General features: G+C 44.1%; 1 long non-coding RNA gene and 1 other non-coding gene across 2 annotated transcripts; both read left to right on the top strand.

Annotated features, from left to right (window-relative positions):
* The first annotated feature begins 23,862 nt into the window (after nucleotides 1-23,862).
* Nucleotides 23,863-32,908, top strand: LOC112582117. Its single transcript, XR_003106698.3, has 2 exons — nucleotides 23,863-24,908; nucleotides 32,116-32,908. It is a non-coding gene; the product is annotated as an uncharacterized LOC112582117 (long non-coding RNA).
* Nucleotides 32,909-55,266: 22,358 nt separating this feature from the next.
* TRNAC-GCA lies at nucleotides 55,267-55,339 on the top strand. Its single transcript has one exon. It is a non-coding gene; the product is annotated as a tRNA-Cys (tRNA).
* The last annotated feature ends 14,766 nt before the right edge of the window (nucleotides 55,340-70,105 follow it).

Raw genomic sequence — 70,105 nt, 5'->3', positions numbered from 1 at the left:
AGCTGCAGGGGAAGCCCCTGTGGCAGGTGCAGGGACATCATGCAGCACTGTCAGCTGCAGCCCCTGTGGCAGGTGCAGGGACATCATGCAGCACTGTCAGCTGCAGCCCCTGTGGCAGGTGCAGGGACATCATGCAGCACTTTCAGCTGCAGCCCCTGTGGCAGGTGCAGGGACATCATGCAGCACTCTCAGCTGCAGCCCCTGTGGCAGGTGCAGGGACATCATGCAGCACTTTCAGCTGCAGCCCCTGTGGCAGGTGCAGGGACATCATGCAGCACTCTCAGCTGCAGCCCCTGTGGCAGGTGCAGGGACATCATGCAGCACTGTCAGCTGCAGCCCCTGTGGCAGGTGCAGGGACATCATGCAGCACTCTCAGCTGCAGCCCCTGTGGCAGGTGCAGGGACATCATGCAGCACTTTCAGCTGCAGCCCCAGGCTTCTCCAGGCGTGTCACGACAGCCCCTCACCTGAACCCATCACAGCCGCGCGGCGTGCGACGCTTACAGCGTGTCCTTGGGTGCTGTGCTAACAGAAACGGATGCGCACGCCAGTGTAGCCGGCTTCCTCACATCAGCCCTTCAAAGCGCCCCTAGGAGAGGCATTTGGAAAACCTGCAGAGACTTTCTGACCCAGATCCTGGTATGTTGGCACGGTCGTTATCTGTGACCGGCAGCTCGATAAGCTCCCAGTTGCCCACTGGGGCCATTTCCTACTATCTTTGAATCTGTCATGAAAAATTTCATCAGTCATTTCTTTGTTGCCGTAACACTCTTTACTTTGTAACTATGGTAACCTATTGCTTCCACAGACAATTAAAAGAGATTAAAAGTTAAATAATGTGCTGAAGGAGCAAGCCATATATTAAAAAAAAAAAAAAACTCTTACATTCTGGTTTCCTAATACTGGGCATCGTGTGTGCATACGTGAAGCTGGGAAAGAAAGAACCATGAGGCTCTGGGTGTTGAATTAGGATTTTAAACAGACCTGGGCAGTTACAATGGAGCCTTTTTGTCGCAAAAGGGACTTGTGTAACTCAGTGAGGCTATGACCCCTGCCCTGCACGCATGAGTGCTTAGTCGCTCGGTTGTGTTTGACTCACTGCGACTCTGTGGACTATAGCCCACCCGGCTCCTCTGTCCATGGGATTCTTCAGGCAAGCATACTGGAGTGGGTTGCCATTTCCTCCTCCAGGGGATCTTCCCGACCCAGGGATCGAACCCGCATCTTCTGCATTGCAGGCGGATTCTTTACAAGTCATGACATGCAGGGCCACACTCGACAGATGGGTCATGGTGAAGACTTCCAATATAATGTGGTCCGTTGGAGGAAGAAATGGCAACCGACTCCAGTATTCTTGCTGCAAGGACCCCGTGAACAGTATGAAAAGGTTTCAGTTATGCTGCTTTTTTCTCCTGATTAAAACAGATACACATAATTACTTATATGTGTAAATATTAATCATAGAAATGTTTTTGGTTCTCGGGCACTACATTTACAGTTGAAGCACTGATTATTAGGGAAATTCAGGATTTAGTGTTTTTCTTGCCTAAGCTATGTCTGCACTGTTGCAAAAATTTTTTGAAGTGATGGTCTACATAACTTGAAGCAGGAAGAAAAGCAATTAACTGCAGATTAGGATAAGTGGATACGTTTTATTAATGATGATTTTTTTGTTGTTGTTCAGTCGCTAGGTTGTGTCCGACTCTTTGCAACCCCATGGGCTGCAGCACGCCAGGCTTCCCTGTCCTTTACCATCTCCTGGAGTTTGCGCATGTTCATTGTGTTAATGATGCTGTCCAACCGTCTCACCTTCTGTCGTCCCCTTCCCTTACGTTCAGTCTTTCCCGGCATCAGGGTCTTCTCCGAGTCAGTTCTTCAAATCAGGTGGCCAAAGTACTGGAGCTTCAGCATCAGTCCTTCCAATGAATACTCACGACTGATCTCCTTTAGGATGGACTGGTTAGATCTCCTTGCAGTCCAAGGGACTCTTTAAGAGTCTTCTCCAAAACCACAATTCGAAAGCATCAATTCTTTGGCGCTCAACCTTCTTTTTGGTCCAACTCTCATATCCGTACGTGACTACTGGAAATTATATAAGAGTAGTAGTAATTATTATTTCATTGTCATTTTATAATTCTATGGAAAGTAGTCTTTATTACTATTAAATTATTATTTACAGACAGTTTAAGTGGGCTGAATTCACCATGAAATCACTCACCATGTGCTTCATTTTGCTTTTGCTGACTCAACTCAAAGCTTTGCCAGCTGCATGCTGATCCATATATCTGTGTGTCCTCAGATATGTCCCCTTGGGATAATTCCTCTGCTGATCGTTTTTTTTTTTTTTTTTTTTTAATTTCCCTTGCTCTTGATTGACTTCAAAAGGGGCAAGAATATGACTCAGTCTTTTCCTTGCTATGGAAAACCTTTCGACTGAAGTCCTGCACAACTTGGAATAACACATCCAACTTGATCTTGAAATAAGGTAGTTTTTCAAAAGAACAGACAAGGGAAGAGATCCATTTCACAGCCACTTCTCATGGCTCTTAGCACAGGATGCCCAGAATCGATGGTAGGAGATGGGTGATGTCGTCTTCCCTAGAGCGGCATCTCGGTCCATACAGGTTGTCGTAACAAAACCAGAAACCTTTCTCCCTGTTGTGGATGCTAGCAAGTCCAAGATCAAGGCCCTAGAGAATTCACCTTTCTCCCTGTGCTAGATACTAGGAAGTCCAAGATGAAGGCACTGGAGACTTCCCTGGAACTCTAGTGGTTAAGACCTCCCCTTCCAGTGTACGGGGCTGCGAGTTCGATCCCTGGTCAGGGAACTTAAGATCCCACATGCCTTGGGGCCAAAAAAACCAAAATGTAAAACAGCAGCAATATTGTAAGAAGTTCAGTAAAGTGTTTAAAAATGGTCTACATTTTAAAAACGTCTCTTAATGAACAAACAAGCATTAAGATACTCTCTGGTTCAGTGTCTTCACTTGGTGGAAGGGGTGAAGAAGGTTTCTGGAGTCCTTTTGTAAGGACACTAATCCCGTTTATGAGGGCTCAACCCCCACCATGTAACCACCTCCCCAAACCCCCCCCTTTCTGTTACCATCACATTTTGCATGTTTGAGTGCTGTTTCCTGCTTCTTGCAAGCCCATGGACTGTAGCCCACCAGGTTCCTCTGTCCATGGGATTCTCCAGGCAAGAATACTGGAATGGGTTGCCATTTCCTTCTCCAGGGGATCTTCCTAACCCAGGGATCAAACCTGCATTTCCTACGTTTGGAGGCAGATTTTCTGCCGCTGAGCCAACAGGGATCATCACACTGGGGGTTAGGAGTTCAATATACACATTTTTGGGGACATAGCCTGGCGTGCTACAGTCCGTGGGGTTGCAAAGAGTGGGACACAACTGAGCAACTGAACTGAACCGAAGGAAACATGCAGTCTGCAGCTCAAAGGGAGTTAGATTCACTGATGTGCAGTGAGGGGAGGGTTAGGGTTAGGGAGGCGTGTACATGAAACCCAGGTAATTCCCGTGGTCATCCCCTCTGCTGTGGTCACCTGTGGTCTACTTAGTGGAGGCTACCGTGACCTCCTATGGCAGAAGCAAGAGTTGAGATCAGGCAGGACTGAAGATGTAGGTCATCCCGGTGGACAGCAGGCTCTGATCCCGTGTGGTACGGGCGGAAGCAGAGTGGCCGTGATGAAGAATGAATGAGTGGAGTCAGTCTTAGCTGAGAAGCAGCCGCAGCCACGGGGCAGGTGTCCTGCGGCCCAAGGCCCCAGCAGTGGTCGGGGCTGGCGAGTTGATGCAGGACAGTCAAGCCTCAGTGCCTCTCAGAACCATGACCCCTCAGGCCTGCCGACTGCAGGAGGTGCCACGTCAAGCCCCTCGAGTCTCTCTTTCTCTGTGACTGACTTGGCCGCATTGCTTGGCTTGTGGGATCTTAGTTCCCTGACCAGGAATCGAACCCAGGCCCCAGCAGTGAAAGCACGGAGGCCTAATTGCTGTAACGTTAAGATTAGCCAAAGCCGGCGTCTGCTATTCATCTTGGCTACCCAAGTGTAGTTGGCAGTTAAAATACATCGGTTCAGTCACTAGGGAAAAGCAGACACCACCTTACAGATTATCTTCTTCTTATTGTCGTGTGTTTAAAAATCCCCTTGAAGAGAAGCACCAAGGCACCTGTTTTACCATAGGGTACGTCTTTCTAAAGCATCAGAAGGTTGTGAAAGTCTCTTTGTGACCCCCACGGACTATAGCCTGCCAGGCTCCTCTGTCCATGAAATTCTCCAGGTGAGAATACTGGAGTGGGCAGCCATGCCCTTCCCCAGGCGACCTTCCCAACCCAGTAGTTGAACCTCAGCTTTCCTGGATTGCAGGCAGCTGCTTCACCGTCTGCGCCACCAGGGAAGCCCTATCACAAGGTGGGCAGACGCAAAAGGATCTCAATTAGGTTGTCAGTTACAGAGATGGACACTCGCCACTGGTCTCAAAAGGAAGCGTTTGGTGCTTCATCGCAATTTTTTGTGCAGCCTAAGAGGGAGGATCGGCGTTTGAATTTGATAATTTCAACACCCTGAAGCTGAAGCAAAGTGTACGAGCTTCTCTGTGATCATTCCTCATGTTGCACAATCAAGTTGTTAGCTTAGCAGCTGTGCAAATCCCTGCCTAGCATGTGACGAACTGAATGCATGAATGCAGTTGAACGGGCTCTATGGTTTTACAACCTGACAACTGGTTTCCCAGCAGAGTTAAGATTATTTGCCCACTGTAAAGAGCTCTACACCATTCTCTTCAGGGATTTCCAAAGTTACCTGAATGTCACCTTCCTTATTTGTCGAATCAGCTTTTATATAACCAGCTCTGCACCATCCTCCTCAGAAATTTCCAAAGCTCCCTGAATAAGCTTCCTTATTTGGTGACCCAGTACCTATGCTAAGCTGCTTCAGTCGTGTCCGACTCTTTCTGACTTCATGGACCACTACCCGCCCCCGCAGGGCTCGTCTGTCCATGAGATTCTCCAGGCAAGAATACTGGAGTGGGTTGCCATTTCCTTCTCCAGCAACACCTATATGTACCTATTTTATGCACACATTTATATATAAATTTAAAAAAATGTAAAATTTTCATAAAACAGTACTCTCACTATATGTAATTCTTTCTGATATTTTTATTGCATTTTATTTAAAAAAAAACATTGTCATGACAGTTAAGCGATTTCACAACTGCTAATGACTCAGGAGCTAGAGTTTGAAAACGTTATTCTAACCCGATATTACAACAGAGTCACTGAAGTTCTCAATTTGTGTTTAAAGTGCCTTTTTAAAAAATAATCACCCTTCACATACGGCATGGCAGAACACATAATTAATACTGTATTTAAAACGCTTATTTCTCCTCTCAGCATAAGTTAGTAAAGATATTTTATTTAACCTTGCACATAGTCACTCAGTCTTGCCTGACTCTTTGTGACCCCCATGGACTATAACTGACCAGGCTCCTCTGTCCATGCCATTTTTCTGGCAAAAAGTACCAGAGTGGTATGTCATTGCCTTCTCCAAATCAAGCCTTATGACTACAGAACATCACACACAACTCATTTCTACTCCAAAACCACAGTAATTTTCTATTAATATATTGATTTTACTCCCCTGCTGTGACAAAGCTGTAGATAATATTCCATAGTTGATTTCATCTGTTAAAAATTTGCAGCGATGATAGGAATCCCACGATGAAGTCTTTAATCGATTAATTACATAACTCAAAAAGCAACTTTTAATTTTCTGTTGCACTGTGGATTTTCAAATACTGACTTTAGCTTTAAAGATGTAAACAGCTGATACTGTAGGTCCTGGTCACCATTGAGGAGGGATTATTTAATCAGTGGGCTACCTTCTCTCTCTAATTTTTTGCTAGAGTATCATTGTTTTACAGTGTTGAGCTAGTGTTTCTGCAGTTCAACAATGTGAGTTGGATATATGTGTACACGGACCACTTCCCTCTAGAGCCTCCCTCCCACCCCCATCCCACCCCTCGAGGTCATCTCAGAGTGCCAGGCTGAGGTCCCTGTGCTACGTGGAGCTTCCCACTAGCTGTTGATTTACACGTGGTCGTGTGTATATGTCACTGCTCCTCTCTCAATCCACCCCACCCTCTGCCTTCCTCCTCTGTGCCCACGTGACCATTCTCTACCTCTGTGTCTCTACTTCTGCCCTGCAAACAGGTTCATCTGTACCATTTTTTCCTATATTCTATATATACACATTAATATATGGAATTTGTTGTTCTCTTTATGACTTACTTCACTCTGTACGAAAGACTCTAGGTCCATTCACATCTCTACAGATGACTCAATTTCATTCCTTTTTGTGGCTGAGACACAGTCCATTGTATATAGGGACCATGTCTTTTTCATGCATTCACCAATCATTAGGCATATCTGTTGCTGACTTGTCCTGGCGGTTGTAAATATCGCTGCAGTGAACGTTTGGGGTACACGTGCCTTTCTGAATTATGGTTTTCTCAGGGTATAGATGCTTGCTCCTTGGAAGAGAAGGTACGACAAACTTGGACAGCATATTAAAAAGCAGAGATGTTACTTTGCCAACAAAGGTCCGTCTAGCCAAAGCTATGGTTCTTCCCGTAGTCACCAATGGATGTGAGAGTTGGACCGTAGAAGGCTGACCACCAAAGAATTGATGCTTTTGAATTGTATTGTTGGAGAAGACTCTTGAGAGTCCCTTGGACTGTAAGGAGATCAAACCAATCAATCAAATCAATCAAATCAATCCTAAAGTAAAGGAACCCTGAATATTCATTGGAAGGACTGATGCTGAAGCTGAAACTCCAGTCCTTTGGCCAACTGATGCAAAGAGCTGACTCATTGGAAAAGACCCTGATGCTGGGAAAGACTGAAGGCAGGAGGAGAAGGGGACAACAGAGGATGAGACGGTTGGATGGCATCACTGAGTCGATGGACATGAGTCTGAGTAAACTCCAGGAGTTGGTGATGGACAGGGAGGCCTGCGTGCTGCAGCCCATGGGGTCACAGAGTCGGACACGACTGAGCATCTGAACTAAAACAGCATATATGCCCAGGAGTGAGACTATTTTTAGTTTTTTGAGGAACTCCATACTGTTCTCTGTAGTGAGTGCACCAATTTCCATCCCCACCAACAGTGCCAGAGGGTTCCCTTTTTTCCACACCCTCTGCAGCATTTATTATTTGTACATTTTTTTGATGATGGCCATTCTGACTGGTGGGACACAGTTCCTCATTGTGGTTTTGATTTTTCATTTCTCTTACAATGAGTCATGTTGAGCATCTTTTCATGTGCCTCCTGGCCATCTGTATGTCTCTTTACATCTTCCACTTATTTATTGTTTGTTTTTTTCTGATACTGAGCTGCATGAGCTGTTTGCATATTTTGACGAATAATCCCTTGTCAGTTGCTTTGTTTGCAAATACATTTTTCTCCCATCCGGAGTGTTGTCGTTTCCTTTTGTTTATGGTTTCCTTTGCTGTGAAAAGCTTTTAAGTTCCATTAAGTCCCATTTGTTTATTTTTGCTCGTACTTTCATTACTTTAGGAGATGCGCCGAAAAGGATCTTGCTGTGATTTATGTCAAGACTGTTCTGCCTGTGTTCAGTGTCTGGTCTTACATTTGGGTCTTTTCCCCATGTTGAGTTTATTTTTGTGTGTGGTGTTCAGGAGTGTTCTGATTTCATCCTTTTACACGTAGCTGTCCACTTTCCTCAGCACCCCTTAATAGAGGAGACTGTCTTCTCGCCATTGTATATTCTTGCCTCCTTTGTCATAGATTAGGCTACCATAGGTACATGGGTTCTGCTCTGGGATAGAACAGGATAGAACCTTTGTATCCTGTTCCATGGATCTATATTTCTGTTTTTCTGCCAGTGCCAGAGATTTTTGTCTTGACCCATTTAGTATTCCAATCGCATACAATTTTTTGTATTAAGTACAGTTGATTTCATTGTCATTTCTTACCTAATGCAGAACAATAAGCAGCGTATTTGTTATGTCTTACAATGCCTATGCTCTCCTCGTCAGTAGCCTATAATCAACTTGCTATTAAAAATGAATGCATCTGGAGTTGGAAGCAACCCCATATGCGGTATGGTGACACGCTTTGCTTAAAGATCTTCCTGTAAGTCAAGTTTTACACTGATCTGTCCCATTTGTTCAGAGGCAGTAATTCATTCCTTGACATGCATATCACTTTAGCAGTGTCCTTTAAGCACTGGCTATGACCAGGAAGATTGAAGCGGGCGCCAGGGTGGTTTTAATGTAAATTTCAGAGTGCCGGCGATTTGCAAGATGTTCATATTCATCAGAAGGACCGCGTAGAAGATATTTCATCTGTTGCTCTTGGCTAGGTGCCATCAGTATTGATTTAGAACTTAGTTTGTGCCAGCATCGGATACATAGTCAACCTGAGAAAGTGAACAGAGTAGGGCCCTACTTCCATGCAATGTTTTACTGAGTAAGATAATAGAGATGCTTGTTGTCTGTCTTCTAGTCATGTCTGACTCTTGTGACCCCGTGGACTGTAGCCCACCGGCTCCTCTGTCCATGGGATTGCCCAGGAAAGAAGACTGGAGTGGGTTGCCATCTCCTCCTTCAGGGGATTTTCCTGACCCAGGGATAGAACCCACATCTCCTGCATTGGCAGGCAGATTCTTTACCCCTCAGCCACTAGGGAAGCCCAATAGGAAATAGTATTGTTGTTCAGTCTCTCAGTGGTATCTAACTCTTTGTGAACCTTTGAATGGTAACACACCAGGCCTCCCTGTCCTTCACCATCTCCCTAAGTTTGCTCAAACTCATGTCCATTGAGTCAATGATGCCATCCAACCATCTTATCTTCTGTCTCCCCCTTCTCCTCCTGCCTTCAATCCTTCCCACCATCAACGTCTTTTCCAGTGCATTGGCTCTTCACATCAGGTGGCCAAAGGAGCTTCAGCGTCAGTCCTTCCAATGAACATTCAGGACTGATTTCCTTTAGGATGGACTGGTTGGATCACCCCTCCCTATGCAAGTGCCGTTGTACAGACCTTGTTAGAGATGCCGCAGTGCAGGAGTTTGGTTGTGTCTGCTGGTGGGGTGGTGCTATTGTGATGGATCTTCACAGATGTTTTTGCTTTTGGGCTATCTTGATAAGGTTTTGGCACAGATAATGCAAAATCATGAGTAATAATTATACACTTTTTTATTGTGTCGTAAGGTGCTCAGAAATGTTTTGAGTGCTGTATTTGATGGGCATTCATATCCATACATCTTTCCTTTGTAACTTTTTATTTTGTAATTGGGTATAGCCAATTAAAAATGCTGTGGTAATTTCAGGCGGACAGCAAAGGGACTCAGCCATACATGGACATGTATCCATTCTCCCGCAAACTCTGCTCCCATCCAGGCTGCCACATGACACTGAGCAGAGTTCCCTGTGCTGTCCAGCAGGTCCTTGTTGGTTCTCCATGTTAAATACAGCAGTGTGTCCATGTCTATCCCAAACTCCCTAACTGTCCCTTCCCCCATCCTTCCCCCTGGGAACCATAAGCTTATTACAGAGTATTGAGAAGAGTTCACTGTGCTGGACAGCAGGTCCTTGTTGATTATCTATTTTAAATACAGCAGTGTGTCCATGTCGACTCCCAACTCCCTAACTATCCCTTCACCCCATTCTTCCCCCTTGGCAACCGTAAGTTTTTTCTCTAAGTCTGTGAGCCTGTTTCTGTTTTGTTTCTAAGCTCATTTGTATCATTTCTTTTTAGATCCCACATGTAAGGGATGCCACATGATATTTCTCCTCCTCTGTCTGACTGACGTCACTCAGTATGATAGCCTTTATGTGCATCCATGTTGCTGTATATGGCCTTGTTTCATTCTTCTTGGTGGTTGAGTAATATTCCATTGTATATATGTACCATGTCTTCTTTATCCATTTCTCTGTTGCTTACATCTCTCCTTTTATGGCACAACCCTACCTTTTAAAAAATATGTTTATGTTTAATCGACTGCTTGGTTTACAATACTGGTTTGATTTCAGTCACACACCAGCATGAATGAACCATAGGTGTACATATGTCCCCTCCGTCTTGAGTCTCCCTCCCACGTCCCACCCACTCCCACCCTCTAGGTTATTACAGAGCCTCTGAGTTACATAGCGAGTTCCCATTGGCTCTCTATTTACATGTGTTAGTGCATACGTATCCGTGCTACTCTCTCCGTTTGTCTCACCCTGTCCCTCTCCTCCTCTACCCTTGTCCCTAAGTCTGTTTTCAACATAGGCATCCTCGTCTTGTTCCTGATCTTAGAGGGAATGCTTTCAGTTTCTCCCCATTGAAAAAACTGCTGTGGGTTTGGTGTGTGTGTGTGTGTGTTAGTCACTTACTCATGTCCGACTCTTTGTGACCCCATGGACTATAGCCAATTAAAAATGTTGTGATAATTTCAGGCAGACAGCAAAGGGACTCAGCTACCAGGCTTCTCTGTCTATGGGATTCTCCAGGAAGTATACTGGAGTGGGTTGCCATTTCTTTCTCCAGGGGATCTTCCCAACCCAGGGATTGAACCTAGATCTCCGGCATTGCAGGCAAACGCTTTACCGCCTGAGCCACCAGGGATGTGGGTTTGTTGTATATGGCCTTTATTATGTTAAGGTAGGTTCCTTCTATGCCCATTTTTTGACGACTTTTTTTTTTTTTTTTTAATCATAAATGAGTGCTGAATTTTGTTAAAAGCCTTTTCTGTTATCTGTTGAAATTATCTTATGGTTTTTAATCCTTCGGTTTGTTAATATGGTATATCATATTGTTTAATATGTGTGTATTGAAGAATCTTTGGATCCCTGGAAATCCTACCCTTTTTCTTTGCTTTATTTTATCAAAATGGTGTTTCCATTAAGAAAATAAGTCTATTTATTTTTACAGTATTTTTCAACACTGGAAAAACAAAAATATGAAAAGCGTTAAAAAGGACAGCCTCATGTGTCATGCCTTAATTTAACTGCTGGCAATTAGCATATTTGTTCTAGCATTTTAAAAGCAGTCAAAAATATTAAATTTTCAATCTGAAGCTCCTCTCCTTTTATTCTGTATCTCCCGTTTCCCAGGGGTAACAGTTTTACGGAAGTAGGCCTGCACTAAATACATATTCATGCATATACAAAAGCACACATACAGTTACACACAATCGAGTATTTTTGTGTGCCTGTCAACATCTGCATATTGTCATCACTCAGTGCATGTCGTTTCATTCATTTTTCTCAGTTGACCATTTATCTTCAAGGTAGATCCCTGCTATAAATCTAGGTCAGGCTCACACATTTCAACTACTGTTTCAGCCTGTCACAATATCTGTATCCGTGATTCTTGTCCACGGACATTTCGGTCATCCCGAGCCTGCAGTCCTTACGAGCAGTGTCGGAACGACCTTCGTCAGTCATGTTTCCTGTGCAGTGCGTGTGAATCCAAGGGCGCCCTGTGCGCAGGTGGGATTCTGGGTCATCACAGGCTGCACACCGCTGCTTCAACTTAAGCAGAGACCGCAAACCTCCTGTCCGATACAGGGTACCTCTTCCTCACGCACAGAACTGAACACAAAGTCCCGTCGCTGCTCATTTTTATCTATATCCGGTTTCCTCCGACTTACTGATTTTCTTCTAATCAGTACTCAAAGACATGCTGTTTCTTTTTTGCTTCCATTTCTATTTTTGCTTCCATTTCTATTTCCCTGATTATTGGCTGGATTTTTTAAAAATTATTTTAAAATTTTTTATCTTTTTTTTTTTTAAATAAAAGAATGTATATTTACGCACTTATGGCTGGGTGGGGTCTTAGTGGAGGCCCGTGGGCTCTTTGTTGCAGTGTGCGGGCTCGTCGCTAGTTGTGACATGTCAGCTGCAGAGCACGTGGGTTTGTGGTTGTGGCTGTGTGAGTCCCAGAGAGTGTGGGCTCTGTGCATTGTGGCCCCAGGCCTTTCAAAGGCTGTTGCTACGAGCCATGAATGACACCGGAATTCTTGGCCTCCAGAGGAGAGTGTGGTGAACCAAGTACTGAAGAGCAGATAAAACCAAGGAGGGTCTTGGAATGCAGGAAGGGGCAAAACCAGACCCTGTCATCCTTCCTTCCACTGCATGTTGTAACTATTAACAGAACAGTATAACCTGTCTCCCCTCCTAGCCCACAGGGAGAAGGTATTTGCCCTACTCTTCCCTCCGCCCAGTATACATGCCTCATCTGATCAGCAGATGACCCACGAGACCCCTGTCCCACCCCTTGTACCCTGGGTATAAAAGTGGACCAAGGACCCCCGTTCAACGTCCGTTCTCCCTTCAGCTGGCCCACTGTTCCAACAGCGTCTCCCACTCTAATAAACTTTATTTCCCTCTCATTCTGTCTTATGTCTGGAAATCCTTTTCCAGCCTGCGCCTGACAGAGAGGAATTCAGTCCAGGGCCAGAGAAGAGGGTTGAGAAAGCTCAGAGCTTTCTGTGTAATAAAGTTTTATTAGAGTATAGAAGAGAGAGAAAGCTTCTGACATAGACATCAGAAGGGGGCAGAAAGAGTGCCCGCTTGCTAGTTTTTAGCAAGAAGTTATATACCTATGAGTGAAAGTCACTCAGTCGTGTCCGACTCTTTGTGACCCCATAGACTATACAGTCTATGGAATTCTCCAGGCCAGAATACTGGAGTGGGCAGCCTTTCCCTTCTCCAGGGGATCTTCACGACCCAGGGATTGAACCCAGGTCTCCCGCATCGCAGGTGGATTCTTTAGCAGCTAAGCCACTAGGGAAGCCCAAGAATACTGGAGTGGGTAGTCTATCCCTTCTCCAGCAGATCTTCCTGACCCAGGAATCGAACCAGGGTCTCCTGCATTGCAGGCGAATTCTTTACCAACTGAACTATGAGGGAAGCCCTATTTAGTATTAGCAAGCTGCTAATCAGAGGAAGGAAATGCCTCAAAACTCAGAGACTGGCACCAGGCTCCTCACCCACAAGATGCATTGGTACCAGGTGAGTCATCCCAGGCCATAAAACAATTGACATGAATCTTGAAGAAACGCAGATTTCTGAGCAAATACACGATTTCATTAACATAGCTTAAGAGAACATTTCCCGGAGTCAAACGTATCGCTTTGTTAAGCCCTTAAGGGTTCTGAGTCTTAGGCGGAACCCACTTGAAGAAAGGCAGTCTAAGGTAAATACAGAGTTCATTAACATAGCTTAAGAAAAGCACTTCCAAAGAAAAAGGCATTGGTGAGCTCAACGTTTGAGAAAAGTTCAGTTAGGGTGGAACCAGGTGTAGTCCTGGCAACCCAGAATTTTAAAAGAAACATCCTTTTTAATTTTGTATAGAGAAAAAAAAGTGTCCAACACTTGTAGTGTGTTTTCTCCTGCCGCTTAGAGAGAAAGAGAAAAAGAAACCATCTGACACTTGTAGTCTGTGCCCTTCGCTTGGGGACCCTAGCATTCCTGCCTGTTACCCTCTCACCTTCTAGTTTAGGCAGACAGGCTTTAGTTGCCCTGCATGTGGCATCTTACCTCCCTGACCAGGGCTCAAACCTGTGTCCCTTGCATTGGAAGGCAGATTCTTAGTCACTGGACCACCAGGGATGCGCCAAGATGGACCTTTTTAAGCAATAGCAACTTCTAAGAGAATCTTAAATATTGGCTCTTGAGTTACACGCATTTTCCCCAGTCACCAGGAGTCAGTTTCCCCCACCTGACATCCCACGGACCAGCAAGCACTTTCTCCTAGAAATTGAGGGTGAAAAAGTCGCTGAGTCGTGTCCGACTCTTTGCGACCCCATGAACTGTAGCATTCTCCAGGCCAGAATACTGGAGCGGGTAGCCTTTCCCTTCTCCAGGGGATCTTCCCAACCCAGGGATCGAACCCAGGTCTCCTGCAATGCAGGAGAATTCTTTTACCAGCTGAGCCACCAAGGAAGCCACTTTCTCCTACCCAAGCACAGTATGAGAATCAAAAAGTCAGGTAATTAATATTGCTTGAATGCTCAGAGTCAACTCAAGTTCATCAGTTGTCCCAAGAATGTCTTTTATGACAAAAGAAGTCAGGTAAGAATGGCAAGTTCCACTTGGTCTTTGGTTTCCTTCCGTCTAGACCGTCTTATATTCCTTTTTTTTTTTTTCTGACTTCATGGACCTGGGAGTTTGGAAGATTGTGGGTCATGTTAGTTTCCTAGGGTTGCTGCAATAAGTGCCACAAACTGGGTAGCTTGAAAAACCACAGAATGGGTCTTTCACAGTTGAGGAGAGCAGAAGAGCGAAATCAAGGCGTTGGCAAGAACTTGGAGAGAACTGAACTCCAGGGTCTCACCCCAACCTCCTTGTGGCACTCCTGGGCATTTCTTGGCTTGTGAAAGCATCACTCTGTCTCTGTCTTCATGGGAGCATCTTCCCTCTGTGTTTCTCTGTCCTCTTACATCCCTGTAGGGACACCAGTCATGGGACTTAGTGTGTGAGCCTGCTGTTGTCCAGCCATGTCCGACTCTCTGCGACCCCATGGACCGTAGCCCGCCAGACTCCTCTGTCTGTGGGATTCTCCGGGCAAGAATCCTGGAGTGGGTTGCCATGCCCTCCTCCAGGGCATCTTCCTGACCCAGGAATCAAACCAGGGTCTCCTGCACAGGCAGGCAGATTCTTTACCGTCTGAGCCACCAGGGAAGCCCTGATTGGACTAAGGACTCACCCTAAATGTGGAATGATCCCATCTTCATATTTTTTTTTAGTGACTTGTATCTGCAAAGAGCTGGTTCCAAAGAAGGTCACGTTCTGAGAGGCTGGGTGGACACGAATACTGGAGGGGTACTATTCAACCCTCCACAGTTGTTTTATAGGCTTTCCCTCATTTGCTTTTCATCGGCTGTGTTCTCAGGACTGGCAGGGAAATCGCAGATGGGCTGCTAGCTTCTTAGTGCATCTCAGCAGATGACAACTGACTCATCCTTGGTTAAAAGCACTGTCTGCCAGGCTTCTTCCGTGTGAAGTTACGCTGTTCCCTTTTATAATAACTACCAAGTTATTTTAACCCATTAAATTGAAGAGGAAGCTATGGGTCCATACAGGTATAAACAAATGAAAATCTTGGCAAAGACCATGAATCATGTGGTCAACGATTCATGGACAAAGACCATGTCGATATCATGGTCTCTACCAAGATTTTCATTTGTTTATACCTGTACAGACTCGTAGCTTCCTCTTCTGTTTAATGGATTATAATCTGTTACAATCATCAAGTATTTGGATCCTTGAATTTTCCTCACTTTGGTCAGTGGGAGCCTGTGTCAGCTGATTCCTGCGTTCTTTTTTTTTTGTAATTGAAGTATAGTTTACAATGTGGTGCCAATCTCTGCTGTAATGTGACTCACTTACACACATATAGACATTCTCTTTTTTAATATTCCTTTCCATTATGGTTCATCACAGGATATTATATATTAGTAGGAGGTTGTTGGTCATCCATCCTATATATAGCCATACACACACACACACACACACACACACACACACACACACATAAAACTATCTATAATAGTTTTCATCTGCCAACCCCAAACTCCCAATCCTCGCCCCTCCACATAACCATGAAGTCTGTTCTCTGTGAGTCTGTTTCCATTTTGTATATAGGTGTGTCCGTGCCAAAGTTCAAATTCCACATGTAAGTGATCCTGAAATCAGTCCTGAATACTCATAGGAAGGACTGACGCTGAAGCTGAAACTCCAATACTCTGGCCACCTGATGCGAAGAACCGATTCAGTGGAAAAGACCCTGATGCTGGGAAAGATTGAAGGCAGGAGGAGAAGGGGACGACAGAGGATGAGATGGTTGGATGGCATCACTGAGTCCATGGACACGAGTTTGAGCAGGCTCTGGGAGTTCGTGATGGACAGGGAGGCCTGGCGTGCTGCAGTCCATGGGGTAGCAAAGAGTCGGACACGACTGAGCGACTGAACTGAACTGAAGTGCTATAATATGGCTTTAGTCATTCTCTTTCTGAGTTAGTTCAACTTACTTCACCCAGTACGATAATGTCTAGTTGCATCCATGTGGCTGCACATGGCATTATTTCGTTCTTTTTCATGGCTGAGTAGTATTCCATTGTATGTATGTGCCACTTCTTTTTTATCCATTCAGCCAGTTGATGGACATTTAGATGGTTTCTTTGTCTTGGCTGTTGCGATGCTCTGTCCTTTTGACAGATCCTTGTCACTCTGAGCAATTCCTTGCTTTCTGGGACAGTAATCTTGAGGCTTATCTGGTACCTTCTCTAGAATCAGCTATGTCTCCAAAGGTTGCAGTTCCTTCTAGTAGAAGATGTTATTTATATTCATGGTATGGATAAACAAGTGCTTGCCCGGTGGTGCTAGTGGGGAAGAACCCATCTGCCAATGCAGGAGACATAGGAGACACAGGTTTGATCCCTGGACCGGAAAGATCCCCCCGAGGAGGAAATGGCAACCCGCTCCAGTATTCTTGCCTGGGAAATCCCATGGACAGAGGAGCCTGGTGGGCTACATTCCACAGGGTCACAGAAGAGTCAGACACTGCTGAGTGTCTGAGCATAGCACAAGTATAAACAAAATCGATCAGCAAAATAACAGTATTATTGGCATGATGCCACTCCCAGGGCTTCTCAATGAATAGAGCTATGGAATCTGGACATTTATGTACGTGTGTGTGGGCATACCAACATTTACATCTATGAATATTTATTTCTATATTCATCTCTGTATCTTTTTATGTAATATATATAAGCTCTCCTTGCATATCTACTTGGTTGGGGTACCAGTCCATTGTTAAATAACTGGATTCTGATAGTTGAATAAAATTCTAAATTAAGTCACTATACAAATTGCCAAAAAGAACATTAAAGAACTGTCTGACGCATTAATTTGATAACTTTCAATAGGTATGGTAGATTAATTCAGCTTAGAATAAAAAGAGGTTTAAATTAAAAAATCGTTTAAAAAAATCAATGACTTTTGAATGACAAGCCGATTCCCAGTAATTAAGTGTGAAAGACATTCCATTTAATCAGGAATAAAACCAAGTAAGTCTGGCATCTCTGCTCCTATGCCAGTGGTTTTGGCAGCCGTAGAAAACACAGAAGCAAACGTAAATCTGAAGGAATGTGGTGGGGGAAAAAACAAAGCCATTATCTTTAGTTGCGTCCAGCAGCACGCACGTGAGCTACAAGACCACAGATGCTCAACGGTTGAGGAGTCGTGAGTGATGCTACGCCAGGAAACCCAAGACAATCAACTGAAAAAGTGTTACGAGAAGGAAGAGATTTCATCAAAAATGGTGTAATAATATATGAAAATTGATAGTACTTTTGTACCAGCAGAAGTTGAAAAGTTGAGCAATACATTCACCGTAGCACAGGACGCATGACGTATTTAAAATGCGGAAGACATACGTGAAAAGCGTTCACGTTTGCCTGCTGATGCGATAATGACCTATAATCTTCCGAGACGGGAAGAGTGCATGCACCCTGCGTGGTGTAAAGTCGTATTAAGCCACACATTGTACACACTCTGGTCACATGCTCAATTATTTTATTTTCACAGTGTGACAAGTGGGGCATTGTTGATCGGGCAGAATAAATGCCCAATGACCGCCAAGAAACGCTGTTTCCTTCTTTATGTGTTTTTTTCACTTTTTTTTAATAGGAAGAGCCACTTTATTTTTTATCTCTTTATTTTCGGGGGGGCTGCAACACTCAGAATGTAGGATCTTAATTCCCCAACCAGAGATAGAACACACGCCCCTTGCATTGGAAGCATGGAATCGTAATCACTGGACCCCCAGGGACGTCTTATCTTTATATTTTATTTTTTATTAAAGTGTAGTTGGTTTATGATATTGTATTAGTTTCAAGTATATGGTAAAGTGCTTCACTTTTACATGTATATGTACATACTTTTTTCCAATTATGTTATAACTTGTTACAGAATATTGAATATAGTTTCCTGTGCTATTCAGTAGGTTCTGGTCGATTGTCCATTTTATGTATGTGTGTGTGTTAGTCGCTCAGTCGTGTCCAACTCTTTGCGACACCATGGACTGCAGCCCGCCAAGCTTCTCTGTCCATGGAATTCTCCAGGCAAGCATACTGGAGTAGATTGACATTCCCTTCTCCAATGCATGAAAGTGAAAAGTGAAAGTGAAGTCGCTCAGTCCAGGCAAGAATACTGGAGTGGGTTGCCTTGCCCTTCTTCAGAGGAACTTCCCAACCCAGGGATCGAACCCTTGTCTCCTGAATCACAGGCAGATTCTTTACCAAATGAGCTAGAGGAAGTGTATATGCCAGTCCCAAACTCCTGATTTCTCTCTCTCTCCTTCCCCCTTTGATAACCGTAAGTTTCTTGTCTGTGTCTGTGAATCTATTTCTGTTAGGATGTAAGTTCATGTGTATCATTTCTTTCATATTCTAAGTGATGATCATGGGATATTTGTCTATGTCTGCCATACTTCAGTTAGTATGTTCATGTCTAGTTCCATCTATGTTGCTACAAATGGCATGATTTTATTATTTTTTATGGCTGTGTAATATTCTAGTGTACATGTATTACCTGATCTTTATCCATTCATCTGTCGATGGACGCTTAGGTTGTCTCTCTGTCTTGGGTGTTGTAAATAGCGCTGCCGTGAATATTGGGGTACATGTATCTTTTTGAATTATGGTTTTCTCCAATACATGCCCAGGAGTGGGATTGCTGGATCATATGCTCACTCTGTTTAATCTTTGAAGGAACCTCCATACTGTTCTTCACAATGGCCGTACGAACTTGCATTCCCAGAAACAGTGTAGAAGGGTTCCCTTTTCTCCATACCCTCGCCAGCATTTGACACTTATAGATGTTTTGAATGTGGCCATTCTGACTGGTGTGAGGTGACATCTCTTTTTAGTTTTGATTTTCATTTGTCTAATAACTAACAGTGTGGAACATGTTTTTTCATGTGCCTGTCAGTTATCAGCGTGTCTTCTTTGGAGACGTGTCCATTCCCATCTTCTGCCCACTTTAAAAATTAATTATACTTTTACATTTTAAAATTAATTTTTCTTGAAGCATAGTTGCTTTCCAATATCGTGTTACTTTTTTACTGTATGACAAAGTGAATCAGCTATCCATAGATATATATCTATATCCCCTCTTTTTTGGATCTCCTTCACAGTTAGGTCACCACAGAGCACTGAGTAGAATTCCCTGAGTGATAAAGTAGGTTCTCATTAGTTATCTGTTTTATATGTAGTGTTAATAATGAACATATGTCAATGCTGACCCCCCAGGTCATCCCACCACCACCCCTTTCTCCTCGGTGTCCATATGTCTCTTCATGTCTCTGTCTCTATTTCTGTTTTGCAAATAAGATCATCTATACCATTTTTGGACTTCCCTGGTGGCTCAGAGGGTAAAGCATCTGCCTACAGTGTGGGAGACCTGGGCTCAATCCCTAGGTCAGGAAGATCCTCTGGAGAAGGAAATGGCAACCCACTCCAGTACTCTTGCCTGAAAGATCCCACGGACGGAGAAGCGAAATAGGCTACAGTCCACGGGGTTGCAAAGAGCCGGACACGACTGAGCGACTTCACTTCACTTCACTTCACTTCACTTCACTTCATACCATTTTTGTAGATTCCACACATAGGTGTTAATATACAACATTTGTTTTTCTCTTTCTGACTGACTTCACTCTGTATGAGAGACCCTAGATCCATCCATATCTCTGTAAATTTCATTCCTTTTCATGGCTGACTAATATTCCATTATACACCTGTATGTATGTGTACATATATATATGCACGTGCACACACACACACATACACACACACCCTTTTCTTCAGTTATTAACATATAGACATTCTTTTAATTCCTTGCCATTATGGTTTCCCTCAGGGTATTCAATATAGTTCCCTGTGCTAGTCAGTAAGACCTTGTCTCTTATCCATTCTCGACATCATAGGTTGCATCTACCAATCCCAGATTCAGAAACCCTCCCTCCCCCCTCCCCGTTGGCAACCACAAGTCTGTTCTCTGTATCTCTGAGCATGTTTCTATTTTGTAGGTAGGCTCATCTGTGCCGCATTTTAGACTCCACATATAAGCAATGTTCCGTGGTGTTTGGGTTTCTCTGACTTACCTGACTTAGTAGGATCATCTCTACTTGCATCCATGTTGCTGCAGATTGTGTTACTTCCTTCTTTTTAATGGCCGAGTAGTATTCTGTTGTATACATGTACCACCTCTTCTTTATCCATCTGTCTGTCGATGGGTGTTTAGATTGTTTGCAGATCTTGGCTGTTAGGATCCTGTGTCCTGTAGATAGATACTCATCACTCTTTGAGCAGTTGCTTGCTTTCTGGAACAGTACTTTCCAGGCTTTTCTTAGACCTCTGCCCCAGCTCTGGAATCAGCTGTTTCTGTAAAAGTTGTACTTAATTCTAGTAGAAAATGGTATTTATCTTTATAGAACGTACAAACAAGACATATCATCACAGTAAGTCTTACTGGTGTGATGTTGTTCCTGGGTCCTCTCAGTGAATAGACCTAAGGGATTTGGACATATATGTACGTATTGGCATAACACCATTTATAGCTGCTGCTGCTACTGCTAAGTCGCTTCAGTCGTGTCCGACTCTGTGCAACCCCACAGACGGCAGCCCACCAGGCTCCGCCATCCCTGGGATTCTCCAGGCAAGAACACTGGAGTGGGTTGCCATTTCCTTCTCCAATTCATGAAAGTGAAAAGTGAAAGTGAAGTCACTCAGTTGTGTCCGACTCTTCGAGACCCCATGGACTGCAGCCTACCAGGCTCCTCCATCCATGGGATTTTCCAGGCAAGAGTACCGGAGTGGGGTGCCATTGCCTTCTCCACCATTTATACCTACAAGTACTTATTTCTAGCTTCATCTCTGTGATTCTGGTTATCTAATACATATATGCTCTCCTTGTTGCCTACTTGGTTCTGATGTCTGTCTGTCCATCATTTAATAATTGGATTCTGACAGTTCAGTAGAATTCTAGGTCAAATTGCCATGCAAATTGCCAAAGAGATAATAAATTGCCTGATGCATTAATTTGATAACTTTCAATATGCATGCTAGATTATTTAAATAAGGGACACTCAATTTGGAATAAAAAGAGGCTTGAGTAAAAAAAAATCGTTCAAAAAATGATGTTTTTTGAATGACAAGCCTGTGCCTATTAATAAAATATGAAAGACATTACATAAAAGCAGGAGTGTGGCAAGTAACCCTGGCATCTCTGTCAAGTTTTGGAACCTCTAGAAAATACAGCAGCAAAGATAAATAAAACCTGAAGACATATATAGCAAATATATATGTAAAATATAGCAAAACGATTATCATTTATGGCAGAAAATGAAGAAGAACTAAAGAGCCTCTTGATGAAAGTGAAAGAGGAGAGTGAAAAAAATGGCTTGACACTCAACATTCAGAAAACTAAGATCATGGCATCTGGTCCCATCACTTCATGGCAAATAGTGGGGAAACAGTGGCAGACTTTATTTTCGGGGGTGCTCCAAAAATCACTGCAGATGGTGATTGCAGCCATGAAATTAAAAGACGCTTGCTCCTTGGAAGAAAAGTTATGACCGATCTAGACAGCATATTAAAAAGCAGAGACATTACTTTGCCAACAAAGGTCCATCTAGTCAAAGCTATGGTTTTTCCAGTAGTCATGTATGGATATGAGTGTTGGACTATAAAGAAAGCTGAGCGCCAAAGAATTGATGCTTTTGAGGTGTGGTGCTGGAGAAGACTCTTGAGAGTCCCTTGGACTGCAAGGAGATCCAACCAGTCCATCCTAAAGGAAATCAGTCCTGAATATTCATTGGAAGGACTGATGCTGAAGCTACAACTCTGGCCACCTGATGTGAAGAGCCTACTCACTGGAAAAGACCCTGATGCTGGGAAAGATTGAAGGCAGGAGGAGAAGGGATGACAGAGGATGAGATGGTTGGATGGCATCACCGACTCAATGGACATGAGTTTGGGTAAACTCCAGGAGTTGGTGATGGACAGGGAGGCCTGGCGTGCTGCAGTCCATGGGGTCACAAAGAGTCACACACAGCTGAGCGAATGAACTGAACTGATTATCATTTATAAGTTGTCTCTAGCATTATGCACATATGCTAAATAGTTGAAGAACCAGCGAATGATTCTATTCCTGAAAACCCAAGAAAATCAACTGAAAGAGTATTACAAGAAGTTAAAGAATTCATTAGAAATGCTTGAATAATATCTGAAAAGTAGTAGTGCTTTTATGTCAGCAGTGAAACAATACATTCACTGTAGCAAAAAAGATGTACAACCTCTTAAAAATATTCAGGACACATGCAATAATGACGTGTTAACCTTCTGAGATGAGATTACACACCATGTCAGGTATAGTCTAATGCACACATTGTACAGTCTCTGACCACATGCTCCATATTTTTATTTTCAGAGTGTGGCAAATGGATGGTAGCATTCATCTGGCAGAATACATGCTCAATGACAGCTAAGACAGGATAAGTATTTTTTATGTTTTGCTTTGTTTCTTATAGGGAGAGCCACTTTATTTTTTACTTATATTTTTGACCTTGTTTCCCCAACTCTGTTCTCCTTTCTCAAGCTTGCTTTGGTTATTTGGGATCTTTTGTGTTTCCATAGAAATTAAAAAAAAATTTTTTTGTTCTAGTACTGTCAAAACTGCCATAGGTAATTCGATAGAGATTACATTGAATCTGTACATTGCCGTGGGTAGTATAGTGATTTTGCCAATTTGCTTTTTCCAATTCAAGAGCATGATATATCTTTCCATCTGTTTGTGTTGTTTGATTTCTTCCATCAGCACCTTAAAGTTTTCAGAGTGCATGTATTTTGCCTCCTTATGTAGGGTTATTGCTAGATGTTTTATTCTTTTTGATATGGTCCATAGGAATGTTTCCTTCATTACTTTTTCTCATTTTTCGTTCTTAGTGTATAGAAAAGGAGCACATGTCTGTGTTTGAATTTTGTATCCTGCAGCTTTATCAAATTCATTGCTGATCTCTAGTAGTTTTCCGGTGGCGGCGTCAGGATTTTCTTCGTATAGTATCGTGTCATCCGCAACCAGTGACAGTTTTATTTCTGCTTTTCTAATCTGGAGTCCTTTTTTATTTATTTTTTCCTCTAATTGTTGTGGCTAGGACTCCCAAAACTCTGTTGAGTAATGTTAGTGACAGTGGACATCCTTACCTCGTTCCTGATTTTAGAGAAAAATGCTTTCAGTTTTGCACCACTGAGTGTAATGTCAGCTGTGGGCTTGGCATTCTCTGTTTTTGTGCAGTCACTGAGTTGTGTCCAACTCTCTGTGACTCCATGGAGCACAGCACGCCAGGCTTCCCTGCACTTCACTACCTCTCAGAGTTTGCTGAAACTCATGTACGTTGAGTCAGTGATGCCATCTGACCATCTCATCCTCTATCACCCACTTCTCCTGCTGCCCTCTCTTTCCCAGAAAAAGTGAAAGTGTTACTTGCTCGGTTGTGCCTGACTCTTTGCGACCCCAATGGACTGCCACCCACCAGGCTCCTCTGTCCATGGGATTCTCCAGGCAAGAGTACTGGCGTGGGTTGCCATTTCCTTCTCCAGGGGATCTTCCTAAACTCAGAGATCAAACTCAGGTCTTCTGCATTGCAGGCAAATTCTTCACTGTCTGAGCCACCAGGGTATCCCTATCTTTCCCAGCACCAAAGCTTTTTTCACTGAGTTGGCTCTTCACATCAGGTGGCCAAAGTATTGGAGTTTCAACTTCAGCATCAGTTCTTCCAATGAATATTCAGGGCTGATCTCCTTCAGAATGGACTGGTTGGATTTCCTTGCTGTCCGAGGGACTCTCAAGAGTCTTCTCCAGCGACACAGTTCAAAAGCATCAATTCTTTGGTGCTCTGCCTCCTTCATGGGTTTATCATACATGGCTTTTATTATTTTGAGGTAGATTTCCTTTCTGGAGGAACTGTTATCATAAACTTTCTGGAGAATTTTATCATAAATGCATGTTGAATTTTATCAAAAGACTTTTCTGCTTTTATTGCGATGATCATATAGTTTTTATTCTTCAGTTTGTTAATGTGTATCATGCTGATTGGTGAATATTGAAAAAATCCTTGCATCCCTGGGATAAATCCCACTTGATATTTGTGGTAGACCCTTTTAATGTACTCTTGGATTCAGTTTGCTGGTTTTTTTTTTTTGAGGACTTTTGCGTCTATTTGTAAGTGATATTGGCCTGTAATTTTTTTCCTATGTGATATTTTTATCTGATCTTGATATCAACGTGATGGTGGCCTCATAGAGTGAGTATGAAAGTATTTTTTCCTCTGCAATTTTCTGGAATAGTTTCGCAAGGATAGCTGTTAACTTTTCTATAGATGTTTGATAGAACTCACCTGTGAAGCCATCTGGTCCTGGACTTCTGTTTGTTGGGAGTTTTTAAATTACACATTCAGTTTCAGTTCTTGTAATTGATCTGTTCATATCTTCTGTGTCTTCCTAGTTCAGTCTTGGAAGATTATACCTTTCTAAGAATTTGTCCATTTCTTTTCAGTGTCCATTTTATTGACATCCAGTTCCTTGTAGTAGTATCTTATGGTCCTTTATATTTCTGTGGTGTCAGGAATAATTTTCATTTTTAATTTTATTGATTAGGGTCCTTTCCCTTTTTTTCTTTATAAGTCTGGCTAAAGGTTTATCAATTGTATAATTTTTTTTCTCTTTTTTCCTGAGGTAAGCTTTTCTTAATATAAACTTCCGTCTTGGAATTGCTTTTGCTGGAACCCATAGGTTTTGCCCTGAGGCTCATACAGTATGGAAAGAGGTAAATACTGAAATATTTTTTATTACTGGCTTTTTATAAAGAATAAAATCGAGATTTTCACAGGAGTAATGCTGTGAGAAAGAATCGCTTCCTCCGCTGAAGCCAGAGTTGTGCATTTCCATTGTACCAGTAGTCCTCTGTGTTGAATTCAGCAGAGAGGTCCAGTTAATATGCGAATGGGAAAGCCCCTGGAAGTGACGTCACAGAGACAGACCGGCAGTGAGAGCTGGTTCTCTCATCCAGGTACCAACCAGGCCCGACCCTGCGTAGCTTCTGAGATCAGACGAGATGGGGCGTGTTCAGGGTGGTATGGCTGCAGACAAGGGCCAGTTCTGAAGAGACGGACTCAGCAAGCAAATAGCATCAAGTTGAAGAGTCACAAGAGAGCAAAACACAAAGACAAGGTTCTAGTCTTCATGCTCAAGTGACAACTTGTGGGGGGAAAACCCAGCTTGTCTTCGAGTAATGAAGCTTTAGGTCCTTTCATTTCTTTACCTTTGTATTTTGCATTGGGGTTCAGCCGATTCATAATGTTGGGATAGTTTCAGCTGAACAGTGAAGAGTCTCAGTCATTCATACACATGTATCCATTCTTCCCCAAACTCCCCTCCCACAGTCCTTGCCCTTCGAATTGCGGTCCAATACTGGGTGTCACCCTTTTGCAGGAAGGGGGATCCCTTCCAGGGCTTGAGAGGGGGCTCACGTGAAACACTTGGAAATGAATTGTCCCAGGAGACACCTGTGCTGACCAAGCAAGAGACTTGATTGGCAAGGGGACCCCCCGGGAGGAGGGCAGGAGGGTGCGGGAACCCAGGAGGACTGCTGTGCCACGTGGCTCACAGTCTTAGGTTTAATGGTGATGGGATTCCTTTCCTGGCTGTCTTCGGCCAGTCGTTGTGACTCAGGGTGCTTCCTGGGGGTGCCTGCATTGCTCAGCCAAGTTGGATGCCAATGTAGCCATTTAGACACATGTGACGTCATTTGTCTCTGTGACGTTATATCCAGGGGCTTTCCCATTCATCGTTTAGCTGGCTATGCCCCAAAGCCATGGGGCTTCCCTCATAGCTCAGTTAGTAAAGAATCCGCCTATAATGCAGGAGACCCTGGTTTGATTCCTGGGTTAGGAAGATCCCCTGGAGAAGGGATGGGCTACCCACTCCAGGATTCTTGGGCTTCCCTGGTGGCTCAGCTGGTAAAGCATCTGCCTGCAATGCAGGGGACCTGGGTTCAATCCCTGGGTTGGGAAGATCCCCTGGAGAAGGGAAAGGCTACCCACTCCAGTATTTGGCCTGGAGAATTCCACAGACTGTATAGTCCATGGAGTCGCAAAGAGTCAGACTGAGCGACTTTCATTTCACTCACCCCAATTCTGGGAGGTGAGTAGCACCCATGGCCTGACGCCTCCTCTCTCCTTTTCATCGTTCACGAATCCGTCCAGTTGGTGGTACTTTCTTAGTTCTGCATTCTGTACTAGGACCTACTGTGGTAAGATGACTCCTACGAGTGGTTATTATCGTGCCTGGCCAGGGAGGGCCGTTTCAGTCAGTGGCTCCCCTGATAGAAATGAGATGATTTCTTTTGAATGGCTGAGTAATATTCCATTGTACATTTATACATCTCCTTTCTATGTATAGGCGATGTAATATGATATTTGTCATTGTCTAGCTGACTGACTTCCTCAGTATGATCATCTCTAGGTCCATCCACATCACTACAAATGGCATTATCTTGTTCTTTCTTATGGCTGTGTAATATTCCATTATATATATGTACCACATCTTCTTTATCTATTCCCCTGTTGATGGATATTTAGGTTGCTTCCATGTCCTGCCTATTGTAAATAATTCTGCTGTACACTGGGGAAAGGGAAAGTGAAAGTCGCTCAGTCATGTCCGACTCTCTGCGACCCCATGGACTACCCAGACCATGGAATTCTCCAGGCCAGAACACTGGAGTGGGTAGCCTTTCCCTTCTCCAGGGGATCTTCCCGACCCAGAATCGAAGCAGGGTCTCCTCGGGGGAAACTTTACCAACTGAGCTATCAGGGAAGCCCTGTACATTGGGGTGCCTGTATCTTTTTTTGAGCCGTATTTTTCTCTGGCTGTGTGCCCAAGAGTGGGGTCGTTGGATCATATGGTAGCTCTGCATTCTGGTTTTTTAAGGAACTTCTGTGCTGTTCTCCATAGTGGCTACACCAGTTTGCATTCCCACCAGCATGTAAGAGAGTTCCCTTTTCCCCACACTCTCTTCAGCATTTCTTGTTTATAGATTTTTTGATGAGGGTCATTCTGGCCAGGTGATGATGATTTGCAGTTTGGGTTTGTACTTCTCTCATAATTAGTGATGTTGAAGCATCTTTTCGTGTGTGTATTGGCCACCTGTATGTCTTCTTTGGGAAAATGTCTACTCAAGTCTTTTGCCTGTTTTCTGATTTTTTTTTTTGTTTGGGTACCGTTTCTACTGTAATATGAGAATATTTACATTTTAATGTGAAGCTTTCCAAAAGTTTTTATTGATGCGACTAAAACCGTTACAGTTGGATTCCTGAAGATTCCCCAAGTTGCCTTTTGAGGGCAGTGTTCCCAGACTCTCCTTCTGGACGACTGTCTTTCATTAATTGAGGCCTTACAGTGAGTAGTTGCAGGTACGATGGGAATGTGGGCTGGCTACAGTGAGTGGTTTCAGTGAGTGGTTTCCCTGAACACTTGGCAGCTTGTGAGACATGCAGAATCTCAGGGTTCATCCCCAACGTCGTGAATGGAGTCTGCCTTTGAACTACATTCTCAAGGGATTCATGGCGCTCAGTCACGTCCAAACTCTTTGCAGCCCCATGGACTGTAGCCCATCGGGCTCCTCTTGTCCATGGCATTTTTGGGGATCTTCCTTCCACAGGGATCGAACTCTCCTCTCTTGAGTCTCTTGCATTGGCAAGTGGATTCTTTACCACTGAGCCATGTGGGGACAGATTTGCTGGGTATTGAGAAATGCGGCATCATTGGTGTGTTCTACAGGGATGGGCGAAAGAAATGGTTCTGTGAGGGTAAGAAGTGGCAGGCTATACAGACCATATTACTGTATTTTAGACAAATTTTTTTCCAAGATATTAAAGAGATGAAGGGAGGACAGTCGAATTGGAAGCCAGATGTGTACTGATGGGTATTATTTTGGGGTTGGGTTCAGTAGGCAAGTGGGAAAGAAGGGCCTGGCGTCTTGGAAAACATGAGGAGGATGCAATTGATGGTGGAAAGGAAGAGAAAGACAGGAAGGCCTGTTTAAGGGGCAGGTTTCTGGTGAAGGTTGGAGCGGGCTGCATCAAAGGCTGCTGCAGGACTGAGGAGGAGCTCCTTTTTTAATTTAATTTTATTTTATTTTATTGATGTGGACCATTTTTTTAAAGCCTTTATTGAATTTGTTACCATGATGCATCTGTTTTATGCTTTGTTTTTTTGGCTGTGAGTCATTCAGGACCTTAGGTTCCCAACCAGGGATCGAACCTGCAATTCCAGCATTGGAAGGGGAAGGATTAACCCCCAGACCACCAGGGCAGCCCTGAGAAGCAGCTGCTTTACAGAAACGAGCTCTCAATGAAGGCAGGCATGGGCTCGAAAAAAGCGGAATTGTCGAGTAGAGAAGAAAAAGAGAACAGGCTGTTGGGTTCCATTTCAGAATAACAGACAAAACATCTATGACTCAAGCAGCTATATAAAAAAAATGTTGAGTCTGCCAGGCTAACTGTTGTTCAGTCGCTCAGTCGTGTCCGACTCTTTGCGGCCCTGTGGACTGCAGCACGCCAGGCTTCCCTGTCCCTCACTATCTCCTGGAGTTTGCTCAAGCTCATGTCCATTGATTTGGTGATGCCATCCAGCCATTTCGTGCTCTGTTGTCCCTTTCTTTTCTTTGCCTTCAGTCTTTCTCACCATCAGTGTCTTTTCCAGTGAGTTGGGGCTTAGCAGCAGCTGGCTAAACTACTGGAGCTTCAGCTTCAGCATCAGTCCTTCCAATGAATATTCAGGGTTGATTTCCTTTAGGATTGATTAGTTTGATCTCCTTGCAGTCCAAAGGACTCTCAAGAGTCTTCTCCAGCACCACAATTGGAAAGCATCTGTTGTTTGGTGCTCAGCCTTCTTAATGATCCAACTCTCATATCCGTACACGACTACAGGAAAAACCATAGCTTTGACTCTAAGACCTTTGTCGGCAGAGTGATGTTCCTGCTTTTTAGTATGCTATCTAGGTTTGTCATAGCTTTCCGTCCAAGGAACAAGGCTAGCTGAGATGCTTTATTTCGACTATTTGTGAAACCAATAAACTGCTTTGTACCACAATTAAAGAGCTTACAATGAGACCTGTGAAGAGAATACGGACTCTGATGGTGAGGAAGTAGAAACAGGAGAGTGGAAGGTTGTGGCATGGAGGTGCTGTGGTCTCAGAGCTGCCCGGGATGTGGCCGGGTGGAATGATACGTTAAAAAAGAAATGAGGCGAGGGCCTGCGAGAGAAACATGGAGCTCCCAGAACCACAGGATACTTTCTTTCTGAGGCGAAATTCCATAGAACATCCTGTACACAGAACTGGAGTGCTGGTGATCCCGTTTCTAAACTCATTAGAGAAAACAGCTTTCCCTTTGACGTTAATCGAAAATAAATATCCCAATTCCATTATCAGTTGAGGAAAAGGTCTGTTCATGGATGTTTCTGCAGTAACTTCCTTTGTTGTTGTTGTTCAGTCACTAAGTCGTGTCCAGCTCTTGCGACCCCATGGACTGCAGCACGCCAGGTTCCTCTGTCCGCCACTATCTCCCAGAGTTTGTTCAAACTCTTGTCCACTGAGTCGGTAATGCCATCCAACCCTCTCATCCTCTGTTGCTCCGTTCTGCTCCTGTCTTCAATCTTTCCCAGCATCAGGGTCTTTTCCAGTGAGTCCGCTCTTTGAAACTCAACGTATTGGAGCTTCAGAATCAGCGCTTCCAGTGAATATTCAGGGTTGATTTCCTTTCACATGGACTGGTTTGATCTTGCAGTCTCAGGGACTCTCGAGAGTCTTCAGCATCAAGTCTTCAGTGCTTAGCCTTCTTGAATGATTAGTAACGACACTATTTCTCTGTCTACTGCCAATGAAAGAATCACATAAGACTTCTCTGTGAAGCATCTTATGTGTTATATATTTAATACTTATTTTTGATTGTTTCTTTGGCTGTGTTGGGTCTTAGTTATGTTGCACAGGATCTTTGATCTTCATTGCAGCATGCAGGATCTTTTCAGTTTCTGCATGTGGGATCTACTTATCTGACCAGGGATCCAGGTGGGGCCCCCTGCATTGGAATCTCCAAGTCTTGGCCACTGGACCAGCATGGAAGTCTTTTTATAATATATATATATTTACACATGTACACCCACGGCTGATTCATGTCAATGTATGCCAAAAAACCACTACAATATTGTAAAGTAATTAGCCTCCAATTAAAATAAATAAATTAATTAAAAAGAAATTTTTACAATTTGTATTGGTTTCCGCCATGTGCATCCAAGTCGCTTCAGTCGTGTCCCAGCTTTCTTTTTGCAGACTGGATAAGATCCGCCCTTCCTTAATCATTTTATTTACCTCTTGTCTTTGTTCGTGAGCAAAGAGCTTACCTGCATGCTAAGTCGCTAAGTCACATCTGACTCTTTCTGACTCCATGGACTGTAGCCCACCAGGCTCCTCTATCCATGGGATTCTCCAGGCAAGAGTACTGGAGTGCGCTGTCATTCCCTTCTCCAGGGCATCTTCTTGACCCAAGAATCGAACCTGTATCTCTTGTTTCTCCTGCACTGTCAGGCAGGTTCTTTCCCACTCATGCCACCTAGGAAGCTTTTTTTTTTTAATATTATTTTTAACTGGAGGATAATCGCTTTCCAATAATATTGTGTTGGTTCCTGGCATACATCAACATGAATCGGCCATAGGTATACATATGCCCCCTCCCTCTAGAACATTGGGGCATCTCAGATCATGTTGCCAACACTTACGCTTTCTCACTCATTCTTCCCAGTCAGACAAGAGCATCTACCACCGGAGTCAGTTGGCTGATGACCGCCAAGCTCTACCTCTGGTCCAGACATCCCATTGTCTGACTCCTAGGCCCATGGATGGAACCACCTACTGAGTGCCTCCACATGCTGGGCTCTGAGGCACCTTCAAACTTGTTTTATTCCCACCATCACTTTGAAACCCTCAGTTATGTATTTTTTTGGGGGGATATGTTATTTTTTTAATTAATTTATTTTAATTGGTGGCTAATTACTTTACAATATAGTAGTGGTTTTTGCCATACATTTTAGACATGAATCCACCACGGGTGTACATATGTCCCCCATCCTGAACCCCCCTCCCACCTCCCTCTCCATCCCATCCCTCTGGGTCATCCCAGTGTACCGGCCCCGAGCACCCTGTCTCATGCATCGAACCTGGACTGGCGATCTGTTTCACATATAATATACATGTTTCAATGCTATTCTCTCAGATCATCCCACCCTCACCTTGTCCCACAAAGTCCACAAGTCTGTTCTTTACATCTGTGTCTCTTTTGCTGTCTCTCATATAGGGTCATTGTTAACCATCTTCGTAAATTCCATATATATACGTTAGTATACTGTATTTGTGTTTTTCTTTCTGACTTACTTCACTCTGTATAATAGGCTCCAGTTTCATCCACCTCATTAGAACTGATTCAAATGCATTCTTTTTAATGGCTGAGAAATATTCCACTGTGTATATGTACCACAGCTCAGTCTAGTTTTTCTCTTTCAAGTGGCTCCCGCCTCCCATCCAGATGTAGGGTTAAACATGAAAGAAAGTGAAAGTCACTCAATCCTGTCCAACTCTTTGTGACCCCAAGGACTATAGAGTCTGTGGGATTCTCCAGGCCAGACTACTGGAGTGGGTAGCCTTTCCCTTCTCCAGGGGATCTTCCCAACCCAGGGATTGAGCCCAGGTCTCTCCCATTGCAGGCAGATTCTTTACCAGCTGAGCCACCAGGGAAGCCCAAGAATCCTGGAGTGGGTAGCCTATCCCTTCTCCAGGGGATCTTCCTGACCCAGGAATTGAACCTGGGTCTCCTGCATTGCAGACATATTCTTTACCAACTGAGCAATAAGGGAAGCGTATATAGGTTTTAATTTTACTTATTGTGCTTCATCTTTTTATTTTTTTCACATTATTCTTTCAGTTGCTGAATTATACCACCTACTTTCCTTTGGATGGTGAATATCTCCATTAAGTGTTTGGTGCTCAAGTTCCTCGGCTGTGTCCAACTCTTTGTGGTGCTGTGGACTATAGTCCACCAGGCTCTGCTCTCTGTGGGATTCTCCAGGCAATACTGGAGTGGGTTGCCATGCCCTTCTCCAATCTCCATCAAGACTTAATTCTATTAATAACCAACAAATACTTTCACGGAGTGACCTTGTTAGCTCCTATTACCTAGTTTCAATATGTTTAGATCCCATATTCTCAGTTACTGATGACATCCTCTGTATTTTCCGGATCGTATTTGCTATATTCAAGAGAACACTGTATCCTTTACCACCATGCGTTTCTAGAATTTAATTTTAATCCTGCCCATTTCTACTAGCTAAAGATAATGTGGGATATTGATGCATCTGTCCTTTTTCATTTTGATAGATTCCCTAATATAAAAACCAGTTATGTACATGAAAAATACCACTGTTTCTACTTTGATACCTATTTCACTTGTATAGCATTCTTCTGAGTAGCCATATTTCATTGATATAATCAATAGAGCAAAAGCTTATTAATTAAACTAATTCAATTTTTATAGGCATTTCAACATTGATTACACACCTAATGAATTTTCTGTTTAATTCAAATCAGTCTGACATATCTGATTCTCTTAAATGCTTTTAAGCACCGTATGGAGCACAATACACACATATTAAACTTATTGAAAATTGGATTGGTTCAATCAGGTCAAAAGTGCTAATAAATTTAATAGTGTTTCTCTACTGTCTGTATTCTTTTCTCCCTCTTGTGTGCTGTGCTTAGTCTCTCAGTCATGTCTGACTCTTTGCGACCCCATGGACTGTAGCCCGCCAGGCTCCTCTGTCCATTAGATTCTCCAGGCAAGAATACTGGAGTGGGTTGCCATGCCCTCCTCCAGGGGATCTTCCCAACCCAGGGATCGAACCCAGGTCTCCTGCATGAGCGGCAGATTCTTTACCAACTGCGCTACCAGGGAGGCTTTTCCCTCTTTCTCATTTTTAAAATAATATTTATGTTCATTTATGTATTGGGCTGTGCCAGGGGTTAATTGGGACATGTGAACTCTTGGTTGCAACATGTAGGGCCTATTTCCCTGACCAGGGATCGAACCCCGGACCCCTTGCATTGGGAGCACAGAGTGTCGGCCACCGGACCACCTGGGAAATCCCCCGTCTTCCTCCTTTTTAAGGCTGTCTTTGGTTTCATCCATTTTACCTACTGTATATATGTCCAGTGTTCCAATGGTCCTACACACCATAAAGATGAGGCATATTCTCTAGCTGCCCACAGCTGAAGGATTTGGTTCACCAACCAGTATTTATTCCTGATCTAGGTCATGAGGATTGTTTGCACCTTCCCAGATGATTTTTCCCAAGTTGATTACTCAACAAGAGATGTCCTGCTTTTACAGTGCTCTGCCGTCCTTGACACAAGTGAAGCATCCCAATCACTGCTTCCGACAGTTGGTCAGTTTCATTTCCTGGTAACCCTAGCTTTTCTCCCAAGCTGTCCCTTGATCTGGACACCTCAGCTTCTTCTTATAATACAGTTCATTATAAGCTTCATTTAGAACCACGTGCATTCATTACACAGGCCAGAGTCGCCTTCTCTGCCGTTGTTGGTCCTGAGGGCACCTTAGTCACGTCCAGTCCCATGAGAGAGTCTAGGTCAGTGCAGCTCTTTGAAATTCCTACCGCTCTTGTCCATCTGCCATTTAGTCCTGGGTATTGAGTTCTCTCTGCCCTCTGATGCAGGTCCGTCTAGTCAACAAAGGTCCATTTGGTCAAAGCTGTGGTTTTTCCAGTAGTCATGTATGGATGTGAGAGTTGGACCATAAAAAAAGCTCTGAGTGTCAAAGAATGGATGATTTTGAACTGTGGTGTTGGAGAAGACTCTTGAGAGTCCCTTGGCCTGCAAGAGCTCCAACCAGTCCATCCTAAAGGAGATCAGTCCTGGGTGTTCATTGGAAAGACTAATGCTGAAGCTGAAGCTGAAACTCCAATACTCTGGCCACCTGATGCAAAGAGCTGACTAATTGGAAGAGACCCTGATGCTGGGAAAGATTGAAGGTGGGAGGAGAAGGGGACAACAGAGGATGAGCTCGTTGGATGGCCTCACCGACTCGATGGACATGAGTTTGAGTAAGCTCTGGGACTTGGTGATGGACAGGGAGGCCTGGAGTGCTGCAGTCCATGGGGTCGCAAAGGGTCGGACACGAGTGAGCAACTGAACTGAACTGATTGAGTTCTGTGAGTGTTGACCATTATGATGATGTGATTGTTGTTCTTAGTGTTTGGTTCTGTCGACTAGTACATGCTTGTGATTATCCCTCACGCATGCAAACTGAACACGTGTCCGCACCGTTTTAACTCAAAGTACTGCCAGTTCTGTCCCCAGGAGTCTGTTCATATTTTTGGATGGTGGCTAGAAAAATAAAATTATGAAGTTGCGTTTTGATTGCCATCTGCCTAGCTCGAGAAATAGTAGCTGAATACCCTCACAGAAGACCACCAGCCGTGACTGGAGAATCATATTGCTCCGTTGGAAATAAAAACAAGTGCTGTACAAGCCATAAATACAGATAGACAGATGGAAAGTTTAGCATAGAGCAAAAATGCACCTCACCTACTATCTTCGCTCCCATTATCTTGTCCTTCCCGAATAGTCGACGAGTCTGTAGAAGGTTGTTTACGGCAGAGCAGGCATGAAAAAACAGGAAGAGACAAACTTGTATTTATGGCTTGTGAAAATGTAGAAAACTGAATACAGAATGATACCAAGCAGAGGCAATGGCAGGGTGCTGAATTACTGCATGTAGATCATTCACATGGTTGGATGGCATCACCAACTCAATGAACATGAGTTTCAGCAAACTCTGGGAGATAGTGAAGGACAGGGAAGCCTGGTGTGCTGCAGTCCGTGGGGTCACAAGGAGTTGGACACAACCGAGCGACTGAACAATTAGCCTTAGTTGCATACCGGTAATGCCTTTTGATTGTGATGGCATTTTCACAAATGTGGTATCTTCATGCTCCTGATGAATCTGCTAATGCAAAGCTTGGTCCACATTTTGCACACTTCCTGTTTCCTTTTACCTTTTCTAACAGCAGATAATCTGTGACAATGTTCACAACAATATTATATTTCTGAAACTTTGCAGAGAAAAAGTCGCGTATTTTTACATTCCCCTTTTGCATGCAAAACCACTTCCAAATTGTTATCATGTGGGCTGAAGTATTTCCCCCTCAAGGTTATTTGGAAGATAAGAGAAGTTTCTGAGCCTGTCAACACGTGACATGTGAGTTTCAGGTGAGTTTAGTTCCTTCACTCGAGCCAGAAGACTTGTTAAGAATAAAACAAAACATACAGGAAGACCTCTGAAACTATCAAGCCACAAATTTTGCAGTGGGTAGCTGCCTTCTACAACATGGATTCTGAGTGTTTTAGAACCTTCACATCTCTGGCAGTAAAGCTGACTTGAAAATGTGTGTGGTATTTTCATTGCAAATGGTATAGGCACATAGTGAAAAATGTGTATGCACATTTAAAAACAGAGGAAAAATTATTCAAGTCATCCCCCATATCCATATATTAAGAATAGTCATTACTATCTGTTTGGCATATGATTGTTTCTTTGAGAGTAAAAATATAGATGCAAAAAGTACATCATTTTTTTTTTAAGTACAAAAAGAGATTTGGTTCATACTTTCTATGAGAATATTCCCCATTCAGTAGCAAATCAAAGAAATAATTCTTTAAGTTTTTTTTTAATTGAAGATAGTTAATTTACAATGTTGCATTAATTTCTCTTGTACAGGAAAATGATTCACTTATACATCTATATATTTTCCATATTATTTTCCACTATACTTTATCAAAGGATATGGACTATAGTTCTCTGTGTTATACAGTTGGACCTTCTTAGTTATCTGTTCTATAGATAATAGTTCACATATGCTAACTCCAAATTCCCAATTCATCCATCCTCTCCCCACTCCCCCTGGCAACCACCAGCCTGTTCCCCATGAGTCTGTTTCTGTATCATTGATAAGTTCGTTTGTGTCATACTGTAGATTCCACATATAAGTGGTAATCATGTGATATCTTTCTCTTTCTGACTTCCTGCATTTAGTGTGATAATATCCGGGTCCATCCATGTGGATACAAAGGGCATGGTTTCATTCTTTTTCTTGGCTCAGTAGTATTCCATTGTGATATACATACCGCATCTTCTTCATCCATCCATTTGCTGGTGGACATTTAGGCTACTTCCGTGTCTTGGCTATTGGGAATAGTGCTGCTATGAACCTCGGGGGGCATGTATCTTTTCACATTATGGTTTGCTCTGGGTCTGTGCCCAGGAGTGGGACTGCAAGATCATAAAGTAGTTCTAGTTTTAGTTTTTTTCCTGAGAAACTGTTAATCCTGTTTTCCAAAGTGACTGCACCAACTTACATTCCCACTGTAGGAGGGTTCCCTTTTCTCTACACTCTTCCCAGCATTTGTTATTTGTAGATTTTTTTTTAATGATAGCCACTCTGCCTGGTGTGAGGTACTGCAACTGGTACCTTATTGTAGATGTGATGATTTGCATTTCTTTAATAAATAGCGGTATTGAGCACCTTTTCGTGTACCTATTGGCCACCTATTTCTCTCCTTTGAACAAATGTGTATTTCAGTCTCCTAATGGGTCAGTCGGTAAAGAATCTGCCTGCAGTGCGGAAGACCTGGGTTCGATCCCTGGGTCGGGAAGATCCCCTGGAGGAGAGCATGGCAACATACTCCAATATTCTTGCCTGGAGAATCCCCATGGACCGAGGATCCTGGTGGGCTGCAGTCCATGGGGTCACAACAAGTAAGACACGACCAAGTAAGCACACAGCACAACCATTTTTCAATTGGGTTGTTTTGTTGTTGTTGCTAAAGAAATAATTCTCTTGAATTAGTGCCTTTAACTTGCCCTTGTTGAAGAACATGCTCACTCATAGGATAATTTCCTACTCATAGTCCCTTAGATTCTCTTTGCATCCATCTTTGAACACTGCAAGTATTTCCGTAGGAGAAATCGCCTCAGGAAGGATTGCTGGCTCAAAGGGAATGCACAGTTGAAACTCTGAAGGGTTCTAGGCAAACTGCCCTGCAGAGAAGGCTGTACTAAGACACTCTCTTAAGAGCTTCTGAGAACATTTTTCTCCCCACCTTTATCAACACTGGATAGTATCAATCTTTTCAAATTTTGGTAATCAGGAAGGCAAAAATAAATGGGAACCGTACCTTGTCTTGATGGGAGAACATATTAATCTTCAAGTGAGTTTGTTTTATCATATTAAAGATCCACATTTTCCACATTCAGAAACTTATAAGCCAGGGCTTCCCCACCTCCGGGATCTAACGCCTGATGATCTGAGATAGAGCTGATGTGAAAAACCTCTGCTCCAGGGTTTAAAAGGGGTGGGTATTGGGGAAAAGACTTGCACTGCCTCTTTGTTTTCCCTGCTTTCACATCTGAGAGAGTTTTCTCCAAGATGACCTCCAGGTAGGCATTTGGTGTGGCCCGGGTTCAGATTGTCATTCCTTTTCTCTCTCTTAGAAGCTCACCCTGCCTGCAAAGAGAGGCTGACTCCTAGCTCCTCCTCCGCTGCATCCAGGCATGTGAGGGCCACCCCCTTCTGCTTCACTTTGTTCTGTGAAAGACGTCATGAGGACTGGTGAGTTTTCACGTGTCCAGCTTCAGGACTGCTGAGTTTTCACGTGTCCAGCTTCAGCAGCTGTGTTTGTAACGTCTCCTGCTGGCTCCAGTTTTCCCAGAGGTGGACTCCAAAGTTTAAATGGGGTTGGGGTGCTGGGGGGCGGGGGTGGGAAGATTCTTCCAGGCTAAGTCATCTTCAGATGCACAGGACATCCTGCAGTTCAGACTTTATGCGGATCTCCTGTCTGCGCTTTAGCATGTATCTCTTGTTCTCTTAATGGCTATCACCCCCGATCCTGAAAATGTTTGAGTCAGAAATTGTGCTTGTACATGATTAATCTCATTTGTAAGATTTCACAGTATTGAATTTCTTTGTACTCCAAAGGTGGCCAACTGGAGGAAAGTTTCCTATTGGGCTGGCCAAAAAGTTCATTTCGATTTTTCCCATACCATCTTATGGAAAAATGCCAAACAAAGTTCCTGTCCCACCCAATATATTGATTCAGATTGTGTAGATATGACCAAAAATTATAAGCATGATGTGATATTTGAATTAATATTGCAAATTTTTAGGTATATTGCTATTAATTAAGGGACTTCCCAGGTGGCGCTAGTGGTAAAGAGCCTGCCTGCTGATGCAGGAGACATTAAGAGACCCAGGATCAATCCCTGGGTTGGGAAGATCCCCTGGAGAAGGACATGGCAACCCACTCCAGTACTCTTGCCTGGAGCATCCCATGGACAGAGGAGCCTGGCGGGCTACAGTCCATGCGGTCACAAAGAGTGGACACAGCTGAAGTGGTTAAGCACGCAAAAGCACTATTAATAAAATGGAGATCACAAAGAAAACTTTTTACATGACAAAGGGAATTTGCCAGTTTCCCAAAATTCGCCTTAAAATATGAAGACAAACTTTTGATAAAGACGTTAAATTTCTGTGTAAACCGATGTTTTTCGTGCAGCTAGGTTAGCTCACTGTTAAGTCTGCTATGCATTCTACATAATTCTAAACCATCTCTATCATTCAGGGGAAAGCCATGTATGTGTGTCATATTTGCACAAATAGTAGGCTCTGTCAATGTGTTTTTCACTATGAATGCGTGTGATACAAATAACCAGCCTAACAATTTAGTATTTGTTCAGGGTTCTTCTAAAATTTACTCACAGAAAGCTGTGGACAGAATTAGAAAGCAGTTCAGTTCAGTTCAGTTCAGTCGTTCAGTCGTGTCCGACTCTTTGCGACCCCATGAATCGCAGCACGCCAGGCCTCCCCGTCCATCACCAACTCCTGGAGTTCACTCAGACTCACGTCCATCGAGTCAGTGATGCCATCCAGCCATCTCATCCTCTGTCGTCCCCTTCTCCTCCTGCCCCCAATCCCTCCCAGCATCAGGGTCTTTTCCAATGAGTCAACTCTTCGCATGAGGTGGCCAAAGTACTGGAGTTTCAGCTTTAGCATCATTCCTTCCAAAGAAATCCCAGGGCTGATCTCCTTCAGAATGGACTGGTTGGATCTCCTTGCAGTCCAAGGGACTCTCAAGAGTCTTCTCCAACACCACAGTTCAAAAACATCAATTCTTCAGCTCTCAGCTTTCTTCACAGTCCAACTCTCACATCCATACACGACCACAGGAAAAACCATAGCCTTGACTAGACAGACCTTTGTTGGCAAAGTAATGTCTCTGCTTTTGAATATGCTGTCTAGGTTGGTCATAACTTTCCTTCCAAGGAGTAGGTGTCTTTTAATTTCATGGCTGCAGTCACCATCTGCAGAGCCATGTCCAAAAAGAGGATAAATCCAGCTTCTCTGCTAATTTAAATCTTACTTGAAGTGTAGGTAGGATCTGAAGAGGTGTGTTCATGCTAAGTCACTTCAGTCGGGTCCGACTCTTTGCGACCCCATGGACTGTAGCCCCACCAGTCTCCTCTGTCCGTGGGATTCTCCAGGCAAGGATACGAGAGTGGTTTGCCATGGTCTCCTCCAGGGGATCTTCCCCACCCTAGGATCGAACCTGCGTCTCTTATGTCTCCTGCATTAGCAGGTGGGTTCTTTACCACAAGCGCCACCTGGGAAGAAATGCAACTAAGATGTTCATAAAACATGCCATTATTCATTCATTCTCTACACGTTGATCCCATGCCAGGGTTTATCATCCACTCACTGGACAATGAACGTATATAGTGAATGGATTCTGTATACAGTCAGTCTGTCATGAGTAGATGATAAACATAGAAACATGCGGAATACTTTTGGGATGCACAGGGGAAGACGTCTGGGACGATTCCAAATTTTCCATTAAAATAAAAGAAGCCAGTTCACTGCCTTCAGGGCACGTTAATGACTTCAGCGTAGAAGCAAGGTGAATTCTCTCACGGATGACCATTTTTCCATCTCTTGCTCTTGATATCCACTTCAGGACTGTCCTCCCCTGTAGCTGCAGGTTGATGCTTAGAAGTTGCATCCTTTATCTTAAACGAGGGGCATCCTTTTCCTTTCTTTTCCCTTGAGCCAGCTGTTCCTGGTCTGAGCTTAAGACCTGCAGTTGTTACTCTTTGTCCGCTGGCTCCCACTACTGTAAAATCTGTGAAGGTTTAAAATAGACCAACAACCAAGTGCATTTCTTTTTTTCTTTTTCTTCTTCTAAGAATGAAGTATATCTTTATTTTCCCTCCTGGAGTATAATTGGTTTGCAATGCTGTGTTGGTTTCTGCCATACAACAGCATCCATCAGCTCTAAGTAGACAGAGATCCCCTCCCTGTTAAGCCTCCCTCTCCTCCCCAGTCCCACCCCTCTGGGTCATCACAGAGCCCCAAGCTGAGCTCTCTGCTATCCAGCAGCTGCCCACTAGCTGTCCGCTTTACGCCTGGTGTCGTGTGTATGTCAGTGCTATTCTCTCAATCCAACCCACCCTCTCGTTCCGCACTGTGTCCACATTCTCTACGTCCGCATCTGTATTCCTGCCCTGCAAACAGGTTCATCAGTACCACATTTCTTGATTCCGTATATATGTATGAACATACAAGTTTTTCTCTTTCGGACTTCAGCTCAGTTCAGTCGCTCAGTCGTGTCTGACTCTTTGTGACCCCATGGACCCCAGCACGCCAGGCTTCCCTGTCCGTCACAAATTCCCATAGTTTACCCAAACTCATGTCCATCAAGTCAGTAATGCCATCCAACCATCTCTTCCTCTGTCGTTCCCTTCTCCTCCCACCCTCAGTCTTTCCCAGCATCAGGGTCTTTTCCAATGAGTCAGTTCTTCGCATCAGGTGGCCAAAGGATCGGAGTTTCAGCTTCAACATCAGTCCTTCCAATGAACACTCAGGACTGATGTCCTTTAGGATGGACTGGTTGGATCTCCTTGCAGTCCAAGGGACTCTCAAGAGTCCTCTCCAACACCACCATTCAAAAGCGTCCATTCTTCAGCACTCAGCTTTGTTTACAGTCCAACTCTCACATTCATACATGACCACTGGAAAAACCATAGCCTTGACTAGACAGACATTTGTTGGTAAAGTAATGTCTCTGCTTTTTAATATGCTGTCTAGGTTGGTCATAAGTTTTCTTCCAAGGAGTAAGCGTCTTTTAATTTCATGGCTGCAGTCACCATCTGCAGTGATTTTGGAGCCCAGAAAAATAAAGTCTGCCACTGTTTCCCCACCTTTCTGACTTACTGCCCTGCATAGCTAGGCTCCCGGTTCATCCACTTCTGTTCAGCTGGTAGTTTTTTAATGTGTGTTTCTATTTATTCATTGGCTGTTCAGTGTCTCAGTTGCAGCAAGTGAGGTCTTTCATCTCTGTTATGACACGTGGGGTCTAGATCCCTGACAGGGACTGACCCTGGGAAGCCCCCTGCATTGGGAGGATGGAGTCTTAGCCGCTGGAGCACCAGGGACGTCCCAGTGCAAAGCTTTCTCCTCCTCGGCCTGCAATTCCAGTTTGTCTGAGAGCCTTACTTCTGCCCATGCTAACTAAGAGCTGACACACACATGCTCGGTTTCCCGTCTTCGCGTCTGACCATTTTCCCTCCTGATGGAGGAAGACAGCTGTGAGACCGCGATTTGCTTCCTCTGAGCCTCTGAATCCTTTCTCCAGGTCTGCTCTATTATAAAAGCCCTTGTCTATGGAGGCTTCTCTTTTCTCTCTGACACCCCTGTTGGGAATTTTTTGAGCAGCCGGTTTGCTTGGCTCTTAATGAGGTTAATGCCTAATTAACCCTGGTAAGAGTGACACGGAACTGCGATGCCAGTTTCATACATAGAGGAATCTGTATGTGCTAGAAGGGTTTTCAAAATAAAAAAGAAGAGTTCAACATAAGGATGGATCAGTCCGTTGGTCATATTCACTGTGTCCTAGGGTGTGCCCTGAGCTGGCCTGTCTGGCCTGAGGTCTGTGTGTGGAGTCCCTGGGCATAAAGCAACATCACTGGTTCCTGAACATGGCAGAGGGAGGCACCGTTATTATACTGGGTTGGCCAAAAAGTTTGGGTTTTTCTGTGAGATGTTATGGAAACACTTGGAACGAACTTTTTTGCCAACTCAATATTTCAGGATGATAAATCTGAAAACACAGAGTGGGAGTGAGGAAAACCTTAAGGAAACAATTGTATTAGTTCAGTTCTGTTCAGTTGCTCAGTCGTGTCCAACTCTTTGCGACCCCAAGGACTGCAGCCTCCCTGTCCATCACCAACTCTGGGAGCTTGCTCAAGCTCATGTCCATTGAGTCGGTGATGCCATCCAACCATCTCGTCCTCTGTTGTCTCCTTCTCCTCCTGCCTTCAGTTTTTCCCAGCATCAGGGTCTTTTCCATTGAGTCCATTCTTCGCATTGGGGACCAAAGGGTTGGAGTTTCAGCTTCAGCATCAGTCCTTTCAATGAACACCCAGGACTGATCTCCTTTAGGATGGACTGGTTGGATCTCCTTGCAGTCCAAGGGGCTCTCAGGAGTCTTCTCCAATACACAGTTCAAAAGCATCAATTCTAAAGCAAACGATTGTACAGATGACTATAGTTCTGTGACAGGATTTGAAGGTGTGAGTAAAAGTAATGGAGGAGAACGGATATACACTTAATGCCCTTTTAAGGTCTTCTTAAGAGCATCACAGAGCGGTAGTGGCCCTCTGAATCTATCAGCAGAGGAATTGACAAAGATGATGGTGAGGGGATGAAAATGGAATATTACTCAGTCATAAAAAATGAAATTAAGGCATTTGCAGCAACATGGATGGACCCAGAGATGATCATACTAAGTGACGTAAGTCAGCCCCCCTCCCACAAAACCAAATGGTGTGTGATGTAACATATGTGTGGAATTTTGAAAAACGGTGCAAGTGAGCTTTCTTACAAAACAAACAAACTCAGAGCTAGGAAACAAACTTTTGGTTACCAAAGGGGAAAGAGGGAGGGAGGGATAAATTAGAGGATTTGGGGATTAACAAACACACACTCCACCTGAAGCTAACACAGCATTGTCAGTCAAGCACGTGTGTGTCTGTCTGCACTCAGTCATGTCCGGCTCTCTGTGGCCCCACGGACTGTAGCCCACCAGACTCCTCTGTCAATGGGATTCTCCAGCCAAGAATACTGGAGTGGGTTGCCGTTTCCTCCTCCAGGGGATCTTCCAGAACCATGGATAGAACCCACGTCTCCTCCATTGGCAGGCAGATTCTTTTTCACAGAGCTACATTGGAAGACCCAAATCAGGTATACTCCAATATAAAAAAAATTTTTTTAAGTGGAAAAAAAAGAACCTATGGAATTGCCAGACGAGTCATTCTGGGGAGAAGCCCAACCCCAGGTGAGTCATGGAGTTTTCAAACTGCCTTGGTTCAGTGACTATGGGCTTAAGCAAGCATTTGGGATCAGGTTTGAGGGCAGACAGCAGGGCTCCCTGAGGTCTAGAGTCTCATAAGAGACTCTCCATCTCTATGGTGGAGTCTAAGGTAAAGGAGGCTTTCCCAAGTGGCTCAGTGGTAAAGAATCCACCTGCAAGGTAAGAGACTTGGGTTTGATCCCTAGGTTGGGAAGATCCCCTGCAGGAGGGCATGGCAACCCACTGCAGTATTCTTGCCTGGAGAATCCCATGGATGGAGGAGCCTGGTGGGCTATAGTCCAGGGGGTTGCAGGTCCGACATGACGGAGCGCCCACAGAAGGGAAACACAAATGAGCTGAATGAGCAGAACCCCACTCCAAACTCAGCAATGGGGTCAGAGAAGAGGAGGGATGTGATTAAAAACAACAGGGTGTCCTTGGGAAGCTGTGGTCTAGATGCGATGGATTTGCTTTCCTACAAAGGCAACGTGGGAACCCTTGGCACGCGGCTGAACACACCCCAGTCAGGAGCTTTGGGAGAAAGGTAAGATTCGGGGAATCTACTTAGGACGTGGCGGGACTCCCCTGGTTTTTAAAGGAGAAACAAAAGCGTAAGAACTGAAGAGATGACAGCAGGAGGAAGCTCCCAGGTGGGTTATTCAGCCATGTGATGCGGTGCAGAGTGTTCTGTCTTGAGGGGATATTTGGGGAAGAATTGTCCTCCGTGAAGTGCAGCTGAATACATCTATAGGCAGAGAACTTACATAGGCACTGTTGCGTTGTAGCTGGAAAGAATTCTTAACTGAGCGACATTCCGTAAGGGCTCAGCGCGTCTCGTCGGCTCCAGGAACCACAGGACCAGGGCACCATCTGGCCTCCAGAAGCAGCTGACTGTGTTTGTGTCTCTGAGCCGCCATGACCCAGGAGGGAGCCAGCTCCACCTGCAGGGGCCCAGCCTGCCTACGGGCCACAGCAGCATGGACGTCCTCCCAAGAGAGCGAACGCTTCGTTTCAACCCCCAGAACATCCCACTGAAAAGTAAACAGAGCCAAATGACAGTTTAAATATATGGCTCCCTTTTTCCTTTTCCATCGGTGGTATGTCTTGATTCTGTCCAGTTTCCCCTAGCTTGTGAATTATAGCTCAGTTGGTGAAGAATCTGCCTGTAATGCAGGAGACCCCGGTTCTATTCCTGCGATGGGAAGACCCCCTGGAGAAGGGATAGGCTATCCACTCCAGTATTCCTGGGCTTCCCTTGTGACTTAGTTGGTAAAGAATCTGCCTGCAATGCGGGAGACCTGTGTTCCATCCCTAGGTTGAGAAGATCCCCTGGAGAAGGGAACGGCTACCCACTCCAGTATTCTGGCCTGGAGAATCCCGTGGACTGTATAGTCCGTGGGGTCGCGGAGAGTCAGACACGACTGAGTGACTTTCATTTTCACAGTATCTGATATGTTTCTTGCATATAATGGCTAGCAGGTAAGTTTTCAAACTAATTAGAGAACAGGGTTGGCAAAAGTGAAAGGATTTTGTTATTTTTAAAATTCTCCCATCCATAAAATTCCATTTAATACAAAGCTGAATAAGCTGCTTAGATTTGAACTTATTGTTAATGAAATCACATCATCTTTAATCCACTCAAATTGTGATCAGATTTATTTTTATCTCTCTCCATTTATTCAGGGAGTATTTATCAAAGCTGATAAGCTCTAAGTAGGATTAGCAACTTGAAGAAGATCCCTGTTCTCAGGAGAAGCGAAGGTAGGAAGATTTCAGATGATAAAAGGAGAGAAAAGGAAAACGATTCTCCCTAAGAGCAGAAAGAAACAATGTCCATCAATAAAGGAATGGATAAAAAGATATGGTACATGTATCAAGTGGAGTATTACTTCCCCTGGAGGAGGAAATGCAACCCACTCCAGTATTCTTGCCTGGAGAATCCCACGGACAGAGGAGCCTGGTGGGCTACAGTCCACAGGGTGACAGAGGGTCGGACACAACTGAGTGACTGATGCATAAAAAATGAATGCTATGATGTCACCTGCATTCACACAGATGTACCTGAAGGTGATCAAACCCACTATATACTCCAAAATACTCCAAAATACAATTAGAATTCAGGTAATTAGTCGTAAGTCCTTGGGTGTTCATCGTGGCCCTTTCGGCTGGGACCCACAACCCAGCAACATGACTTTCCCCAACCTCTGGTTTCCCAGATAACCAGGCGGAGCATTGCGAAATGCTGCCTCTTGTGGCCAATTCCTGCCTTCTGGACGCTTAGTATTCAAAAGGCCCACAGAGCTGTAAAAGACACCTGCCCTCAAGAAATGTCCTGGGGAAGAGCACCGAGAAAGAATTCCAAGTAGGGCCCATTTTCAAGCATCCCAGGTGGTGCCCGCGGTGAAGAATCTGCTTGCCAGTACAGGACTCACAGGTTTGATCCTTGGCTTGGGAAGATCCCCTGGAGGAGGAAATGGCAACCCACTCCAGGATTGTTGCCTGGAGAATTCCAAGGACAGAGGAGTCTGGAAAACTACAGTCCATGGGGTAGCAAGGAGTCGGACACGACTGAGCACACACGTGCATGCATGCAAACTTAATTTGCAGTCTATATGAAGAGACATACGGCTTCCTTGAGCTATTGCCAAACAAATTCTGGATGCGCTACTCCCTGCAAAATAGAGTTAAGTGTACTGAATCTCCAGGATATAGACTGCCATTGACTTGTTTTCAGTTTTATTCAACGGCCAATAAAATTGGGACATTTACCTGGCGCCCCAGAAAGTGTTTCTACCACCCACAAGACTCCCTCACCTCCTCCCTTCTGCCCGAGCTCCGTCGGTCAGCACCACCTGCACCCAGCTCCATGTCTGCATCATCTTTGTCCTCCTAAGCTGCCTTCCCTTTCGATTTTCTTTCTTTTTTTTTGTTACTGGAGGAGAGTCTGCAAGTAGTGCTGTGTCTCAAAAAAGCACCTCATTACAGTGCTGGGTATGCATAACAGTTCTACAAGTTTCCCTCTGTCCTTTTTATATCTTTAATTACACTTTAATTCAGGAATCCATTATGTATCGTAATCAAACATCATCTTGCCTTGTGTGTCTATTCCTGTTTCTTATCTAGACTTCTAAGACGACTGGTGTATTTTTACCTGTTGTAACTGCATCCTCTCTGGTTTTCCTGGAAGAAGAGAGAGATCTCAGGGCCTTGGAGCCGGCCAGAAGAGTGAGTTGCCCAGTTAACCATAGTGATTCTCTGACAAGAGAGAAGATGGACACAGAAGCCCAGACTTTTGTGGACAGACAAACCTAGATTCTGATCCTCTCTTTGCTGGTAAGACACTGATCTCCCGAAACAAAGTCTATTCGTCTCATGAATATTAAGAGGTATTTTGAAGTTGTTATGAGGACGACAGACACGAGAAAGGATAACAGCCCAATAGATCTGCTGTCTACTGGCTCAGTTGTGTCCGACTCTCTGGGACCCGATGGACCGTAGCCCGCCAGGCTCCTCTGTCCCTGGAATTTCCCAGGCGAGAGTACTGGAGCCAGTTGCCACTTCTTTCTCCAGGGGATCTTCCCCACCCAGCAATGGAACTCGCATCTCCTGCATGTGGGTTCTTTATTCCTGAGCTGCCTGGTAAACCCCAACAGACTTGTTCTCTTTTCCCGTAAAAATAGTGAATTATTCAGGCTCCTCTTCAGAGAGGGGGCACCAACCAGGACAGACAGGGCCTCCTTTGCCTTTCGTCCTAAAATGCACGTCAGTGGCTTTGTGTGTTCTTCAATCATAAATGCCATCTGGACATTTAGGGGCCAAAATGCCAATCAACTTTTTTCTCTTGCAGAAATTCATTATCTATAATGAATTTATCTATACACTGTTGAAGTCACCTTGACGTAAGGAGGAGAGGAGAAGAATGGAACCTGAAAATAGGTTTAAAGTTCCTTTAAGTATAAGATGATTTGTAAAGGGAAAGGTTTTTGTGACCTTGCAAAACTCTGATGCCTATGTTTTGAGATACAGGCAAAGACAAAAGAGAGCAGGGATTATCACAGAGACAAAGTGTCCTTACACACTTACAAATGAAGTGGGCTTGTCCAAATGTTACTTCAGGAGGCAGACAGACCAGCTGAGTAACTCATGTGTGTATGTATGTATTTTGTTATTGTTGCTGTTGTTCTGTTGCTCAGTCATGTCCGACTCTTTGCGACCCCATGGACTGCAGCACACCAGGCTTCCCTGTCCATCACCAACTCCCAGAGTTTACTCAAATTCATGTCCATGGAGTCGGTGATGCCATCTCATCCTCTGTCACCCACCTTCTCCTCCTGCCCTCAGTCTTTCCCAGCATCATGTATGTATGTGTGAGTGTTTGTGCACAGTAATTCAGGAATCCATTATGTACCATAGTAAAACATCTTGCCTTGTGTGTCTATGAAAGTGAAAGTGAAGTCACTCACTCATGTCCAACTCTCTGCGACCCTCTGCTACGTAGCCCACCAGGCTTCTCTGTCCATGGGATGCTCCAGGCAAGAATACTGGAGTGGGTTGCCATTTCCTTCTCCAGGGGATCTTCCCAACCCAGGGACTGAACCATCTGAGCCACCAGGCAATCCCTTGCATGTCTATACGTATTTCAAATCTATATTTCTAAAATGACTGCTATTTTTACCTGTTTAACTCCATCCTCTCTAGAATTATATATAAATGTATATATACACACACAGACACGTACATGGATGGACACCCTACCTGATACAAGTATAAGGAACATTTCAAAGAGAAAAGGGAACGTCATCTTTTTCCTACGTGGAAACTTTCTTACCAAAGTCAGAGATGAGAAAAGTACATTTTCCTCCTAAAAGAAAAAAATTCTTGACTTTCTCAAGTGGAGATTCCATGTTATCATTTATTTCCTCCTGTGATACCTTAGGTGTGGGTTATGGTTAAGTCACTCAGTCGTATCCAACTCTTTGCGACCCCATGGGCTGTAGCCCGCCAGGCTCCTCTGTCTGTGGGATTCTCCAGGCAAGTATACTGGAGTGGGTTGTCATGCCGTCCTCCAGGGGATCTTCCTGACCCAGGGATTGAACCCAGGTCTCTTGCTTTGCAGGCCTATTCTTTACTGTCTGAACCACCAGGAAAAGCCCCATTATTCCAACATCAGGCGCTAAAACAGAGGCAAAGCCAGGGGCTGGCTCATATTTACTCAACACTGTTTTGAAGCACAGCATCCACTGCTACCAATAATGTCTTTTTCTATAACACACCAGAATGAATCAATGGAGTTGTTGTGGTCATTTGTCAAACTCTCAGATCTAAATAATGATATTACATAATATGGTCCAGACAGCGTGCTAAGAGGAAATAAATGTGGAGCTTTATAATGTTTTAAAATTGTATGAATAGTTTTGACAGGAACTAATTTTTTGAAAGCAAAAAGACTAGAGATACAAACACACAGAGAGAGAAGGGGCTGCCTTACCAAGCCCCACATAAAATAATGAAATCATTGATTAAATGAGAAAATTCAATGATGCCTAAAGGAAGTCATTATCTAGGAGTCTTCCTGCCAACTTGAAACGTGCGCTTCATTTGATTAGTACTACAAACTAAAAGAAAATAAGATGGTACAAAAATGAAGCTCTTACCCTTGCATTTCAGTCCAAGTGTGACACGGCTGTGAGCAGGCAGTGACAACGGGAACAACGGAGAAAAGTTCCCATGAAGCTCTAGAACCTCCAACTTGAAAAACTGGAATCACACTACATTTTACAAAATGCACCAGGCTTCCCAGGATGCGCCAGTGGTAAAGATCCCACCTGCCAATGTGGGAGATGTAAGAGACGTGGCTTCCATCCCTGGGTCGGGAAGATCCCCTGGAGGAGAACGTGGCAACCCACTCCACTGTTCTTGCCTGGAGAATCCCATGGACAGAGGAGCCTGGCAGGTTGCAGTCCATGGGGTCGTGGAGAGTTGGACGCGACTGAGCGACTAAAGAACCACACAAGGATCAGAGTCCGGCTTCAGTGAGGACCGGAGTCAGGCTTTGTCAGTCCACAGGCTACAGTGTAGACCAGAGCCGTCTTTACTGGGGACCATAGCAGGTTTTATTCAGGACCTGTCAGGCGTTAGAAAAGATCAGAGTCAGACGGTACTGAAGACGAGGTCAGACGAGTGGGGATAAGAGTTTGGATGTATGGTGGACCAATATCTGGCTATACGAGGACCACAGCCAGGCTTTAGTGTGGACCAGACGCAAGTGTTACTGAGAACTAGAGTCAGGATTGTGTGGAACAGAGACAGGCTCTAAATACAGGACCAGAGTGACGCTTTACGACAGACGAGAGTCAGGCTTCAGGGTGCGCCTGACTCAAGGTTTATTTAGGACTGGTGAAGAGGAACTAAAAAGCCTCTTGATGAAAGTGAAAGAGGAGAGTGAAAAAGTTGGCTTAAAGCTCAACATTCAGAAAACGAAGATCATGACATCTGGTCCCATCACTTCATGGGAAATAGATGGGGAAACAGTGGAAACTGTGTCACACTTTATTTTTGGGGCTCCAAAATCACTGCAGATGGTGACTGCAGCCATGAAATTAAAAGACACTCCTTGGAAGGAAAGTTATGACCAACCTAGACAGCATATTGAAAAGCAGAGACATTACTTTGCCAACAAAGGTCCGTCTAGTCAAGGCTATGGTTTTCCCTGTGGTCATGTATGGATGTGAGAGTTGGACTGTGAAGAAGGCTGAGCGCCGAAGAATTGATGCTTTTGAACTGTGGTGTTGGAGAAGACTCTTGAGAGTCCCTTGGACTGCAAGGAGATCCGACCAGTCCATTCTGAAGGAGATCAGTCCTGGGTGTTCTTTGGAAGGAATGATGCTAAAGCTGAAACTCCAGTACTTTGGCCACCTCATGCGAAGAGTTGACTCATTGGAAAAGACTCTGATGCTGGGAAAGATTGAGGGCAGGAGGAGAAGGGGACGACAGAGGATGAGATGGCTGGATGGCATCACCGACTCAATGGACGTGAGTTTGAGTGAATTCCGGGAGATGGTGATGGTTAGGGAGGCCTGGCATGCTGCAATTCATGGGGTCGCAAAGAGTCGGACAGGACTGAGCAACCTAACTGAACTGAACTGAATGTCAGGCGTTAGGAGGCGCTGCAGACAATTTCATTAGGGCAGAAATGAGGCTTTCATGGATGTGAGAGTTGGACTATAAAGAAAGCTGAGTGCCGAAGAATGGATGCTTTTGAACTGTGGTATTGGAGAAGACTCTTCAGAGTCCTTTGGACTGCAAGGAGGTCCAACCAGTCCATCCTAAAGGAGATCAGTCCTGGGTGTTCATTGGAAGGACTGATGCGGAAGCTGAAACTCCAATCCTTTGGCCACCTGATGTGAAGAACTGACTCATCAGAAAAGACTCTGATGCTGGGAAAGATTGAAGGCAGGAGGAGAAGGGGAAGACAGAGGATGAGATGGTTGGATGGCATCACCAACTCAATGGACATGAGTTTGAGTAAGCTCCAGGAGTTGGCAATGGACAGGGAGGCCTGGCATGCTGCAGTCCATGGGGTCGCAAAGAGTCAGACACGACTGAGCAACTGAACTGAACTGAGGCTTTAGTGAGAACTGGAGTAAATTTTATGAAGACCAGTTGAGGCTGTAATGAGTACCACAGGCTATATTGCCTCAGAGTCAGGCTTTAGTATAGACTAACAGTCGGGCTTTCGTGAGAATAAGAGCAATGCTTTATCGAGGACCAGACTGAGGGTTTCATGACGACCAGAGTAGACTTTGTGAGGACCAGATTCAGGATTTATTACGGATGAGAGTCAACCTTTAGTTGGACCAGAGTCAGGCTACAGTGAAGTCCAGAGTCAGATATTCGCAACGACCAGATGGAAGCTGTTAGGACCAGAGCCGGTCTTTGGTGACCAATCGAGTCAGGACTTAGCGAGGGCCACAGTCAGGCATGAGTGTGGACCACAGTAGGAGGGGAGTTCTGTGTGGAGAGAAGTTTTAGTGAGGAGGAGAATCAGGCTTGAGTCACGGCCCAAAGAGGGTACAGTGTGGACCAGAGTCAGGCCTTACTGAGGACCGGTGTCAGGCCTGACTAAGGACCAGGGTCAGGCCTCACTGAGGACCAGAGTCAGGCCTTACTGAGGAACAGAATCAGGCTTTACCCAATCCAGTACTCAATATAGCCTCATTTGGACACTACTAAAACTCGAATGTGGTCCTCAGTAAGGTCTGCCTGTGGTCCTCAGTAAGGACTGATCCTCTCCTCAGTAAGACTGACCCTGGTCCTCAGTAAGGCCTGACCCTAGTCCTCAGGAAGGCCTGACCCTGGTCCTCAGTAAGGACTGACTCTGGTCCTCGGTAAGGCCTGACCCTGGTCTCGTAAGCCCTGACCCTGGTCCTCGGTAAGGCCTGACTCTGGTCCTCGGTAAGCCCTGACCCTGGTCCTCGGTAAGGCCTGACCCTGGTCCTCGTAAGCCCTGACCCTGGTCCTCGGTAAGGCCTGACCCTGGTCCTCGGTAAGGCCTGACCCTGGTCTCGTAAGCCCTGACCCTGGTCCTCGGTAAGGCCTGACTCTGGTCCTCGGTAAGCCCTGACCCTGGTCCTCGGTAAGCCCTGACCCTGGTCCTCGTAAGCCCTGACCCTGGTCCTCGTAAGCCCTGACTCTGGTCCTCAGTAAGGACTGACTCTCATCCTCAGTAAGGCCTGACTCTGGTCCTCAGTATGGCCTGACTCTGGTCCTCAGTAAAGACTGACTCTCCTCCTCAGTGCACATGGAACATTCTTCAGTACAGATCACATATTTGGCCACAAATGAAGCTTTGGTAAATTTTAAAAATATTGATACCATTTGAAGCACATTTTGTGTCCACAGTGCTTTAAGATTAGATAGCTATTACAGGGAAAAAACTATAAAAACAGAGACACACGGAGGCTGTATAAATAATATTTGAATAACCAAGGGGCCACAAGGAAAATAGAGAGGAAGTGTAAAAATACCTGGAAGCGAATGACAAAACACGAGCACTCAAAACCTATGGGATTCATCAAGGCAGTACTAAGAGGGAAGTTTATATTTTTTTATCTTTCTTAAAATCTTTTTTAAAATTCATAGAGTGAGTGTTCCAAGTCTTTACCCAATTCATCTGCATAAACAGAAGTTTTAAGAAAGTCTCTTAGATGGAAGTAAGCTTGATTTGCTGAAACATTTGATACTGAAATATGTCAAGGACAAAATTTGAAAGCACTCATCAATTAAGGTAAAATGTCAACGGAGGTATCACAGTCATGCATATGTATGAGGTGAATGACAATGCATCCGAATATATTTGAAATGTACTTACAAAGTGTATTTTGAAATGCAAAGATCCTGTTTGCCTTCCTCAGTCTTTGACAGAATGAGTCCACAGAAATAAATGCAAATGTAGAGAAGATGTACACAGTGATCAATAATCTTTGTTAATAGATAAAAATTAACTTGTCAGCCTTTGAAGCAGAAAATATAGTTTCTGATTTTACAAGTATATGTGCATAGATTCATCAAAAGGTGATAAAGAATGTTATAGTCATTTTTTTCAACTCATTTTTTGAAAAGAAATAATTCTGAAAATATTCTTTGATCTGAACATACACACTTTGATGACAATATAGTAATGACAAGTCTACCATCATCACATTGAGCAGGAGCAAAGCAAATCCCCCCCAAAACAGGAATTGAAATACCCTTAGAAGTCTTCCACGGAAAATACTTGAGTGGGGTGGTAGGGACGCCTTTCAGAGAGGGTAAGAAATATGTTTCTTGTTACAAACCAAAGTTATAGGCTGAGAATTTGAATTCCAGGCTGCCTGACTCTCATCTCCAATTCCATCACTTTCTCTGCTGTCGAACCGAGAATAAGCCAACAGAGAAGGTGATTAAGGCAGCAGATACTATGAGGCTAATTCACATACATGTAGGTGGCTTGGAAAATCCCATGGATGGAGGAGCCTGCTAGGCTACAGTCCATGGGGTCGCAAAGAGTTGGACACGACTGAGCGACTTCACTTGGGCGGATGGTATCCGTACATACACGCATAGGAAACAGGGACCTCCCTGGTGATCTAGTGGTGAAGACTTCACCTTCCAATGCAGGGGGCATGGCTTCTGTCTCTGGTTGGGGACCTAAGATCCCGCATGCCACGTGGACACACACACACACACACACACACACACACACACACACAATAGGAAAGATCTTTGCAGACAGCGATCAAATGTCACACAAGCCACTCTCTAATAAACTGCTGGTCACTCCCTGTTCCTACATGTACAATGTACTTTTTGTACTAGAAAGATGCTACATATAATTTTAAAAATTCATAAAAACGAAAGAGAAATCTGAATGATTGTAAGCCCGGAAAATCCATCTTTGAATCGATCAGGAAAACAGATAGGGCTCTGCAAAACTCAACAAGAAGGCCCAAAAAAAAAAGGCAAAGTGCACCAACAAAATTAGGCATGAGAAAGTGACCTGGGCAGACCCAGAGATCCGATTCAAAGATTTACAAGGCAATACGATACACACACCCCTAGGGATAAATCGCAAAATTTTAGCAAAGTGGAAAATATCCTTGAAAATATAAATGACCAAAATTAACTGAAGAATTCTAGAGGAAGTGGGAAATCTGCAAATTAAAAAAAAAAAAACGAAATGAACCCAAAAGGTGGTGGGGAGAGGATGATGGTCAAGGCCCTGGGGTCACATAGATTTACTGATGAGGCTTTGAGTTCCTTCAAGTTCAAACAGTAAATAAAATCAGTCCCCTGACGACATGTAATAGACACACACACAGATTCCACTATATTATCAGAGGTTTGCATATCTCTGATGGGAAAATCTAATGAATACAGAAGAGAAAGCAGAGTTCAAAGCAGTATATTCAACTCTGAAAAAAAAAAAGAAAAACATCCTTTTATATGTTCAGAAAACTAAACAGCAGAACAGCTTACAAATGGAGCTGGTCCCCTGGGAAGGGGAGACAGACGGCAAAGGAGCAAGTGGAATCCCACCCCTCCCTGTCCTCAGTTACTCGTGCAGCAGAATGGCCTGTTGAAAGCCAGGGTCATTTTCCTCCATGGGCTTTCCCTGAGCTCATTCACTCGCCTACTAGATACCCAGAATCCTCCGTCATTACAACTGGTTTCACGTGACGGCCTTCCGGGGGTCTGGAGGGCACACCGATGTTGGGATCTCACCATCAAAACATTCTCACGGGGAATAACCTGGAGTGTGGTCTGGGCTGTTGAATCGGGTATGCAAGTCTGAGAACAGCTGGCTTAGAACTCACCCAGATATGGTGAGGAAGTGCAGATTCTGGTGTGTTGACTGCCTGGGAGGCTGTGTGCTAGCATGGTAAGTTGCTCGGTCGTGTCCGACTCTGCGACCCCAGGGACTGTAGCCCACCAGGCTCCTCTGTCCATGGGATTCTCCAGGCAAGGATACTGGAGTGGGTTGCCATGCCCTCCTTCAGGGGATCTTCCCCACCCAGGGATCAAACCTGTGTCTCATTGGCAGGCGGGTTCTTTACCACTAGCTTCCCTGGTGGCTCAGATGGTAAAGCATCTGCCTGCAATGCAGGAGACCCGGGTTCGATCCCTGGGCCAGGGAGATCTCCTGGAGAAGGATATGGCAACCCACTCCAGGATGCTTGCCTGGAAAGTTCCATGAACGGAGGAGCCTGGTGGGCTACAGTCCCTGGGATCGCAGAGTCGGATGCCACTGAGCGACTTCGCTGTCTTTTCACCTGGGAAGCCAGAGAGGGTGGTGATAGGTAAATGACTCCCGGTTCCTGCTGACGCTGCTGGTCTGCAGACCCCATTTCCGAATGGCAGCGGACTTGCAGATCCTACCGTCTCCTCTCTCCTGTGGGGTCCCGTGGCGACATTCCTTCTCCCCAGCCTGGGTCTCAGTTCATGACAGTCATACCTCAGTGGAAAACCCATGCTCTCAGTACAAAGATTCCACAAGCTTCACCTGGCAATCTCCCCACTTATCAATACCAGTCTTCAAACTTACACATCTACCCTTCCGTCTTGTAGCCACACACCACCCAAAGAAGTCCCCAGAGTGGACTTCTCTGCCACCCCCACAATTATCCCCCTGTCTCAATCATTATCCATAGCCATGGTGAACTAAACTCCTCCAGGCAGGAGTAGACTATATCTCCTTAAAAAGAATGAAATAATGCCATCTGTAGCAACATGGGTGGACCTGGAGATTGTCCTACTGAGTGAAGTAAGTCAGATACAGAAAGAGAAATATCATATGGCATGCTTTACATTTGGAATGTAAAAAGAAATGATATAAATGAACGAACTTACAAAACAGACACTCCCAGACTTGAGAGAATGATCTTACGGTGGTGAGGGGGAAGAATGGGAGGAAGGGATAGTATTGAGAAGGAAACTCTGCTCAATACTCTGTAAATAACCTTATGAGGGAAGTTACTGGGGGGAAGGATGGGGGGAAGGGATAGTTAGGAAGTTTGGGGTGGAGATGGACACACTGCTGTATTTAACATGGAGAACCCACAAGGACCTGCTGTCCAGCACAGGGAACTCTGCTCAATACTCTATAATAACCTTATGGTCACCAGGGGAAGAATGGGGGAAGGGATAGTCAGGGAGTTTGGGATGGACATGGACACACTGCTGTATTTCACATGGAGAACCAGCAAGGACCTGCTGGACAGCACAGGGAACTCTGCTTAATGTTAGGAGCCAGCCTGGATGGGAGGGGAGTTTGGGGGAGAATGGATACTTGTCTATGTGTGGCTGAGTCCCTATGCTGTTCACCTGAGTCTAATAGAGCATTGTTAATTGGCTATACCCCAGTACAAAATGAAAAAGTTTAAAAGAAAATTAAATGGACGTGGGCTTTGTGTCTCCTATCATAACCCACCGCCAAGGAGGGAAAACATATATGTCTGTTTCCATCTTCCCTTTCAGGGACTGCCCCCAAAGCTCCCTCCTGGCATTAAAACACCTCAGGAAAAATAAGATTCACTTTCTCATCTTTCAGTTCTTCTTTTCCATTTTCCTCTTAAAGCAGGATTTTTTTCACATCTCTGTAGTGACAAAGGCCTTTTCTAGGTCCCCAGTGACATCCGTGCTGCTGTTGCCAATGCGAAACTCAGTCTGCAGTCAACCAAACCTTAACACGCACACACGTGGAAAAAAAGTCCTTGCTTCTCTTGCATTCTTCTTAATCTTTCTTCATCTTACTCAGTGTCAACTGTACTCAGACCAAGACTCAGGACCTACCTGGACGTGCCAGTCACCCATCCGAGGCAGGGACGTGGCCTGCGGGCTCGGAAAGCTCTTCCCCAGAAGGCCACGTGGCTGCCTCTTCACCACCTTCCCAGTTGTTTGAGACGTGACCTCCTCCGAGGCCCAAGGATATGCAGCAACGCTTTCCACCAAGTATGTCCCAGTCTTTTGAATTTAAGAAAACCATAAGAGGTGTTAGAGACATCAAGAACATCTTTTTAAATGGAGAGACATTTTGCGACATGTTCAGAAAAGTTACAGCCGCTATGGAGAAAAGGATGGAGTTTCCTTAAAAACTAAAAAAAAATAGAGTGATCATATAACCCAGAAATCCCACTACTGGGCAGATAGCCAGAGAAAATCTTAATTCCAAGAGAGACAGGCATGCCTATGCTCAGTGCAGTACTACTTACAAAAGCAAAGACATGAAAACAATCTAAATATTGAAAGACGAATGGATAAAGAAGCTTTATCCATTTATACATTTATATACACGCACATATATAATATACATATATACACACATGTATATACATATACTGGAGAAGGAAATGGCAATCCACTCCAGCACTCTTGCCTGGAAAATCCCATGGACGGAAGAGCCTGATAGGCTACAGTCCATGGGGTCGCAAAGAGTCGGACATGACTGAGCGACTTCACTTCACTTCTTCATATACATATACACACACACAAAGGAATATTACTCGGCCATGAAAAAGGAGCGATACTGGGTCATCCGTAGAGACATAGATGGACCTTGAGAATGTTATATAGAAGAGAAGCCCTAAAAAGAAAAATACTGTATCCAAACGTATATATTAATAAGTGGAATCTAGAAAAGCAGTACAGATGATCTTCCATGCAGAGCATACATAGACACACAGAGAAGAGATCAAAGGTCTGGGCACCAAGGGAGAAAGGGAAGGAGAGTGGGATGAACTGGGAGACTGGCACTGACACACATACAATATTGATGCTATGAATGAAATGGATAACTAATCAGAACCGGCTGTATAGCACAGAGAACTTTACACAGTACTCTGAGGTGACCTAACTGGGAGGGACATCCGAAAAAGGGAGGAATATATGTATACGTATAGCTGACTCACTTTGCTGGATAGCAGAAACTAACACAGCATTGAAAAGCAGCTATATACTCCATAAAAAAATTTTTTAAAAGATGAAATCTGTTGGAGTGGTGCTTCTCAAATTACTGGTTTACTGCCCTTTCCTGGATGCACAGTGGTACATGCAGTTAGTTACCTGTGCGTCAGTTCCCCTAAGGTCGGGTAGTTATCTGTCCATTATTTGTCCCCTAAGGTCAGTTAGACATCCATCCCCTTTCTACAGGGCTTCCCTGGTGGCTCAGTGGTAAAGGACCCACCTGCCGATGCAGGAGACGCGAGTTCGATCCCTGGATGGGGAAGATCCCCTGGAGGAGGGCATGGCAAGCCACTGGAGTATTCTTGCCTGGAGAGTTCCCTGGACACAGGAGCCCAGCGGGCTACAGTCCAAAGGAACGCAAAGACTCAGACACAGCTGAGCAACTAAACACAAGCACATGAGTATATAAAAATAAGTGGAGACTCAGTTTCCCTGGTCAGTGCGTTTAAGACGTGAATGAAAGAGAAGAAAGAGTGTTTAACAGTTCAGCTCCAACTGCTAAGACGAGACAAGCATGGAACTCCACGTAAACAAGCCCACTTTTATCGCCACTCAACGCTCCCTTCCATCCATTAAAAAAAAAAAAAAAGACAAATGTCACAATAACTCATACCAACTGGAAGAACTTTGCATGTAATTTCCCCGTAACATTCAGCAACTATTCCTATCAGTGATATTCCATCTCTGTAACGAATAATTATACGGCGGAGGCAGAGCAGCGGCAAAGCACGAGTGAGGTCTCAGGAAAGGTATTCCCGGAAGTTCAGGCTCAGGGAGCACGCACATCTTGGGGCATTTTGTTTGATTTCCATTACAGAAACAATTTTATTCTGTGCATAGACACAAGACTGTGACCACCATCTTATTACAAGGGCATTATGTTTTAGCAGCAAATTGCATCTTTTGGGAATCGATGAAGGAGCTAATTTATTTCTGTTTGTAAAAACAGTCTTTGACGAATGGTTTGTTTATGTCTTTGTAGCTTTTTTTTTTTTTTTTTAATGTTTTCTTTCTGGACACTGCCTGGATAGAATTACAGGTACAAGAAGAATCACGACCCCTCTCTCCTGACACTATGTGGAGCCTGGTCATCTGGCCACTAACCTACTTATCGGATACCGACTTACTCTGTATTCACTGACTACGCTTCTGCTAAGAGCCTGAAACTGTGCTCCGCTGAACTTGGGAATACAAAGATGATGAAGGCTGGTGCTGTTTAGATGCAAAGTCATGTCCGAGTCTTTTGCAACCCCACGGACGGTAGCCCGCCAGGCTCCTCTGTCCGTGGGATTTCCCAGGCAAGAATACTGGAATGGGCTTCATCTTCCTGAATAAGGAATCAAACCCGCATCTTCTGCATGGCAGGCAGATTGTTTATACCACTGAGCTAACCGGGAAGCCCTTATGATGAAGCCTGTTATTGGCTGGACAACAGCCTCTTGCACAGAATCAAACCTGTGTTCTCAGCAACATGTGAATCCCCGTGTCATCCTGAACCACTGGGCTGGCTCCGCCCTAGCCATTGTATATACCTTCCACTCCAATATTTTTCTTCACAGTAACTCTTAAAATCCCTTTCACTTCTCTGTCATCTTGGCATTCCTATATCTTTACCGTCCATTGTTTCTCTTTTGGCCGGGCACAGTCTCCAGGACTTTCTTCAGAAAAGAAGTACATTTTTGAGATTTTCAGTATCTACAAATATTAATATTTCACATTCATAATTGACTAATAATTTTGCTCAGTATTGCACTACATGTGAGGCCTAATTTCCCCCTAGGTTTTTTTTAAATTATTTAAAATTATTTCTTACCCTGTGCTGGGTCTTAGTCACGGCATGTGAACTGTTAGTTAGAACAATGTGGGATCTAGTTCCTTGACCAGGGATGGAACTCGGGACCCCTGCATTGGGAAGGAGGAGTCTTAGCCACTGGGCCACCACGGAAGTCCCCTCACACAGTTTTTGAAGGTGTTGCTGTATTGACTTGTCATCTCAAGCATTTCTGTTGCAAAGTTCCAATATGATTATTGGTTATTTTTATTGTCCACGTGGCATTTCTTGACCTTGAAATGGTGAATTAGGCCAAGTCATTCATTCAAAATGCTGAGTTGTCCAGTTCTTTCCCCACCAGCTTCCAGTGCCCCCACTGCTGACAGCCAGTATTGTTTTCTCAAGAAACTGACCGAGCCACAGGGAAAGAGCTTGAGATTCTGTGCATGCTACTACCCCAGAGAAAGTTCATGGTCTCTACTGAGCTATCCTTTTGTAAAGTCCACTGGTTGCTGTTCTTCCGTTGCTCAGTCATGTCCGATTCTTTGCAGCCCCATGGACTGCAACACACCAGGCTTCCCTGTCCTTCACTACCTCCCAGAGTTTGCTCAAACTCATGTCCATCGAGTCAGTGATGCCATCCAACCATCTCATCCTCTGCCGTCCCCTTCTCCTCCCACCTTCAATCTTTCCCAGCATCAGGGTCTTTTCCATTGAGTTAGCTCTTCGTATCAACTGGCCAAAGTATTGGAGTTTCAGCTTCAGCATCAGTCCTTCCAATGAACATTGACTGATTTCCTTTAGGATGGACTGGTTGGATCTCCTTGCTGTCCAAGGGACTCTCAAGAGTCTTCTCCAGCACCAACAAGAGCTACCAGCTGACATTTTACTGTGTCACGCTCCAAATGAATTGGACAGTTCAGAATGATCAGTTAGCCCAAGTTTTAACATAATGAATAAACCAAAGCAAACAAAAAGGAGATAAAAAAGGAACTCTGAGGAAAGGGAAATGTACCTTCATGTCTCTACTATTTCTTCGATCTTCTAAAGTTGGGTGCTTTGTGCATTAATTTTTAGTCACTTTTACCAAAAAAAAAAAAAAAGAACTAAGTGAACATTAGGGATTCCCCGGTGGCACTAGTGGTAAGAACTCACCTGCACACGAGGCGTAAGAGACTCAGGTTCGATCCCTGAGTCAGGAAGATCCCCTGGAGGAGGAAATGGCAACCCGCTGCAGCATTCTTGCTTGGAGAATCCCATGGATGGAGAAGCCTGGCAGGCTACAGTCCATGAGGTTGCAAAGAGTCAGACACGACTGAAGCGATTTAGCATGTGAGTGAACTCAGATATTTAAATTGATTTTTTAAACAGATATTTAAATTGAGTTTTTAAACACATATTTAAATTGAGCGAGTCAGATATTTAAATTGGACATGTTTGTGTTTATGGACAAAACTGAAGAAGGAATACCGACTAAAATAATATCAGCATAAAGATAAGATGCATTGAATTATCTCATGAGAATTCATTCCGAAATCTTACCTACTATCAAATTTCACTGATAATTTCACACCGGCAAAGCAGGTCTCAGATCGTTAACTCCTCTACAGTCCTTTCTTATTTCATTTGACACTCTGACGCAGGCTGGACACATGAGGGCTCCAAGCCATGTTTGTGGAAACAGCCTCTATACAGAAGGGAGCAGCTGTATTCATCGGCCATCTCCACTTATACTGAGATGCCTACATCTCTGGCTTCCCTGGTGGCTGCCAGGGAATAATAATAAATAATCCGCCTGCCAATGCAGGAGATGCACGTTGGATCCCTGGGTTGGGAGGATCCCTGGAGAAGGAAATGGCAACCGATGCCAGGATTCTTACCTGGGAAATACCATGGACAGAGGAGCCTGGGGGGCTGCAGTCCATGGGGTCACAAACAGTCCTACACGACTTAGCTACTAAATAATAGCAACAACAAAATTTACATCTCTTATGTAACATCTGGGGAGCCATGTCCCGGAACCCATAAACAATACCAGACAGAGCAGTTACATTCTGATAAAAGCCAATGGATAGGGACCCTCCCACAAGGAGCTAGTGTTTGCCAACAAGTCTGACCTTGACAAGCTCACAGGGAGAACTACCCTGATCACCTTGCTTTTTGATTTTGAACCAGTAAAAAGAAGAAAAGGGATTCCCAGACTGCCACTAACCCTTTTTTACCCACATATGTTAAGATTTTGACATTTTTTTAAACTACACTATTTAAATTTTATTTATTTTTAAGCACACAGACATAAAAAAGTACAAAATGAGCCAAGATTCTAGTATTCAGATAACTTTAGGAAGATAGATGAGCTACTGTATTTTAAGACCAAAGAATTGATGCTTTTGAACTGTGGTGTTGGAGAAGATTCTTGAGTGTCCCTTGGACTGCAAGGAGATCAAACCAGTCAATCCTAAAGGAAATCAACCCTGAATAATCATTGGAGGGACTGAGCTGAAGCTGAAGCTCGAATACTTTGGGTCTCTGATGAGAAGAGCCGACTCACTTGACAAGACACTGATGTTAGGAAAAATTGAAGTCAGGAGGAGAAGGGGGCGACAGAGGATGTGATGGTTGGATGGCATGACCAACTCAATGGACATGAGTCTGACCAAGCTCTGGGAGACAGTGAAGGACAGGGAAGCCTGGCATGCTGCAGTCTATGGGGTTGCAAAGAGTCAGATACAACTTGGCACCTGAACAACAGCAACAAATGGATGTCTCAGTAAGGAATAGGCATTCTCTAATACAAAAAATGGGATGTACTTGAGGATGTATCCTATTTCCTTATCTCCACTGTCAAAAGCGCTAGAAATACCTGTAATGCCTTCAAATGTCTTCATGTCGGCACCGGTGATGAAATCATTTGTTTCTATCTCTCAGTGTATCTAGATCCATCTCTTTCTCGATGCGTGAGCTATGGCATGTGGATAGTTGATTGAAGGGTATGGGATCTAGTTTCCTGACCAGGGATCGAACCCCAGGCCCCCTGCATTGAGACCACAGAGTCTTAGCCACCGGACCACCAGGAGAGTTTCAGTTTCTCGTTCCTTTTCTAAGCCTTCCAAGCCATTTCACTCTTTAATAGTTAGTTACACTTTCTTTTCAGTTCTTCCCCTATACCTAGAGAACGGATTCGCCAAACCGTCCACACATGCTTTAGGTTATTATACCTACATAGCATTTGTGTTTGGCCCAACCAGTTGAAACCCACTACTGCAGTTTCAAGCACGGGGAAACAGTCTTCTCACAAATGGGACCTCTTCCTGCAGTCAGACTGAATACGGGGCCAATGAATCACCAGACTTCTGACCTAGGAAAAGTTGTATAAATCAATGGTACCCTGTAAATAATATATGAGACTGGAGGCTCAATAAGTCTCACGGTGAGCTCTGGGAAGAGAAGAGCCCTGGGTCAGGCAGAGTGGAGATTAATGAGGCTGTGTATATTTCCTGCTCTGCGGGTAAATAACTCAATATTTGCCACGGAAGCCATCGATGGGAAACAGTAGACCCTGCATTGATGTGCCGGGTGTTCTGAGACCACAGTCAATAGAAATTAATTAAGTGCTACAATATCTATGATTAAATACGTCTCTAGGGAGAACTAGAAAAGTCACGAGAAAAGGAAATGGAAGAAAGAGGAAGCAAATTCTAAGAAGCAGTGGCAGAAACAATGATAGATGAAGTTGTAAATGGTAGCTGAGAACAACAAAAAATTAAGGTGTATGCACAGCCCATCTGAGGTGTGGGAAGGAGAGCCCTGGGTCCCTTAAGATTTTTCACATTCATGTGTCATCCGGTCAACATTTGTCACGGCTTCTTCCTGTGAGCAATGACACATGAGTCTTCAAGTAGGGGAGCGAGTTTATTAAAGAGAAGTCCAAGGCTGAAAGGATGGTGGTCTTGGATGACGGGAGCAGTGATTATCCAGTGAGAGTGATGGAGGCGTGTGCAGAGGCTGGTGAGGAGGGGTGAAGCTGTTCCTGTCTGGGTTGCCAAGAGCATGGGATAAAGAGATTCTTATAAAGATATTGCATGATGAGTGTCTGAGCAGAAGTCTATGTGGATTTGCTCAGAGGCCCCAACGTCAGCTTACAGGCACGAGCCAAGTGTGGAGGATGCCATGTCCGTCTGGGATGAACCAGGAACTTAAGAAGGGTGAGATGGAAGTGTGTCATAGAAAAATGAAAGACCCTGGGGAAGATGATGCTTCATTAAGATAGGAAACAAGCATGAGACGTGTGACAAGGCAGAAAATAGGAAGGAGTGAATAAAGATGTGAGCAAAGACATCTAGACAAAGAGATGACCTTGTTCAAAGGTCTCACACTTCGGGGCAGGGGTTCCCGACTTAAAGGATCTAGTGTCTGATGGTCTGTGGTGGGGCTGATGTCATAATAATAAAATATAGTGAACAACAAATGCGGTGTGCTCCAGACATTCGGAAACCATCCCACCCTACTCCCGGTCCCTGGGAAAATGGTCTTCCATCAAAGTGGTCCCTGGAGTCAAAAAGGCTGGGGACTGCTGCTCTAGGATGAAGACTGACTTTAACTGAATATGACCCGTGGGCTCTCCAGAAACTAGACCCTGCGGGGCTTTCAGCATCTTTGAGCATCATCTCTCATCGGCCACCCACCGGGCCAGTCTGAGCTTCAGCCACACAGCCCTTCCTGACCCTGGCTTCACATCCACCAATAGGAGCTCAGCAGTTACTTGGTGATGGCCAGAGGGGGCGGAGCTTCAGCGGAATCCCCCCACCCCCACCCTGTGGCCCAGGAAGATTGTCAATCATTACTGCTACTTTGAAAGGTAATTTGCATTACAGTATGGCAGAAAGTGAGGAAGAACTAGATGAAAGTGAAAGAGGAGAGTGAAAAAGTTGGCTTAAAGCTCAACATTCAGAAAACTAAGGTCATGGCATCCGGTCCCATCACTTCATGGCAAACCGATGGGTAAATAGTGGAAACAGTGGCAGACTTTATTTTTGGGGATCTCCAAAATCACTGCAGATGGTGACTGCAGCCATGAAATTAAAAGACGCTTACTCCTTGGAAGGAAAGTTATGACCAACCTAGGCAGCATATTAAAAAGCAGAGATATTACTTGGCCAACAAAGGTCCATCTAGTCAAGGCTATGGTTTTTCCAGTGGTCATGTATGGATGTGAGAGTTGGACTGTGAAGAAAGCTGAGTGCTGAAGAATTGATGCTTTTGAACTGTGGTGTTGGAGAAGACTCTTGAGAGTCCCTTGGAGATCCAACCAGTCCATTCTGAAGGAGATCAGGCTGGGTTTTCTTTGGAAGGAATGATGCTAAAGCTGAAACTCCAATACTTTGGGCACCTCATGAAAAGAGTTGACTCATTGGAAAAGACTCTGATGCTGGGAGGGATTGGGGGCAGGAGGAGAAGGGGACGACAGAGGATGAGATGGCTGGATGGCATCACTGACTCGATGGACATGAGTCTGAGTGAACTCCGGGAGTTGGTGATGGACAGGCAGGCCTGGCATGCTGTGATTCATGGGGTCGCAAAGAGTCAGACACGACTGAGCGAATGAACTGAACTGATAGACATTGTCTGCATCCCTGCCGCCAGTCAAATCCAAATGTTGAAATCCTAACCTACTATGTACAGGGATTAGGATATGGGGCCTTTGGGAGGTGGTGAGTTCATGAGGATGGGGCCCTTATGAATGGAATCAGTGTCCTTAATAAACAAACCTTGTTACTGAGTGCCTTGTTTAATGAGTGCCCTTAATAAACAGAAGAATACATCTTCTCACACAGTGAGAAGATTATGAACTTGGAAGCAGGTTCTCATCAGACTCTGGGTCTGCTGACAATCTAATTTTGGACCTCCCTGCCTCCAGATACCTGAGAAATAAATGTCTGTTGTTTATAAGCCATGTAGTCTATGGTATTCTTTCATAACAGCCCAAATCAACTAAGACAAAGGGTTTGAGGTTTTCGTGGGTTAGGATACAAACCATCTGTGAAGAGGTTTAGACCAACACTGGGCTTATATGTTCCAAGCGGACTTAGTTTCTAACCACATCTAAATCCATATTGGAAAAGAAAGGTACAACTTCCAGAAAATAAAGCTAAAATGGCTAGTTCTCTAAACATGAAGCCTGTGAAAAAATGTATTTTTACTTTTGTAAGACTTATTTCTTAATCTGTGTAAATAATGGACCCCAATTTAAAGATGCACAAAAAACAATGCAGATAGAAGAGTAAGAAAAAAAAAAAGTAGTTGGAAAACAGAGGAAGAGAATGAATTTAGCTAAAGGTGGGCTGTTGATGTAGTTAGAATCTGATTAAACAGTGAAAGTGAAGTGCCAAACTAAAAATAATCAGCGAACTTACACAGTAACTGGGACAGTGAGTTAACCACACAACACGTTTTGTGCAACTCAGGGAAGTGTGTTGCGTTGGCAAACTGGGAGGATGTATTCGAATATAACACAGTGATAGAATTGGTCATTCTAGCTCCTAATCATAGAAGGTTACCTCTAAAGATTTCTGGTTTTGGAGATAGAGAAAAAGTGGGTGAGAAAGTCACTTTATGAGAGTCCGTGGTTACTTTATACCACAGGTTTTGAAATTCTGTCTCAAAACACACGATACTATGATTCACAACTGTTTTCAAAATATTCATTTCTCTTAACCGAATAAAAGTAATTTGTCTACGTGAAGAAAATGGAAAATAATTTTTTTTTACCTAAGGGATCAATGTTGAAGGCAAATGAAGGTGATAATGGATCCACATACAATCAAAACCCAATAAAACAACTATAGAATATCACCTTCTCGTTTGGTTATCTTAAAACTTTACAGATGGTACAATCAATATGAGCGTTGCAGCAATCTCATCCCTGGATGTGACGCATTAAAAGTAGAAAGGAACTATCACTGTGACATTCCAACCTTCTGGCAAATCTCCCTTAAAGATGTTCACCTTCAGCCTAATGATATATTTACGTGGATTCAAAATTCCTAAGAGCATTAATAGAACCTTTGATGATTTAACAAATGGAAAAGCAGGATGTTAGGATGAGCTATGGCATGATATATTTAATTTATTCCTAAAATATGTAACACTGCTTGCTCTGACTGTTCCAACTGGAGTAATTGGTTGCAATTAAAATAATGAGATATTCTAAATAATGATACATGCAATACAAATGCAGAGGGATATGCAATTTGTAATTCCTTTATCATTTTTATGCTGATACATTTCTTCCTAATTATAATAAGCTTCTGAGCTAATAGGAATACATTTTGTCCCCTGGACTATATTCCAGAGGAAATTATTTCTCAACATGGCTAATGTGAAAACCACTTGACTGAACTTAAAATATATAAACATGTAATTTGTAAAATAAACTTTGGGAAACTATTGGGAGCTTTCTACAACCTGAAGACATGCTGATTCTCTGACTCTGCACTTCTGCTTCTGGGTAAATATCCGATATGTTCTTTTAATGTGTGTAAATATCCGATATGTTCTTTTAATGTGTGTTCATCAGAAGACATGTGCAGGAAAGCCTATCAAAAATGCTATTCTGTAGTGTTGTAGGCAACCCAGCAATCCTACTTCTGGACATACACCCAGAGAAAACCAGAATTCAAAAAGATACGTGTACCCCAATGCTCATAGCAGAACTATTTACAGCAGCCAAGACATGGAGACAATGGGAATGCCCATCAACAGAGGAATGGATAAAGCAGGCGTGGTATGTGTATGCAATGGAATACTACTCAGCCATAAAAAAGGAGTGAAATTGGGTCATTTGGAGAGACATGGGTGGACCTGGAGACCATCGTACAGAGTGAAGTTAAGTCAGAGAGAGAAAAACAAATATCGTATATTAAGGCATATATGTGAAATATGAAAAAAAAATTGTATAGACAGTCTTATTGATAAAGCAGTAATAGACACACAGACATAGAGATCAAAGGGAATGGGCACAAAGGCAGAAAGAGAAGGAGAGTGGGATGAATCAGGAGTTTGGGACTGACACATACACACTTTTATATATAAAATAGATAATTCATGAGAACCTGGTATATAGTACAGTGAACTCTACACAGCACCCTTCGGACATCTAAATGGGAGAGAAATCAAAAAAAAAAAAAAAAAGAGGATTTATGTATACATACAGCTGATTCACTTTGCTGTATAACAGAAATTAATACAACACTGTAAAGAAACTCTACTCCAAGAAAAATGTTTTTAAACTTGAAAAAAATATTTCTGAAAAGCTACAGACATTTGAGAATAAAGTTAAGGCCCTGGCTATGTGACCTGCTTGAGTTTGGAGGCAGTGAGCATGATTTGGAAATTAGATATGGGACCTTCATGGCAGAATTATTGCTCAATTATTAGGTGTAGATTTGAAAGAAGTTCAAACTGCTAGGCACAGCATAAATAAGATACAAGGATGTAATATACAACATGGGGCATATAACTAATACTTTATAACTTTAAGTGGAGTATAACCTATAAAAATGCTGAATCACTGTTACACACCTGAAACTAATCTAATGTTATCAATCAACTGTACTCCAAGAAAAAAGTTAGTTCCTATCCTTGATAATATTTATTAGCCATTTATTGGCTAATAATTATTGGCTAATAAATAGCCATTTATTGAAGGCTCTGAGTACAAACAAATGCATTGATTGCCTGTCTGAATACTGTTCTAATAAACTTATGTGTATGAACTCCTGTAGTCCCAGGGGTAGCTTTTCTTCTTCCCCACTTCTATTTGCCATGAAGTGATGGGACCGGATGCCACGAGCTTAGTTTTTTAAATATTGAGTTTTCAGCTAGCTGTTTCACTCTCCTGTTTCACACTCTTTGAGAAGCTCTTTAGGTCCTCTTCACTGGGCTGGCTTTTGGGGAGTGGAGATGAACAAATGAAGGAGTCAGACAGCTGGACATATGGGGAAGAGGATTCTAGGCCTAGGAAGCCCCTAGTGATGGGGTCTATGGATGGGAACCCGTGTAGCATCTTGGAGCAATGAGTGGAGTGAAAACATCATGGTAGAGGCATGGGCTTGCAGAGGTGAGTTCAGGCAGGTCCCTGGAAGGGCTTTTAGGATGAGAATTTCCCTTGCACGGAAATGTCACTCAAGTATCGGAGGGTTTGCAGCAAGAGGGATAACTTCTCACCCCAACTGTAATTTTTGGTAAACTGACACTGGATTGTATAAGCGTGGTGATGAGACACCCCCAGGGAGCTCTCCTAACGACAAAGATGGAAGTGACAGTGGCCTGGAGAAAAATGCCACTGGAAGGAATGAAGAAACCCAGGAAGACTCTAAAAGAAGTAGAGTGGACAGGGCTTATGAATAGAGTCTACGGATGGGTGTGGCAACAGAGAAGGAAAGGAACCCAATGTGTGAGTCTGGGTTCCCGCCTGATACACAGATGCCGGGGAGTGAGTTACGGAGTCCCGTAGCTTTGTTTCGGACGTCTTCCTGCTGAGTTGCCCTGCAGGCATTCCGAGGGTTGAGGTCAAATAAGTGGCTGGATACAGGATAGGAAACAGGTCAGAGACCAGAATTTGGGCATTCTGACAACATAAATGCTATATATAACACTGCCCGTGGCAACAGTACAGACAAGGGAAACATGAGAAGCTACCTTGGTGGCTCAGACAGTAAAGAACCTGCCTACGATATAGGAGACTCAGGTTCCATTCCTGGGTAGCGAAGATCTCTGGGGGAGGAAATGGAAACCCACTCCAGTATTCTTGCCTGGAGCATCCCATGGACAGAGGAGCCTGGTGGGCTACAGTCCACGTGATCGCAAAGAGTCAGACACGACTGAGCAACTAACACTTTCACTATCATGATAAATGCTATGCTATCACGATAAATGTTCTGTTTGAACACCCAGACAAGGACAAAGTTGAAGCCCTAAGAAAGTCCACCATGAGAACTCGGACAGAGGAGGAGACATTTGTGCAGGCATGTGGTACCGCTGGAGTTGAGAAAATGTGTGCAGTACAGAAACGGTTTCATGAAAAGAGGATTAAAACTGAATTATAGCAGCTAAAGAGTTTAAGAGGACTTCCCTGATGGTTCAGCAGTTAAGAATCTGCCTTCCAGTGCAG

Source organism: Bubalus bubalis, chromosome X (assembly GCF_019923935.1).
Source record: "Bubalus bubalis isolate 160015118507 breed Murrah chromosome X, NDDB_SH_1, whole genome shotgun sequence".
Lineage (NCBI taxonomy): Eukaryota > Metazoa > Chordata > Mammalia > Artiodactyla > Bovidae > Bubalus > Bubalus bubalis.
Note: the sequence above shows the minus strand (reverse complement) of the source record. Positions and strands in the feature narration are given on the sequence as shown.